Below are 72,089 nucleotides of genomic sequence, written 5' to 3' on the forward strand. Positions count from 1 at the left end.
ATGCACTGATTGCACTGCGTATGTGTGTACATGTGCTGGCTGGAGAGCTTGTGCTGCAGGTGTGTGTGCATGTACATGAAGGTGCAGTATATTTCCATGGAGCCACGTCATCTACGTGCCGAAAATCTGGGATGATAATGTTGTGAAATAGTACCTTATGTATGTGTATGCATTGTGGCAAGCTGTCAGTTATGCTGAGGTTAGAGAGAGCTGAGAGACTGCATTCAGGAAATCTCTTCCCCTGATAAGGTTCAAAATGCAATCCATCTGCCAGTTCCCTATCTCATCAACGCCAGCAGCAGAATCCTCAAATAGTTTCTTCTGAGTGAGAGAGAGAGAGAGAAAGAGCAAGGGAGAGTGAGTGAGTGAGAGAGAGAGAGAGAGAGAGAGAGAGAGGGCAAGGGAGAGTGAGAGAGAGAGAGAGAGAGAAGGGTAGCGAGAAAATGAATAAGTCAGTGAGTGAGGGGGGGGGAGAGAGAGAGAAATGTATGTGTCCTGCTGGGTCCTCTTATTCCTCACAAAAATACAGGAAAATTTGAATTTTTAAAAAAGTGGGAGTGCCTTTATTCTGGTGCAAAAACCAGACCCCGCCCCCTTCTCCCTCTGCCTGTCCCTGCAGCGTAGATTGAAGAATGTTATATAACTGACACCGTTCTTTTGAATCCATTTGCTGCTGCTGAAAACCCGCCCCCTTGCACTCATGCGCGTTTTTTATTGGCTGAATTAGTCTCCTCAAGATTTTGAATGGCACATTTTTTCATGCCTTTTAAAAATTCCGTTGTTGTCTTCTAGGTGTGTCTGCACTGGACATGAAACTGAATTACATTTTTTAAAAATTTATATTCTAAAGAGTATTTTACTTTAGCTTGTTCTGAGAGGGAGCGGGTTTTCTTTCTAAACCATGAGCAGTCTTTAATCGCATTCATTTTGTTGTGCACCTCATATAGAAACACAAGTCACATTTCTAGCTATCTAGAAAGCATACATTATTAACACCCAAAAGGATAGCACAGTATCTCTGAACAGTTTTATCTGTAGGCTCTGCTTTTTCATGTGTGTGCATGTGTATGTGAACGTGTGTGCATCCGTGTGTGCATGTGTCTGTCTGTGTGTGAGTATATGTGTGTGTGCGTATGTATGTGTGTATGTGTGTGTGTGTGTGTGCATGCATTTGTGTGTATGCACATGTGTGTGTGTGGGTGTGTATATACGTGTGTGTGTGTGTGTATACGCGTGTCTGTGTGTGTGTGCGTGTGTGTATTTGTGTTTATGTACTCAGTCTCTGAGTGCCAGCCAGTTCTCAGACAGGCACCGGTAACTGCTGGGCTCACACCCAAACCTCCAGTTCCCCCTTTCCCACACTTCAGGGGCGGGCGAAGGAGAGGGACCCGGGGAAGCGGAACGGCGCGGTGATCCCGCGGCTCCTCATCCTCCGCGCTCGCCGCGGCGCTCCGGCTAGCTTGCCCGTCGTAGCGCCGGTAGCCGGGGCTGCACGTTTCGTTCGCCCGCGTTCGCCGCCAGCCGGCGCGCCGAGCAGATATTTCTTAGTCAAATCGCTCAAGTTCGAGGGCGCGTGCAAAAAAAACACGACACAGCCAGAACAGGTTATTCCGCTGCAGGCGTCTCGTTTCTGTTCACTGCCCTTTTTTAAAAACAAAAAAAAAACCTGTTGTGCATTAAGAGATCACAACCCTAAAAGCCATTCCAGTGACACCAGCCCATTTTATTCTTACTATGCAGTGACTCTGTTCATTTCAGTCTGCAGACAAAAGGACAGACAGACAGACAGACATCACAATATTAAGTCATATTTTTATTTTTATGGGCAATTACAAAACATTAAAAATGCGTACCACACGACAGCACGTAAGAATGCCCGGTTGAAATTAGAAGAGCAGCTTTTCCCCCCAAATCCCCAAGCCCTTCATCCCTAACCGGAGAGGATCTCCGGATCTTAATCTGGCGAAATTATTCTTTCTCCAGAAATATGACTTCCTTAATGTAAGAATGCAACCGTGTGTGCAGATGGGAGGGGAGTTAGACTGAACTGGGGCCCTTTTATGGTCATCTTTAAATGAAGATGTGACTCCTGTGAAACAGGGAGCATTTTTCTCCTCCGTGTCTAGTCTTGTCATGTTTCGGGGGAGAGGGGGGGGGCGGGGGGTGTCTGTTTTTCTCTCCCCCACCCCCCCCCCCCACGGCAGGCAGACCCGGTGTAACAGCCGCATGCGTATCTTCCCTTCTTCCCTCAGCAGCAGGGAGAGCCGCATGGGAGGCCACGCCCACCCACCACCGAGCAGACATCGGCAGCCAATCGGGGGCCTTCTGCCTTATAAGGGCATCCACGGCTCCCGCGCTGCTCAGGCAAGGAGGGGAGGGGAATGAAAGAAAGACGAGAGAAATGGAGAAGCAGTTTCTGTTCTGGAGGTGGGCAGGAATATACAGGCACAGATACGAGGTGCTGTTTTTGCATGTATCAAAATGGAGGGAGAGGGGGAGGGGGGTTTACATAACAGGGCTGCGTGTCTGTATGTGCCCCTGGTTCAGAAAGAGGAATCACAGGAATCAAGGTGCCCTAACAACGGTGCACACAGCCTGACAGGAAACACGAGACACAAGTTCCGCATTATCGCCATTATTATTTGTGCCGCGCAGTCATTTGACGGCCCTCTGTAGACCCGCCGGCTTCCCAGCATCAGCGTAAAGTGTCATTTCTTGAGCCGGCAGCGCCGTCTGCCACCCCCCACCACACCCTGGCGCTGCATTTGATTGTGTCAGCGGCAAACCAGAAAATGCAACAACAACAAAAAATTTTTTTTTTTAAAAACAAGAAGTCTTGCAGGCCCACCCAATCTTTCGGTAAACCCCAGTCCCATAAGCCCTCCGCTGAACGCCGTTCTTAATTTGACGTCACGCGCATCAGAAGTGGAAACTGTGACAACGCTGGATGAGATCTCCATATATGCAAACTGCAATATACAATATATATATATATATAAATTCACAGGAACAAATTGGTAATGGAGTCCCAAAGCGTCGTGTTTTATGTGTCGAATTTGGCGAAGGAGAGCCGCGATCTTCCTCTAACGTCAGCCGCGTCTTGCGTCGCGAACAACGGCGTTTCCAGCAAACAGCCGGGGCTAAAATAAGCCGTCTCGACCCGTTTCTGGTTGCTTTTCGCTTTTACCTTGAAATGGACAGGAAGTCACAGCGCTCGCTTCCTTTTTTGCGGGCGGTGCGACGCCTCGTCGGTTTTTTAACTGCAGGCCTCCCTTTTACCGGCAGACGGGTTGGGTCGCGCGCGTGCGAGCGAGCGAGAAATGGAATGTTCCACTCGAGGCAGCGGTTGACAAGCGGTTAGCGGTTTGTAACCCGTCTGAAGCGCTCCCCCTAAAAAAATGGCGGCTCTGCGAAGTTTGCGTCGCTTCCGTTTTTCAACCGAAGTCTTTTTTTCCCGAGTCTGCGCAGTTCGAATGCCGGCCGTACTTTTTGGGGTGTCCAGAAGAGGGGCAAAGTGCTTGAAAACCATTCAAAAAAAAAAAAAAGCCAGCAAGACAGAAGCAGAAAAGCCTGTTTTCAGCCACACTCCCCACCCACAGAGCTACTGGTTAATGTTAATCCGAAGATATGCTGGCTCCGCCCACAACAGGTTTCAACCACCCCCCCAGTTTGCGCTCGCTCGGGTACGCTTCCAGGAAGCGCTTGCCAAGCCTGGTCCCTCCTGTCCCCGAGGTAGCGGAGCCTGACCCCAGGGCGGGGTCAGTCACGTGACCCTCGAACGAACGGCGTTACATCACAGGTCTTATTTTTAGCGGCCGTATATAAATGGGCCAGGCGCTCTCGCTGCCGTTCCAGTGCTCGGAACAGGGCCGTGACATTCACTTCCTGTTTGAGGTACTGCAGGCCGCCGGCAGGGCACCTCTTCCCCCTCAGACACTCCCACAAACGTGTAAACTCTACCCTTCGAAGCGCCAGGCACAGCAGTTAAGTGTCTGAGACGACCTGATTGGTTATCTCTTTCAGATGTCAGGCATCCAACCGCCCGCATTCTTGGGTGTTGAAACGAGGAAAGAAAACAGAACTGCCAGGCATGGTGCGCATTCAGAAGAGTTCAGCGGAAAGCTACCAAAGAAGTTATTTGGTTTTTTTTGCGGAAGGCAGCTAAAACCAACTCGGTTTCCCTTTCAGGAGTCAGTCCAGCCCCCCCCTAACCCCACACCCCCACCCCCCACCCCCCACCCCTTCCTTCCCCTCCCCCCAGGAGTTTTGCAATAAAAAGCAAACAAAAAAGGAAAGTGACAGAACTTGACGGTGTTTGAAGGTCTTGCGTGAATGAAAGTGATATTTTAGGAGGGTTTCGAGTGCGGCCCATAGGCAAGCCGGAAATCCACGTTATTTTTAAAGGTCACAGTTATTCATCGCGATCTTAGCATTGTATGTTCATTTGTGAAGCGGGGGGGGTTGGCGATCTGGGTACTTTCCATGGAAACGGTGTGAGTCCGAAACTAGAGTGTTGATATGGGTATGAGTGTTGATATTGCGGTCAATGTCAGATTGGCCACCCCCCCCCCCCCCCAGAAGAAAGGGTTCCATAGAAGAACTCTAACTAGCGCAAGGAGTCTTTGTCGGACAAAATGGTTTCCGTTGGGGAGCCGTCGCACTTTTAACACTTACAGGTTTCATAAAGAACCAGAAAAAGGGTTTTCCGTGGAGACGAGCCAAAGAACACTTTTTCTGTGAGCGCACTTCCAGACTCAGAGTTACACCCGACTCAGAGTCGGATAAGAGCGTCTGCCAAATGCCTGTAATGTAATGTAATGTAATGCAACATAAACCCGGTCTTTTGGGCTCTCTGGTTTGGGTCTTTAGAGTGCACTATAGCTGTCCTGCCTCCACCTGCGGAGAGTAGAAGCGTATAGCATACACACACGCTAGAACTCGACCCACATTTCCGGAGCATAAACTCTACCGCAGCTCAGGGCCGGCCTGTGGCATAAACGGTCTATGGGGTTGTTCAGGGCCACAACCACTAGGAGGTGGGGGGGGGGGGGGACCAAGACGAGGGGGGGGAGCCCCACTCGATTCAATGTGCATCTAAGGAGAATAACGTTATTTCCGTATTTACGTCATTCATTCACCCCCTATCGCGGAACTAGCGGTGTAAGTTGAAAATGGAACGGCAGACTTGTTTAGGGCCACCGAAACCTCAGGGCCTTAAGGGCCCTGCCACAGCTGACAGCGCACTGCGCCCGATCCACCTCTGGGAATGGTTCCGTCGCAGGATCGTCTACGTTTGAAGGCGATCGTGGGACGGGAGCGGCTCCAACCAATCGCATTCGGCCCTGGTTCAGGGTTAGGCCCGATTGGCTTATAGGTCTCTTTGGGTCCAGAGATTGTCGCACATAAGCGATCACATTGCACCCATTTATACAGCTGGATACGTACTTAAGTACCTTGCTCAAGGGTATGATGGCAGTGTCCTACCCGGGAATCGAACCTGTGACCTCCAGGTTACAAGCCGCCCACTGAATGAATGTGTCAATGTGAGATTCTGACGCGTTGACAGCAATGCAGCCATTTACAGTGCGAATAGGCTCTAAACCAAAAACGCCCTGACAGAGAAGTCTGCGGGGATGGCTGAGCGATTCCTCAGAACAGACATTTTGTGGTCAAGGTCGCTATACAAAGAAAGGGGGAAGCGGTTCTCCAGCGTGCTTCCTGAAACCGTTGCCGAGGGCCCTGCAGTTCCTCTCTCCGCGAGCCGAGTGTCACAGCCAGCTGCGGGGAGGGGGAGGGGGAGGGGCCAGCCGCGTCACGTGACAGAGGGGATGCGACTGGACGGCGGTGATGAGAGAGCTTCCTCCTGGCCATGTTGCGGCTCCAGGAATGTTTTTTTTTTTTTTAAATATAATCAACGCGGGTTCTGCACGGGTTGAATAACTGAGGCGAGCTGGGCAGCGCGTTAAGGTTTTATAGATGTGAAATACCCGAGCCCCCGTCTCGCAAGCCGATTCGTGCTCAGTTTGTGGTGTTCGGTGGGGTAGAAACGCGTGTGGATCAATGTCTGCACTGAAGTAAATTCTTGTATTACCGCTAGGGGGCAATCTTCCACCACTTTCTTAGGTGCAAGTTCCTTTGCACGCCTATCTATCTATTGTCCATGTACTCATTCAAGGCAGAGCTATTGTCAGGCCTGCCTATATCCAAGTGCAGCTGCAGTGTTTGTTCTACGTGAAACAAATCAACTGTTTCAGCATCATTAGACAATCAAACCCATTCAATATAAATAAACACATGATAGTGATGCCCACACTCAGTTGTATACCGGAACTATGACTGATACTTGAATGAATGAATGAATGAAGGAATGAATGAATCATTGCATTTATATACCTAGCACTTTTCCAGACACTCAAAGCGCTACAGTGATGAGGAGGAAACTCACCTCACCCACCATCAATGTCTAGCACCCACCCAGGTGATGCACGGCAGCCATTTTGTGCCAGGACGCCCACCACACATCAGCAGAGGTGGAGACGTGCGACCTTCCTTATACGCTTTTTAAAAAATTTTTTACTCGCAACACTTAAAAGAAGAATAAATACTAAATTAGTGCTACATTTGGTTTTAAGGAAAATAGTCAACTCATACTCAAGATGCCTAAAATGTGGATGCATGACATCTGAGTGTGAAAAGTTAAAGGAAAGTACATTCGCATAGATTCCAGTGCATCTGTGAGCAGGTGCCCCTGGGATTACCCCACAGCTGCTCCTGCTCGCCACTTGTCATATGCTGGTGGCATGAATATTGATGAGCTCCTTTAAATATTTATCCATACAGAATTAAGCCAGAGGTTACCAGGCAACACTCTGCAGTGGGCTTGAAAGGGTCCTGAGTGGTCACAATGGACACTTACGGGCTGTATGGCCTCCCCAGGGGGCGGAGTCTTCCTCGGGGGGGGGTGGAGGGAGGGGGAGGGTATCTCCATAAGGGACTGTTTAATGGGAACCGTCTTTTCAGGCTATGTAGAGTTTTTTCTTTTTTTGCCCAAAGCTAGCAAAGTCGCTAACCTGGTGTGTTGTTAAAAATGAAGGCTTTGGGCATATGCTGCACAATGTGACAAAACAAGTACTGTTGTGCAAATACAGTACTTGTTGGTGCCAGTTTTTTTCTTTCGATGGAAAGCCTTTTCTCCATATGCTGCGCACTCATTTCCCTCCTTAGCCGTCCCTTTGACCAAGGAAATGCAGAGTGTTCGCTGTCATGGCAACGGCTGGGGGGGGGGCGTGGTCCCTCCCTAGCGTGGCGGAGGCTCCGGTTTCAGCGAACTGAGCCGGGATTCGCTTTCCCCAAACGGGGGGGGGGCTCATCCCGTCGAAAACCGCTAGCTTCGTGCCGGAATCCGCGGGGTCGGGATTAAAAGCGCGTAGCCTGTCGCTAGCCAGACGCCGTCGGCCAAATGCGGGCCGACGTGACTGAAATTGAGCGCGAAGGCAAATTCCGTTCCTAGGCAACAAGGCAGTCACCGATTCTCGCCCCGAGGACTGAATTCAGCTCAGACACGAAAATTGCTCGTGATGTCACTGCAGCGGCCGGCCTGCAGAGAGGTATTCTGCGACTGGCGGATCGTGAAAAACAGCTTATGCAACTGAACAATTTGAATCCTTCACAGTATATCGCAAGCCCTTTGCAGTCCACCTCTTGAAACTGATGAAAATGAAACAAACCTTCCAAGTCTTCCAAGATTGACATTGCAAGATTCAGGTTTATTCTGCTTGTAGCACCAGTCTACTGTTTCTCACACATATTTGTGGATGTGTGAGTGTATGCATCCCATGTATTCTCATACAGTCGTCCTTACTGAAAAGAATATCGCAGTTTAGTAGTTGTGGGCCAGGTGCCCCGCGTCTGTGCCCCCGAGGTCCCTCCCCCCTCCCCCCTCCCCACTGGAGATGTGTTGGAAGTGTCACGTGGGTGACACCCGCTGGGGGCGGGTCCCAAAGCGGGAACGCGATCCACCCGGGGAGGGGTAGGGAGGGGGGTCACCCGTGGAGCACGTCCCTCGTTAGGCAGGGGCAGAGAGCTTTTTTCGGAGATGCGCCCCTGCATTATTTAGGCCTCTCCCCCCCCTGTAATGGACGCCTGGACGGTGAAGACCGAAGCGCCGGTGGGGTTTCCTCCTTTCCTCTCGCCCGCCTCCCCAGCGCGCAATGAGCCATCTGGGCCTGTTACTAACGCTCCATAAAGCTGTCGTCAAATGGATTCATAACGGTGCTCTAAAGATCAATAGATTATTATAAGCGTACACGTTAACGATTCCGCATAAACCGGGAGTGCTCAGAGAAGACATGTTCAGCTTACGTTATGGAAGTGTGCAAACCTTACCTAACTCGCGGGCGAGCTTTCGTATTGAAACAAGTTCAGCTTGCCGCAGGACTCCTTTTTGGGGCGAGCTCTAAACCGGAACAGGAAGTAACCTCCGAGTCTTCCTGCTTCTCGGACAGGGGGCAAGCACGGCAGGAGGAAGTTGAAGAGGCCTCGCTTCCTGTTTTCTCTGGATACGACACACCGCGTCCCTCAAGCAGCCGGCAAGGATGAAGGCACAATAGAGATTGCATTTCTGCATTTCTTCTTCGCAAACGGTGCCATTCAACCTTTTGCCTGTGGGAGGCAGCGGTGAGCGTGTTATCCTTCGATTCTCTTTGCGATTCGAAACGTTTAGTCAACAGTTATTTCGCTGGAATGTTGACAGTTGTTGACAGCAGAGGGAGGAGGGCAAATTGCTCCGTGACTGAGTTAGTATCGGATTTTCCTCCAGTCAAATGGGTTTACCGTTTCAACAGAGGCTGTTACCTTCTATCTCTCTGACCTTTTCCCTCCACGCACGGCATCGGGCTCCCATCCGCCTGAGCTTCAGACAGCCTCCACAGACAGGGCCAGGGGTGCGTTGGGGGAGCCAATCAGAAAGCCCAAATTTGCCACAATTCTTTTTTTGTATTCAAATCATATTGTATTTCATCCCCGATTTTTCCCACCGCGGACTCAACCGAACTCAACGATTTCCCCTCTGTGACCCTTCTCCTGCAGACTTCAGAAGAAGAGGGCGCACGCTCGACTCCTCCCATTCACCCGACGCCTATTCCCGCCTCTTTTTCCACACCGCAGACGCACTGCCAATCACGTACCGCCGTTGTCGTCAGGGGATAACGAAGTCGGCATTATCCTGGTTCGCGAGGTCGCGGGCGCATGGAGTGGCCGCTGGAAAGCGACCAGACCGACGGAACTAGCCGGCTTACGCCCTTACCCTTCCCCGGCGAGGCTGGGCTAGCTTGCCTTGCGAATGTAGACCTCCAGCCAGACAGAAATGGCGCTACAGTAGCAGGGCCTACGTGCTTTCAGAAGGAACATCTTCACAGCGTGAGCCAGCCAGAGGCCTCCTCACAATCCTCTCATTAATTATACAATCATATACAAGTGGTTTATCAACCTAATGTGGTGATATACGTTACATGCATGCCACAGGATAGCTGGAATTATAGTAAATAGCCATTAAATCAAATAATACAATGGTGGTAATGATCTCTGAACAGTCCTTCATCAGACATACATAGACATTCATAACTGCTTATGAGGATAATCACTAAGAGGTATATGGTGTGTGTCACCATGACATGCAAAGTGAGTGACCATACAGTATGTGATGACATAAGCATTTAAGAATATTTAGTGAAGAAGATTCTATGTATTGATTATGAGTTAATGAGAATGAGTTAAATCGTTCTTACGAAGGATCATGCAATACAAAGTGTTATATGAGCAATCGCATAGCAATCATTCTTAGCAATGACCTTCTGCACAGTACTCTTGGCTGAGATTAGTGCTGTCACCATTGCCTCTATGCAGCTGTGATTCGGTGGAATAGTACCAGGAAATCTGAAGCTGACTAACAGGGAGAGCAAGCTTTTTCTAATTCACCGGAGAATGTTTAGGAAACAGGGGTCATTTTTTATGATGGATGCAATGCCCCGTTTTTGCCAGTACCTGTTTATCGCAAAGCAGATGCTTCAGGGTCTGCGACGCTTCAGTGTTTGGACTTATTCCATCCTCGATATACTAATTATACCGTCAAAGTACACATCCTGTCATATTGTGACTGCTTAAATGAACGGTCTCGGGTTCCGCTTTAAATTCCTTCGCGTAAACGCCGTCTCCGTGCGAGAGAGGCCATACACATGGAACCGGTTTCTTTATGTAAGCAACGACAATGCCGACGTCCGCTTGGTCCCCTCAGATTTCACAACCGCGTCCCTAACCGATTCCGCAAATACCTGCATGTGCCACTTAAAAGACATGCGATACCAACCTGTGTGTTTTAAACAGCTAAACAGAGCCCTTCCTGTTGTGTGCACCACAAGAGACGTTTGATATTTATATTTTGTATAACACAACGGTTTCTATAGAGCCCTTGAGTTGCTCCTTGGGTTTGGGTACTTCCGCTTGTCATAAGTCAACAACGCAGAACACCACAAACACATACCCTGGGAAAACTCCAGAGTTCAGTTTGATCAAATGGTTTGTGAAAATATTTAAACTATTGCCTTGGAATATTTGAATAGGACAAATGAATCAGTTCAGGTATTCACTTGTCTTCAACCTTCAAGTTAATGTTAGACTCTTTTTACTGGAGATATAAATATTTATTCCATTTAGTAAGCTGCCATTTACATTGGACAGTACTGTCCTCCTTGATAGAGTCCTACTCCTATTGGTGTTCTGACCCTGAAAGCAGGCCTCACTAAAAACAACCCAGGAACAAAACGCTTCTTATTGAAATGCCTATCCTGGGAGGCTCCCCAGTGCATTTGAGAATGTGCTGAATTGGTTGCGACCCACAGTATCTGCATGACAAATTCAGTAAAGCAAGGTTCACTGTGGTCTGGAAAAGGGCCTGTGTGCCAACCCACGATGTGCGTGCTCTGCGAAACGGTAGAGGTGAAAGGTCGCAGAAGAGATGCGAAATCTATCTGAGAACCGCTGATATCTGCCACAGAACTTCCTGTGGGGTTACCGGGGGGATCTGGGGCCACGTATACAAATTGACTTAATTACCCTGTTGTTGCTGAGTTTGTTATACCTTTTGCTGCATAGATATGAACTTGGCAAGGTGCCACCCCCCTGTGATATCTGGTTTCTGTCTATAACTGTAGCTCTGCCACTGAAATGGAAAAGTACTACGTAACCACTGCTGACACTGCCTTTCTGTTATCTGCCCTTCCTTTGTGCTGGAATAAATTGCACCATCTTGGATTTCAGTGCATCTCTCTCCAGCCAGGTGATCTGCCCTGGTTACACACTGCAGGCACTTCCCATTGTGCGAGAATGCATGGGGACGTACGCGGCAGCACAATCTGTTGCATTATTATTGACCGCTCGCAACCCTGCGGTCTATTGAAAAACCATTAACTTGTTTCCCCGCCCATCTCTGTCCTCATAGACCAATATATCACCTGACATAATTTCCTTTGCAATAATTATGTGCCCAATTCATCTGAACGTAAAAACAAATATAAAACAGTCGTGGTCATATATATTTAGCATTATGTCATTTAAACAAATATACTCTGAGGGTGATACAAAAGATACAGAATTTCATAGTTATCAAGTATAAGTCAAAAGACCTTTTATTCAGTACTGAGAGAGGTCAGATGTTTATGTTAGCGCCGTTGCTATCGGATACTTTTTCCTGCAGCAGGGCCAGCGGACTTGACGCTTCACAGCGAGCTCGGCCCGCGGGTGACCTCGGACGCCGAAGGCTGCAGAGAGCGGGCCTTCCTGGGCTCACCGCGGGTGGACCCCAGCCAGCGCCCCAGTCTCCCATATGTTCCGTAATCTCCGGCAGGGCGTCCCACTGGGGTCTCCCCGGCGAAGGCGGCCGCGGTCGGCTGGGCACAGCTCGAGCTCGCCCCAGGCACCTGGCAGCCGCGGCGGCCATCTTAGCAGCGTCGGGTCCGTCGGTCTGAAGCGCCGAGCACGTTCAGTCCAAAGCGCCGAACAGGCAGAATCTTGCTTTTGCTTGTTTTTGGTTACCAAAATGCTAATGGATGTTCATGTTTGCATATGAACCCAGGATAAAAATACAGTGTCTCTTTTTATCAGAATGTGGATAAAATTGCGGTACTTTCACGCTACTTTCGAGTCGTTTGTTTTCGCCGTATTTGCGTTCGTCAGACAGGCCGTAGAGCTGAGTCCCGCTGCTTCACCTCTCCCTCCAGTCCCATTAACCCCCTGCAACACACCAGCCCTCCCCATAAACTACAACCTCTTACCCAGGACTTCAGCTAGGTCAAGCAAGCCTCACGCAGTCCACCAGGAACTTAAGCCCTCACTGAAAACAGCCCAGCTCCAGGGCTTAGAGCACAGGGGTAAGGTACAGCACTGATTCTAATGAAAAAATATCCTATAACTTGATAGCCTACACAGAGCTTAGGTAAAATTAACATTTTATTTATATGGGGAAGCTGTCAGCTATGGCAATTTCCCAGGTCTTCTATACATAAACAATAGAAGGAAAAGATGTCCACCATGGTTCTGGTGTGTTAAAAATAGCTTCACTGTACTTTGCAATTGTTTATAATTCTCCAGAGCATCTACCTTTATAATAATGCTCATCATCATCAGTGGACCAATGGTCTGGCTAAACAAGGCAAACAAGGACAGAGAAATGGCTGACTCACACAGGCCTGCTCTTGCGTGTTCAACCCGCCCCTCCCCCCTGCTTGTGATGTCACCCACTGAGCGGCGCTGCCGCGTCTCTGTGTGATGATGTCACAGAGGGAGGGGCTCCACATCAGACCACTGGTGAAGAAACAGAGGGGCGCTGACTGCTCTTCTTTGTTGTCCTGCTTGCTGACCGCAGCGCCTGCAGCACCTACGCGTCAGGAGCGCGTACCACTGTCTGACACCGTCTGAATGAGTCATTTCAAAAAATGGAGGTGGCACTTCAGCCTGTCCCTCCTACATATTGAGATCACTCTTCAAACATCCCCTGACACGTAGCTACCAGTATGTCCTCCCACAAAAATATCAGCAGCTTTATAAATCAGTCACAGACTGAGTTTTTAGGAGTGAGTAAACGTGTGGTCAAGTCACTAACTCTTATTGTGTGCACTTGGTGTCATCCCTCAGGCTGGCTGTAGGGGGCGCTGTGTACACCTGGCTTGGCTGCACAGGGCTGAGCTCCCCCTCCCCCAGAGCGTGGCCTCGGCTGCAGAGAGAAAGCCCCCGCGCCGGTGCCAGCTGATAGCGTCCGCGCCTGCCAGCAGCTCCGCAGCATGGCCCCCTCGGCTGGCAGCAGGCCCGCGGGGGGGCTGGGGGGGGGACCAGCGGGACGGGAGGGCATGGTGGTGGGGGGGTAGAGCGTAACCTGGACTCTGACCAGGGCCTGGGGCATTGCAAATAACTGAGGAGTGGGAGTGTGGCCGACCAGTGACACCTTAAATCTGTGTGTGTGTGTGTGTTTAAGGTGATGACACACACACACACACACACACACACACACACACAGAGGTAAACCCCTGGGCCACCCCAGCAGAATGACACTGCTGCTACTGGGTCAGAGGACACAGGGGAACTGACTGAGCCGCTCAGAGGACACAGGGGAACTGACTGAGCTGCTCAGAGGACACAGAGGACCTGACTGAGCCTCTCAGAGGACACAGGGGAACTGACTGAGCTGCTCAGAGGACACAGGGGACCTGACTGAGCCTCTCAGAGGACACAGGGGAACTGACTGAGCTGCTCAGAGGACACAGGGGAACTGACTGAGCTGCTCAGAGGACACAGAGGACCTGACTGAGCTGCTCAGAGGACACAGAGGACCTGACTGAGCCTCTCAGAGGACACAGAGGACCTTACTGAGCCTCTCAGAGGACACAGGGGAACTGACTGAGCTGCTCAGAGGACACAGGGGAACTGACTGAGCTGCTCAGAGGACACAGGGGAACTGACTGAGCTGCTCAGAGGACACAGGGGAACTGACTGAGCTGCTCAGAGGACACAGGGGAACTGACTGAGCTGCTCAGAGGACACAGAGGACCTGACTGAGCCGCTCAGAGGACACAGAGAACCTGACTGAGCTGCTCAGAGGACACATGCACATGGGTCTCCATTCAGCAGCAGCGGACCGAATCGCAGAGGCAAACTGAGGTGAAATCTCAGCTTTTATGGAGCTCACTGAAGTCCTTCAGAACTGCTCCACCCACCCTAGCTCAATACAGTGCTTTATACAGCGTATGAATGAAGCAAAGCCTTAATAATTTATTTATTTAAGATAAAAAAACACAAAACTATCATGGGCTTTCAAAAAAAAAAAAGTGTGGTTACTTTTCCTTTTCATATGTAAAGAACGCGATTGTTTGCTTACTGTGTAGAGTCAACTGGACAGTGGGGCAATCCTGATGCAATACAAGGATATGACACAATACATTTCATCACTGCTATTTACTAAAATATGAATATAATCTGATGTTAAAGGCTGATATTTAGGGCGAAAAAGCCTATTTTTTGGAGCCGCCTGATTCGGTGCCTCTGTCGCTATGGTAACTGCAGTACAGGCCTGGTCAGCGCTTCAGAGTGCGCGGCAGCTGGCGGAGGGGTCGGGCGGTGTCACGTGCTGATTGACAAGGTCGGGACAAGGTCGCGGGCCCCTCCAGCGGCTACGCTGGTGCTCGGGAGGACCCGTAGCGGTGCAGCTACCGGCCTACTCTCCCGGCTGCACCCCAAAGTGTGAAATATGCGGCGGACAGGGAGCTGAAGATGTGAAATCAGACTGACTGGAAATAATTTGGTCGCAAATTATATCATTATGAAGCCCTAGATTGAATATCTGGTCATAATTGTATTTATCCATCTCCATCTCCATCTATTCAATTCTCCACCTATGCAGTTATATAAGTCCACATCTATACATGATAAAATCTCAAGTGCACTGGTTGTAAAAACTAGGTCTTAGGGCTACATGCCTAAAATGATCCTGTGTATTTGACTGTGTTTAATATAAGAAGCAATAATGAACCTCATGATTAATAGCATCCGATTAGCTGGACTTGGCAGGCTCCAATTAAGTCGCAGAGTCATTAATAACTACTGCTGCAGGTGCCGTCTACCCACTCAAGTGATTACAGTTCCATAACACACCTTCGAACACCAACATATCTACGCTAATGCCAGCGCTCACCAAGAAGTCTTAATGGATGAGCACTTGGCCCAAAGCTTCCAAATGATTCTCCTATTAGTAGTCTATTTGCTTTATAGACATCCTTACCCAAGTTGACTTAATTTTCATCTCTCTCTATCATGGGTTAGTAGCAGAAGGCTTGTCTTGTCTCCCAAATGATTAAAATTGTGACAGGTTCAGGCCGAGATTCAATAAACATCTGTCCATAACTTTGATTTACAAGTGTTATCTTCTCCATTCCAAAAACATTTTTTAGCCCATTAATTTCAGTCTGCCGGATCCCGAAACCCAGCAAACCGAATTTGTGAAGGCGAAACACAATTAATGGCGAGTCGAATGTTGACTGAATCCAGGCCACGGTTTACTGTACTATCTCTGGCTTAATCCAACCACCCGTGAAAACTGGGGGTCGTGGGTTCCGGGCCCATCGATGCTAAGCAGTGACCTATAGCGGCCGGCCCGCGGTCTTGGTTGAGTCTGGAGAAGCTCCCCTAACTCAATCTGAGGCCACCGGTGCCCCTGGAGCTAGATGACCACGGCAGTCGCAGGCAGCCATGTGCTTTTAGACAGGTCCGTGTGTAGCCGGCAGATGCATCGCAACAAAGAACATATTGCAGTTTTATTGATCCCCCCCTAGGCTGTTGCCCGCATTGCAGATAATATCTTGGGTAGTCCTTCCACTTTCTTCTCCCATTACATGCACTTTCATCAAGTTATATTATCGAAAGTCGAGATAAAAAGAAACAGACGCAGTGCCTCGTGCACAGGCCCCCACAACACCGTCTCAAACTAGCCAAGCCAAGGCTACGCGGCGCAGTCCGAGCTTGCAGCGAGCGGGAACCGGCGATGTGTTTTACGGTTCTGGGTCGGCATAGGCTAACTCGCATTAAGTGTTCTATTGATTTTGCGCTTGCTCTCGCTGGTCTGGGAATGTTGCTGACGTCGCTCCTGGATGCACTTATGCTCTCTATCGTTGTTCTCTTTCGTTGTGAATTATTCTAAATGAATGTAACGCGATGTTCTGGACCTGGTAGAGTTACTGACCCGGCCTAGCTGAGCACGGACGCACTTCACTGTAGCCACCAAGAGACATGTGACCAGTTACGAGCCGTCAGTGGTTTTGAACAGTGCATTGCCTCTCAAGAGGCCAGGAATAAGAGGAGTTCTGTAGCCACACCACAGTGTATCATGAACTGCTACTGAACAACAAGGCCCACTGTGTCCCTGGGAAGCAGGGAACTCCAGCAGTTGGCTCTAAAAGAGGAAGGAAGAGTTACAAAAAGCCGCCTGTCCTCTCTCAACGATATAGTTTTAACAGCTTCAGCAGCCACTGGGTGCGTCTGAAAGTCTATTTGTACGTGGAAAGAAAAGAACGCATTAATCGCAGACAAAAATATCACAGGGTAATTCCCAGCAGCTATAGGGCAGTGGGCAGGGATGAGACTGGGGAGCTAGGTTTAGATTGTCGGGTTATATTTGCTTCAGCTGCAAAGGGATTTCCAGCAGGGTCAACTCTATTCAGCTCATTCGTAGTGAATAAAATAATAAACAGACTGCGATTTGCCTAGACTGTTTTTTTTTTTGTTTTTAATCAGTGATGATTTTTAATAAAACTTCCGAGGGAAACAACAGGGATTCCTACAGTGAATTGTCAGCAAGTTCGAGATAGATGACTCGTTAATTATATTACAGGCATTTAGCAGACGCTCTTATCCAGAGCGACTTACACAACTTTTACACAGCGTTTACATCGCATCCATTTATACAGCTGGATATAACTGACTCTGCCTGGGTGCTGCCGGTTGTTACATTCTTACGGACGGAAGATTATTGTCAGAACAAAAGGAGGACAGAGGCACTGCTCCCGTTCCAGGACACTGAGTTCAGCATCTTGAAAAGTCTCAAGGACCATATCTGGGCCAAACATTGAGTCACTGGCTCTGGACAGAGTTTGGTTCTGGGACATTTCCTCGCAAAGTGGAGAAGGAGATGGTGAAGTCGAGGTTTGCCGGAGGTGTGAGTGTGTGTGTGTGTGTGTGTGTGTTCCTGTTCTCCACACCACAGTGCATCTTCCCTGTGGAACTCTGCAGACACTGTAACCTTCAAAACTCTGTCTCCCAACTGCTCTAGTCTGCTCCTTTTCCATTAAACTGCCCAGAAGCACTTTAGCTATTCTTGGAGACCCAACAGAAGAGCTGAAATACTTTACTGATTAGGCTAAAAGACCTTGATGAAATGTCTACAAAAATGTGACATTTCCTATAGTTCCCAAGCATCCCTTGAGATCTCCCTTTCGTAAATGTATTTATCCATCTTAGCAGACCGGTATTTTAATCTCTGGTTTTTCCAGTATGAAAGCATCCTCTTCCTCCTCTGAGGATAGACAAGCCCTGTGCAGGGGAAGTGTCACAGTAGCAAGAAAGCACATTAAAAACGACCCGCCCCTAGCCATGTGACCCACTGAGACCCTTTGTCCCAGCTCTTCTGTTCTCGGAGAGCTCTGTAATTCGAACCGTGTCGGTACCGCTAACGCGTGAATCCCCATTCCGCACTTAGGTCTCCTCCTGGGGTTCAGAGGTCAACCCGTGACAGCTGCAGCAATCAATGAGGCTGCTGAATTAAGGAGGAACATAGGGGCTTTATTATGACATCTGAAGACACAATGGAGAATCTTCCTGCAAAGCCTGATGGGACACAAACATCTCAGAAGGAGGCCCCTTCCACCAATATCCTATTATTAGACATTGTCTTTCTTTTTTTTTCTTTCTTTTCAATATTTCATAGATTGTGTCAGTCCTTGTTACACACCACTTAACTGTGGGTCCAGCCCGACACAGTCAAATCCCAAACGCTACATATTTAATGCAAAACAAAGAAAGAGCACAATACGACTTCAATAAAAACCTCTTTACAGTGATTTTAAATAAAAAAAGAAGTCGAGATTATTTTCTTTTGTCATTTCACAAATGCCCAGTGAGTTTCACTGTTTGATCAGTAACAGGAGATTCATTTTTAGAATCTATTGTTGTTAGTCCTTATCCTTCTTAAAGCCATATCTTTATCTTGGGCGATTTTGAGGACAACATTAAGTTCAAAATACTGAACCGAATAAAATTCTCAGACCATTAATGGTTGTTGTGACCTTCAAAGCCCAACAAGACAAGATAATAAAATAACATTCTGAGTTATTATAAATAGCTTTTAGCATGACCAGCTTTGTGCACTAATAAAATGCTACCCAAATTGATTCAGCAGGCTAATCCAATATTCCTCATCCTCCTTGGTTTGTCTACAGCTTCCTAGCTGGTCTGCACATTAGCATACTTGTCCACGTTTCCTTTTCCCCTCTCAATTTCTAGAATCAATATTTTATTTTTTTCTCTTAAAAGCACACGGTGGTGGACTCTGATCGTTAAATGCGCTGCAGGCCTGAAGACCGAGGCGTTCTGGAAGCATTCTTGCAGTCTATTTTTTCCCATCCCCTGTCCTTTGTTGACTCAGACATATTTGACTTGAGCACTGCCAGCTTCCCCTTTGAATTGCACCAGTGCACTGTGGTTACCAGCATGCATGCAAGAGAATAAATCTGAAGAGACACATCAAGTAAAAGAATATATTTGCATATACCTCTCTGGCTTTCAGTCAGACCCTCGCTCACTCACTCTCACTCTCACTGTCTCACACACACGTGCGTGCGTGCGCACGCGCGCGCATACACATACATATATGTTTAGGGGGCTAAAATTAGGCTCACAAGGCTTTCCTTTGTTTTATTACAAGAAGATGTGTTCCGCATGATCTTTTACTTCCCGCTACCACTGCAGCTTTAAGCACTCGTGCTAGTGGGGTGAAAGGTGGTTACGATTCTAGGGGCCCCCGCTCGAGGAGGAGGAGGAGGAGGATGGGGGGGCACAGCTAACAAAAGCGTTTTTTAATAAATATTCTTTCAGGGGGCCGAGAATTCCTAACCACAGCCCTGCCCACTGGCAACCACACACACAAACGCGTTTCAGCAGTTTTTAAACCGGAAATAACGCCGTACTGATTAAATCTGATATTAGAAACAAGGAAACGCGGTGGGATTGAATTGGATATGTGCAGGCATTATAAACCGGAGTGTTTGCACAAATACATTATTACAATTTGCCTGTATTGTGTTCCTTTTCAACCATTCAATTTGACGCCCATGAGACATCCTGAAAACCTCACTCGTAGTCCAATCAGACAATGCCTAGGGGAGAGCGGAAATAGGCCTAGTAGCATTCATTCACTCAGTCATTCATTCATTCACAAACACGGAGTCGCCGTACGTTGTGAACGGCAATGGGCTGGAAGAGGAATATTCCCGTGGAGTGTCGACCACTGGGACTGAGCTGTAATTAACCTTGCTGACATTTTCTCAGCCTGTTTTTGTAAACAGGGCAAAATGGATTACAGTCTCTCGGGCGCTGGTGTATTGCATTAGCTTATCTCCGTCTCCGAGGAGAAATGAAGGCGCGGCTGCTCAGTGGGGAGGCGGGACGGGTGAGCACGAAGCTGTCGGAAGCTTGCTTTCATTCACTTGGATCCGCTAGTAGCAGGAGTTCCGTCTAATATGCTAGCTAACGTTATAGCACACTCTATCATCGCAAAATGGAGTTGGCAAGCTTGTCCAATGTCACATCTTCCGGTATCAAGTCGCCGTGTTAGCCTGAATTAAATGCACAGGAAGAGCAGCAACTGTGTGCGTCTCCTTGTGGCACATTCCAGGGATTTTGTTGAAAGATAGTTACAAAATCCATGGCGGCTCTCGATGCGGCTCTCTTGATGAAATGTTTTTGGAATGTTGGAACCAATGCGTTTTAAAATATAGGCCATATATGTCACATTTATTTCTCCTTTAGTTTTTACTTCAGCGACGATAAACACGTTAAACAAAGCCTGCTCTCTCTCTCTCTGCTATAAATCAGCAGTCAGAATATCACAATGTAAACTAGTGCCCCGTAATAACGAAACGGCACAAAGGCCTCCTTCATGGAAGCACCAGTGCGCCATTGCATGATTGGTGTTCACGAGCTATTTGCGTTTTGAGGAGGAAAATTATGCGCTTGCGCACTGTGAGGATTGGGTTTCAATATAAACTTTCAGAAACATACTGTACAACTATAATGCTTTAGTGCCGGTCATTTGGCACAGCCTAAACCGCAGGGCCGCGAAGGGAACAGACTGCTACAGTTCCTGCAGATATATTCACACTGTGGAGCAAAAACAAAGATGTACAAGTCAAATAGGTTAGATTCGTCCTCTCCATCTCTGCTGTGTGTTTGTGTGCCACATAGCAACTGGGGAGTGTGTGGGCTTCAAATGAGTTTTCCTCTATAATAAATAAACAACATTTTCCCACTTTGTTGTCGAAAAAGCAAAAAACACACAGACAGCTTTCATACGCAAACTTTATTTGACGTTGGATTTTAAGTTATACAAATGGCACATAAGAAAAAATTTACGAACATTATCAAAATGATAAAAAAAAAAAAAAAGATTTGCCTTTCCGAAATCAACAAATGGAATGAATGCTTTGGATGACCACTACTCTGACCACTATCATTCCTTTTGCCTCACGAATATTCCATAAACATCCCCAGCCTGTAACCGTACTCCGTCCTTTGCCATCTGAACTGAAAATTGTTACTTTATTGTAATGGAACTGGTAAAAGCAGGCACCGGTCCAAAAGATAACTTTCCTGGATGACTTGTATGAAGTCCAAGGCCAAAGGCAACATATGGCACAGTAGTAATCTGCACCGTTACTTCGTTTGGTGACACTGGAGAGCAAGACACTTTCAAGGTAGCACTGGGCATTTTCTATTTTTCTTGCTACACAATCTGCACTTGGTGCTTATTGCTGTAGATGTCCCATGTGATACTGCAGTACCAATCATTAATGTGTGCGCGTTGTGTGCAAAGATAAAATGTCCTGTGATTCGTTCAGAGATTGTACTGATAAAGACGCGTGCTTTTGAACGTGACGAAAGCATCCATCTCCCTCTAAGGAACTTTCCTGCATTTTACTAAAAGCCGTTTGCCTAGAACCGGCACAGAGTGGTGTTTATATGATTTGCGGAATATGACTGAAATGCATTACGCCGCCATTTCAAGAGCATTAAACTCAAGTTATTCTGCCCGGCGATACGACCCTAGTTTATTGTGCTGCGCGTCGAAATACTTTTCATCATAACAAATATACACAAGATCATTCCTACGTTTCCCCTGTTTGTCTGTTGCACTGTCTCACTCGTTCTTTAGCTGACAGCTCATCAAGCTAACATTACGCTCGCTGAAAACAGTCGCGGAACTTCATGGTGGTCGACTCGTTAATATAAAACATCTCTCCGCTATGAAATTAGCGCCCTGCGGCCGGTTACACAGCCTCAAAACTAGGGGCGTGCTCAATCGCTACCCTGCTCACGGACACAACATGCAACGCAGTTCGGTTACTTTTTCCAGTTAGAGGATTTGCATTCCTGACAAATGCATTTCTTTGACACTCGTGACCCTGCATATCAGCTGCAATAACCCCCAAGTAATCATGTGTGTGAAAGACAGACTTTTTAAAAAATGCACTGGTTTAAACATGTTGAACCTGCAACAATAACTTATAACCTGCAGTCAATACAAATGTCAGATACAGAACCACACAGTACAGGCAATATCCATGGAATCACATGTCAGCCGCAAAGAGCATTTTCCATTTAAAGTAAATTACACTGTTTCATATCTTCACATTGCTTGGTGTTTGCTTTTCTGTCAGGCTGTGAATCAGGTCTTTAGCAGTTGCTTAGCAACACAACTGAGATGGGTTACATTTTTTGCATGTTCTTCCTAAGCCAAAAACAGAATTCATTTCCAGTTTCCAATTTTCTCCATCTGAGCAATTGAAATACATTTTTATACCACAGACAGAGACTCCAGTCAAGATACACAAGTTGGCATAACATCACAAACATCCCATAGATGAATAGCTAAGGACACAAAGACAGTGTTGTATGGCATGGCAATACTGGTGTTTGGGGCATTTCCTTAAGTACCAGACCAATTATACGGTGAGAAATGAAAGTCATGTGATAAATGTAAAACACAGCAAACATACCATTGAATACTGCCATTGACTGGTCTGTACAATTCAAACACTTAGCATTAGCATCAAATACACTGTGCAGATTTTTTTCAGGGAGAGCATAACGCTTGGGGTAATGGGTTCTATGGGTGTGTAGATGTCACATGTCTGTGAAAGTGTGCTTGTCGAAGAGGGGCTGGCAAAAAGCGGACAGACACGGGAGCTAGTCTCACTCCGAAATTCAGCGACCCTGTGAGAATGCTCGTCTTCGCCTTTGCCAGAAATGAGCATGGTGTAAGAGAAATGATATAGCAACAAAAAAAATGCAGTGGTGTAAAATCCAGGTTCAGAAATGAAATGTCCTCCCCAGTATTTATTTCCAATCAACTGGATTTGCTAATAAGCATAATTCTTCAGCCAGGAGGTAGAAGTAATTAGTCAAATGAGCTGATGGGAGTTGATGGGTGAAGAACCACAAGGCATGACTTTCATTTTCTGACCCTTGGATATTCCACCTCTGATAATATGGAGGGATCAGATGCCCTGGAGCAGCTTGTGGTGTATGACCGACCTTTTACGAGGGGGCTGGCCAGAGACGCTGACCCCCCAGCTTTAAAACCCTCCCTTCAAAGCCCCCCCATGGACGGCGTGCGTCCCTTTCAACCGTCCGAACCCCACGCATGCATGCAAAACCACAGATTTTTTGTTAAAAAAAGGAAAACTGTTGGCGGGACTCAGTCCAGTGGAGGGGTCAGCATATGGCCACGACCAGTAGGTTGAGGGGGCACACACACCTTTAAGCCCTGGGCTAATCTGCCAACGCAACCCAGGTGCGTGTGCCCGGTCAACCAGCGGGCACGGCCCCGGACTCCCCCCGACCCCTTCCGCCCGAGACCCAGCCCCGCCAACAAAAAAAAAAAAAAACCCCAAACCTGACCTGAAAAGGTGAAATAAAGCGGGAAGCCACGGCGGTTAGCTAAAGTGCGTCTAGTACTCCCACATGGTGGAGCTGTCGATGGCGTCGGCGGTGGCCCGCAGCACGCCGGCGTGGTCCCCGCGGAGGTACTTGCCCTCGGAGGACTTGATGGCCACCTTGTTGTAGTCGCAGAACTCCAGCAGGAACTCCACGGGCGCGTCGCTGCTGCTGACCACCGAGGACTCGTTCCCCACCATCCAGTACTTCCCGGTGGAATCTGACAGGGGAAGGACGGGGGTCAGGGGTCGCGTGGAGTTTAGCGGTAGAGCTGAACGGTCATTAGGCGCTAGCAGATGTTAGCTGAGCTGTGCACACAGTGGTGGAGGTGTGACTGCCTTCAAACATGGTTCTTTTGAAAAAGCTGAATTGCATGTACTTATATCTAGCTGGTCAATGAGATAATCTGTGCTGCTGCTACTCAAATCATGATCTTCCAGACGATATGGCCAATCAGTAGCGCTAAATGTTCAGTTAATTAGCCGGGAGAAAAGTAAACCAAGGCTGGAATTGGATTCATGGGTTTGGATACAAGGGACTGCTATGCATATTGAGGTATGGTGTGAAAATTAGTGGGGCAGTGGAAAACTAATAACAAAGTGATCATATCTACTGATGACATCACTTTCACACAAGCCATCACCACTGTCTATATTAACGATGATGAGGCACGGGACTTTACCTTCTATAAAGTACCATGATCCTGAACCAGCTATTTATCATCAGTTATATAGACAGAGGTTCTCATGATAAACTGGAGGTGACTATTGACAGCAGCAGGTTCACGAAAGGGTGTGCAATGGAAACACGTACAGATGATTGGGCATCGTGACGCCAGGCCCCCCCGCCGCGAGCCCTTAACCCCGCCCCAGGGACCCACCTCTGAGGCTGTAGGCCCCGTTGTGGAACTCCAGCTGGAAGAGGTCGTAGGAGGAGCGGTTGCAGTCCAGGGTCCCGGTCACCCTTCGGCACCCGATGAAGCCGTGCTCGCCGCGCAGCACGATGATGGGCCTGTTGATCAGCTTCATCAGGAACTCCTCGGTGTCGCCTGGAATTGCGCACGGAGGGAGCGGTCACATTAAGGCAGAGGTCCTCCATCTTATCCAGAAAGGGCCGGTGTGGGTGCAGGCTTTTGTTTCAGCCAAGCAGCGACACACCTCATTCTACTAATCAAGGTCCTTAGCAAAGACAAAGACTCTACTCTAGTGGTTGATTATAGTAGAATCAGGTGTGTAACTGCTCAGCTGGAACAAAAGCCTGCCCCCACACCGGCCCTATCTGGATAAGATTGAGGACCCCTGCGTTAAGGCCTAAAGCGTCGGGTTCGTTCCGTGTGCTCTCCAAAAGAGCGAAAACCAAACCCCGTCTTTGCGGTCACTAATCTGGTACACTGCAAAACGCTCAGTGTTGATTTAACTCTTAAGAGAGTTCATATAAGTTCAAGAGGGAACAAATACACTCCTTCAGAGTACAATTTACTTAAAGTTGATTTAGCGTGATACATTTTAACTGTATGCTCGTGCTGCGTGATGATTTAGGTAGTAGATATTTTCATCACATTAAAAAACATACCGTTTTGGTCTGATAAAACTGGACAAAGACACAGCACACAAAATACAAAATTCATAAAATACTTCAAAAATACTCCATAAGCCTTGGTTGCACCAAAGGAACAGAGAAAACGTCCAGGAACTGTTCCCAAAGGCAACTATGCTACAAAAAGTCAGACGCAATCGCAGCACTTCATCTCAAGCGAAAGAGAAACAAACAGGCGCTCGCTCGTCGTAGTGACAGAGACCGGGAGATGCCCAGCCATTTTGTCACCGATTTGAAATCTCCCGCAGGCGGCAAAGCAGCCGACGCGTGCTCCGACACTCACCTGCCGCGTCGATCGTGGCGGCGAGCTGGCCGTTCTTTTTGGCCGCCACGTACTTCCCGTTGGTGGCCCTCAGAGTGATCTTCTTCTCGCGCCACTCAATGTCAAAGTAGCAGTTGGCAGTTCTGTCCCCGCAAAGGAAGGAAGGAGTTATTTCTACCAAGACAGCCAGTTAAATGAACTGGACTCAACTGAGTACAGAATAAATAACCTTTTTTTGGCTAAATAACTGGAGACAAAACAAATACTTTCACGCTTCAGATTTTGAAACATTGGATACTAATTAACAGACAGAACAAGTCAGCAGGGTAGTAATTTGTGTCTTTGGTTTGAAAAACAACACGTTATCAATTATAGCCAAACACAAACAACCCAATCCTCAAATCAAGCCTTTCCGGATTGCCAGAGTTTTCATGAAATGAAGATTTAGGCTGTGTGTCATACTCAATGCACAAGGCACAATAATGCCCAATGGTATCTTTTTTAGGTCATTCAGCAAAGGGGGAGAGATGAAGGGTGCGTATACTCCATCAGACCTGACCTGAGCTCACAATACCACTGATCCATGCCTGGTCAACCTGCACAACCACCAGGTCTTTGGCATCCAGGCAACAGAACCATTCCTGGTCCCCAAAAGAACCAGAACCATTCCTGGTCCCCAATAGAACCAGAACCATTCCTGGTCTCCAATAGAACCAGAACCATTCCTGGTCCCCAATAGAACCAAAACCATTCCTGGTCCCCAATAGAACCAGAACCATTCCTGGTCCCCAACCCACAGAACCATTCCTGGTCCCCAAAAGAACCAGAACCATTCCTGGACCCCAACAGAAACAGAACCATTCCTGGTCCCTAACCCACAGAACCATTCCTGGTCCCCAATAGAAACAGAACCATTCCTGGTCCCTAACCCACAGAACCATTCCTGGTCCCCAATAGAAACAGAACCATTCCTGGTCCCTAACCCACAGAACCATCCCTGGTCCCCAATAGAAACAGAACCATTCCTGGTCCCTAACCCACAGAACCATTCCTGGTCCCCAATAGAAACAGAACCATTCCTGGTCCCCAACCCACTTAATGAGCAAATACTTTTTTTTCTGTGATCAAACATTTAAAATGTAGACATATGTTGATTTTTTCACACATATCTCAAACCAAATCCATGCACACTGTAACTAGTGCAGAGCAGTTAACTAGGAGGCTGTTCAGTTTCACTGATGTGAATGCATAAAATGTACAGGGAGTTGTTTTGTCATGTGTGAGCTGAGTCTTGCAATCAACCTCAACCCCTCCTGTGACCCACCAGTGTATCCAAACCAAGTTAGGGAATTACTGTGCCACTGAGTGCTTTCAAGCTGGCCATGTGATGAAATTTATGCACATAAAGTTTTTTCCCAGTAATATTTAGCTTAGTTTAATGATTTAATCAAGAATGATTAGTCATTTTAATTTTAGATCATACCTTCAGGCTTACATTTGTAAAATACAGTTCTAAGCAGGAACAATTGTATGGTTATGAATACACAGAATCTGCTCATATTCTTTCTTAATCTTCAGAGCTCAGCATTCATAAAATGTAATTAAAAGTTTTTAATTCAGCTTCTGTAGTACAACTAAATTGATTTATATAGCAGACTGCTCGATTGCCCTAATTGCTTAAAAGGCCTTTTGTACCTTGAAATGAATGAGTGCCTTCCCTCTCAGCTTGATTGGCATGAGCTCATATTACATCAACAGCATGGGCCAATCAGAAGCCTCCATTTTCTGAGCTCGTGGGATTGGGGGGGGGGGAGGATGGGGGGGATTGGGGGTTGAGGGCTGGTGCATCTGCAGTGCTGTATCCGTGCCAGGGGACACATTGTTTAGATGGAATTTATGGCAATCATGCTAAGCTGATCTCAGCATGTCAGATGGCTGCTGATGCTCTCTAATGACACGGGGAATTTAACCTCGTTCTCTGGCCCGAAGGCGGGCGGCGGGCTGGTGAAGCCGCAGCAGCCCCCATTCTCACAGACCCCGGAGCCTGAGTACGGGTGGTTTTTTTGGGGTGGGGGGTGTGATGCGTTTCGGGGGGGGTTGGGGGTCACACTCACTTGGTGGAGGCAGTGCACTGCAGTCCTCCGTTGGCAGTGAGGGTCCAGTATTTCCCAGTGCAGGTCCTAAACGAGCACTTCTTGGTGTCCTTGCTGATCTCCACCTGGAATGTTTCCTGGTCGCTCTCCTCATCCTGATTGGCAGACAGGTCCATGCCTTGATAAGCCAGGGGAGGAGTGACATGACAGTCAGTCTAGCATCAACATGGAAACAAACAGACAGCCAAGGCAGTCCTAACCATCTGAACCAGCATCTGACCAAGCGAAAATCAGCATTAAAGAGCAACAGAGAAGCAAGCTCAGAGATTTCAGGAGATTATCTGCAAATCTCTCTCCCTCTCTCTGTCTCTCTCTCTCTCTCTCTGTTTCTCTTGCCTGACTGGTTGTGTGCAGTGTGCTTTTTCTGCCGCCGTGGTAGCATTGCGGCGGCCGCCGCCCACTTCCTGCTCAGCCGACATCCTTCGCGGTCTCCGCGGCTTTGTGGGCGAGCAAGATGGAGCCGCTGACCCGTGGCAGTGACCTCACGGCCCCTCCCCTTTTCATTCACGGTCCGCACACCGCCACGCCACACAGCGTTAATCTCCTCGGGAATTACGGGCCCTTCACACATACCAAAGATCCTGAATCAGATTACACTAACAGGATGGACCAGTCCTGACCTAGCTGCAGACCACGTCCAGTTCCACAGGCAAAATCTTCTCATTAAAGAACGAGAATATATTTAAGAGCCGTGTTACAGCAAAGGGGGTTTGCAGGGATGACTAACAGAGAATTGGGTCTCTACAAATGCCGGTTAAAATTCTTTCTTGCATTGTACGACTTTTGAGGGATGTCAACCTATCACCACATTGGTCAGTCGGCTGGTAAAATGAGAGCTTCTGCGCCGCCATTCGACAAAATGAGGCCGTCGAATGGTATTGCCCAATGCTCCACATCCCCCGTGCTGCACAGACACCGTCTGCGAGTTCTCCGTGTCATTGTTCCCCTCGCACAATGGACCGAATGAATAAAATGAATGTGCTTCCAACCTATTGATCCAAGTCATAATAAAATTGGTTAAATTATTAACATAACATCATCTAGGCACATTACATTTCCCCCATAGCTATTCTATTGAATGTGAGCAGTAAATTACAATGAAAGAGGAGTCCTTCCACTGGGAAAAACCAAGGAACTTGAGAGGGTAGTTTGTTCTGGCACAGTGAGGATTGTGACCATGGTTCTTGTTTGCACCATGGAAACGAGCTGCGATTGATCTTACGCTCTTTGGTAAGAGCCCTATGATTTCCTCCTCCGCGTGTTTCTCACTCGCTCATTGGAGACAGGGGTTACGCTGTACAAAATGTCTGATCTCTTGAGTTTCCACAGAACTGCGCGGGATTGAAAGAGGGAGGATGAAGAGACCGGGCGAAGATGGGAAACACGTGGGCCAGACCGGGCGCTTAGAGCGCGGGATCCGTGGGGGAGGACGACGGAGGAGTTCAAATGTGCTTTAAATCAGTCCCAGAGCAAAAGCAGAATTTCAGTGGTTACAACTCTTGCCTGGCGGCATCTTCATTCGACGTGTTTATGGCCCTGCATCACAGTCCGTGATCCCACAACAAGCGCTGGGAAGTTCTTTGGGAAAAAAGCTTTTGGGCCTCAGTCAAGGGAGCTGTGTAAATAATGCACGCACAAATACAAAATGGCATCTGGCAGCATAAATCCTTCAGGGTCCTTCACAGGGCTAACTGCCAGTGCCTGTGTTCGAGGACGATCCTGAGCCGAATGGGGCCTCAGACCTTGTGCTGTCTCATCCTTGCATGACAAAATGAACCCTTTAAGGTGTAAAATCACAAATATGTGATTTGAATATTCTTATGTGGTCATTCAAACGCCGGTGTAACAATCACTACAGGTAATTCTAGAACATCGACTTGGAATTTTGAGAAAACATTCCAAAAAAGCTACTCTCCAGCAAATCCCTGCCCCTCCTCCACCCCCCTTTCAGTGGGCCTCCTGCTTCCACCACCGTCTTTCACAGACGTTCTCATCTACGGCCTGCCGGCCTTCACAGCTCCTCCTGCATGTAAATGTGCACAGCGGGTAATGAGCTAGCTCAGTGCTAACCTTAGCCGCGCTGTCTGAAAGTGGGTCACATACACCCAGGAGCCACTTAATAAGCAAAATACACTTCCCATGACCCTGCCTCATATGAAAATGCAGGCACTAGGTTTTTCTTCATATTTTTCTCGCGCCTCACCCTCAGCAGCCTTCGTGAACCAACCAGAGCGCTCCAACCTCCATTCTGGCAGCCGTTGGCCTAAATGCCAAAACGAGATGCATTTCAAAGAGATGCCTCTGAAGTGAGGCGGAGGGAAGGCGCAGACTTGGGCAGGGGGTTTGGAGTGAGAGCAAGGTCTGGGGGGTGAGGGAGGGGGGGTCTTAGAGAGCGAGCGTGGCAGGAGGTCAGTTTTTCACTGACAAGCTCACATTCTCACCCCTCACCTCCATGTGCCTCATGCATGGGGGGGTCACACACACCGTCTTTATGGGAAAACTACAGAGACAGGGAAGGGCGATGCCTCAGTACTATGTTGCTTTCTCTCTCACACAGACACACACACACGCACATACATGTCTACATCATTATCAAGCTCGCACAGGTGATTTAACCATAATCTTTGCAATCTATTATACTCTGTATACGTCTGTACATCAGTCTGGAAAAGAATGTGTGTTGAGAGAGTGATGTTAATGTGCCTTTCTGGAAAACTGAATTCTGAAAGGTGATTGGTACCAATGCATGTGTGTGTAGTAAGCCGGGTCTGAATATTTTAGTGTTTTTTTCAGCTTTTGGAAAAACCAGCCCCAGCCCCCGCCTCCCTCCAAACTACAAAAGCCTGAACAGGCAGGCAGGGCCACTCATGGTGGATGCTATACGGTCCTATAGTAGACGTACCTCACATAATGACTGAAATGGTCCAGGACTGTTCAAACACATTAGCCTAGCGTACGCAGGGGGTATTTTTGTCCACAGCCTATGCTCAGGGACTAATGGGGCCCCCATTGTTCAGTGTGCCAGGCTGCAGAGTGAAGCAGATCAGCAGGAGAGCACAGAGAGTCCTGGAGAGACCACACGGCCTTTGTTCTCCTGCAGCCACACCACCGCACACACACACACATGCACGCGCACACACCCACACACACATAAACATGCACACATACGCACACACGCACACACATACGCACACACACAAGCACACATACGTGCACACACACACTCTCTCTCTCACACACCCACACATACACACTCTCTCTCTCTCTCTCTTACAATCATCACACAAACCACACACAACAATTCTCTCTTACACACACACAGAAACATTCTCTCTCACGCACATGCACAATGTTACTTGCTGAAGCCTTTGGCTTCACTTAGACACACACATGAACACATGAGGTTTGAATATCACAAACATAAGATCTCTTGCAGTCTAAACTACTGCATCCTTTGGCAAACCAGGAGACACATCCTGCACGCTGTACTCTGATTGGAACAAATACCAAATAAGCTTTACACGTAAAACTTGACGTGACAAAATATGACATGTTTCAAGTGTGCACTTGAATATTCAATGAATCTTTTCCATTTTCACAAGCACTTCAGAAATCCAGTAGGACACGGTCACTCTTTGTTTTAGATACGTGTCCCTGACGACCACGTTTTCATCTTAAAACAGGGACTTCCGTAGCACGCAGAAGGAAGCAGTAGCATCCAGCGCAGATGCTCCCCTCAACCGCCCCACCTCACAAATCGCTCATTGAGACCGGAGCGGGGATCAAAGCGCCATCGCCGCAGCCTTTCAACGGCCCCACACAAAGATCCTATTGAGCGTCAGAGCAGGAAAAACCAAGGCCCCGGTCCCTCACCGCAGCTCGCGCTACAGAATCCGCGTGCGCTCGCCAAGCACCTGGCACCCAATCAACAGTCCGGCACGGGCCTCCGAGCCCTGCATGCCAAGGCTGCGTCAAGCGGCATTGAGTTTGTGCATCGCTGTGCTGTGAGTGGGGCACACGGGGGCTTGTTAACTGAACAACAGTCTGGGAGGACTTTCTGAGCGAAATATAAATAAAATAAAATAAACCGTTTCGGTGCAAGGAGGGATAAACTGCAGCATGCGAAGTACCAGTCTGCAGTTCAAAAAGCTTTTCATTATCTGTCAGGGAAGATTAGCAGTCAAATCGCTGAGTAACCAATTTATACTTCTTCATCACACAATGCAAGTTGCTAATTTCAACACGTAGAGTCGATGTCATCAAATCACACATCGGTCTCAGCACATATCTTTTTTCCTGATGTCAAATCACACATCAATGTCAGCAGACTTTTTTACATTTCTGACACCAGTGCTATTTTATAGTTTAATCTCTAGTTATAGTTTAATCTCCCAGTCAGATTTTCCTGATTCCCATTTACATTGCTAAGAGTACTAATTGCATAATTCAGCGTTCTTGCTATTATAGAGTATTAGCATTACGATGATATCCCTGAAATGCATGTGTAATCTGATACTTTGTATGTGAAATGCGGCATTTCCCAGAGATGTAAATGGATTGTTCTGAGGCGCGACCATGCTGTGTGACTCCTATTGGATGTGACTCATAATCTCATTAAGATGGACACCCCTTCCCAAGCAGGCTTATCTAATGTTATTGTGTAAGATGAAGGCCTCGCCATGTGCTACAAAAGAATCCCAATAATGCAATATGGTTTTGTGCATTTAGACAGTTAAGTTTACAATTTTTAAGATGTGGAAAATGGATCATAGATTTCCCCAAGATGTAGCCTAGTATTAATGTAATATATATACCTCATAGATACCAAGTATGCAACTGAAGCAAGGGCATTGTTACATCCTCGTGGTCTGTGGAACTTAACGATGCATTTTCATTTTGGTACCCAGAGAAGGAGTCGTAATACTACACATGAGTCCCCAGTTTCGTTTGTAATTAATTTACGGTTCATAACCTGTGACGATTGTAGTTTAACGGTTCATTCCTGCATGCATTGACTGGTTTTATTTAACGTTTCAGTGCTGATCTCGTGCTAGCTGACCAATGTTCGTTTTACCTGACAGCAACATATATATTCGCCACCATGAGTTTAACCGCTTTAGGACCGCCTTTTGCGAAAAGAATATTACGCATTTTATCGAGTGTCTCGTGCGGCATCTGAACTTAAAATGCAGCACCGTGTGAATCGATACATGTGATTGAACATACCTTGCCTAATGGACACGTTCCTGTCGTTGCCAGCGGTCAGCACCACCTGAGGATGGCTCTGCTCCATGACAAACAGCTCGTCTTTCCCGACCTTGGAGCTCTTGCCAGATTTCATCGTTCCGCTTGGACCAGAAGGCGCTAGGTATTTCCCAACACAGTCCCTAAACGCCACCTTTCCAGACCTGAACTCCAGGGTGTACCCAGTGGTCTTGTCAGGCTTCTGAACTAGCGCCCCGTCGTTTTTCAGGAACCTATAGTCTGAGGTCTGCAGGTGATACCTCTGGTCCTGAAACACCAGAGTGACCAGGGAGTCGACCCCCCAAGGGACGTCCCTGTCGATGGCAATCTCGTCATGCTTGGCGCTTAGGTGAGCGTATCTTTTCCTCGTGAGGCTGAAGATGTTGACCTGGGGATGCATTGCAATGTGGACGCTCCATTTCTCGGCGATGGAGATGGTCTGGGCGAAGCAGGTGATCCGGTCTTCTGTGCCGCCCAGATAGCGCTTGTGAGGCTCAGACTGCAGGGACCACCGCCCATCGTCGTGAGCCGTGATTATAAACCGGCAGTCCACGCCGGGGGTCTCGCTGTCACCTGTGATATTGCCATCTTTGTCGGCCGCGATATACCTGCCCAGGTGACTCTTCAAGAAGACCATGTTGGAGTCGTCCCCGTTCTGCTCCAAGGTCCAAATTTGTTTTTTCTTCATGGTGGTAGCGGACGCATTGATTTTGAACCCAAAGGTTTCAGCGGTAAGGTACTTATTCCCGCAGTTGATGAGCCCAAACTGGATCTTGAGCATGTCGCTGGTTCCGTTTGCCGTCATGGTTGCTTCAGGTTTAGTAAGGTCGGTGTTGGGAAAAGGATGGTCTTGCAGCAGAATAGATGTGATGCTACTACACGGTTTCTTTGTTTGGAGCGGGAGCGCGCCCTATACTGCAGCCTCAGACAGCCCGAATCCAAAGTCACAGCTGCCGCTTTTATACAGATGAGTGATGTCAGTTGCCGGCCCCGCCTCCGGTTCAAAGTGGGGAGAAGAAATCTGCTGAAACCACACGGAATTCAGCGGATATCATGTTATAAAAACATAGCACATTTTTTTTTGCGCAATCATTGCTGCGTGTGGCAAAAATAAATGAAATACTGAATTAGTGAAGAACTCTGGGAAATACAGGCTAAAGCTAAAAAATAACGGTACAGTAGCCAATCACAGAATGTGATGGACAGCACATTCTTTCCAAAAGGAATGGAAAGAGTGCTAAATATTTATTGTTTTTAAAAGGAAACGTCACACTTTAAATGGACGCAGATATGGCACATAATCCGTGCGTAATTCAATGAACTATTAATATTCAAGCGTTATTATCATTTTAACCCATTTTTGCTCGGCAGTGCATGGCGTGACAAGAAATTGGAAGAGTGAACTGTAGACGGACGTGTCGCTTGGACTAAATTCTCCCTCCGACAAAACGGAGCGACAGAACACAAATTGTCTGTTCATACAATGATCTATTCATAACTGTGAAAAGGCGCTTTGAGAGACCAGAGAGATGGAGCCAAATAAACAATGGTTCTATCTACATAATATTGGCATAATTTTTTTCGGCAGCATTAAAAAAATAATAATAATCTTGACTCCTCAAGAGCTTAAAGAGGTAAATTTCAACATTCGAATTGGCGCCACATCATTATTATTTTTTAGTATCAAATGTGTCCTTTAAATAGACAACTGAAAAATATTTTTAAAGAACTACAGATAACATGGTCACAAACTACTTTGTACAACATGAAGCAACAGTATTTGATATATTGCGATGCAAAATGTCAGCCTGTCAGCTTGATGAATAGGATGTTAAAAATGTCTAAACTTTATGAAGGGATTGAAAGAGTGGTCATTGTGGGGTCAGGTCATTGTAATCGCTGGCCATTAACAAATGGGTGAGACTCTCCTTTGTGTTTGTGTGTATGTGTGTGTGTTGGGGGGGGGGGGGGCGGAGTGTTGGGGGTTTCAAACATTAATCAAATGGTAGATCAGTAGATTTTGATTAGATAGAACGGCCTGTACAAGAGAGCCCTCAGAATGATTCAACAGTCGATCCCATCAAAGTAATCAGTACTGTTTAGGTCGCACAGATGCGAAATCCCATCCGCGCGGTGAAGCGAATTCAGTAGACCTATTAATGCGGCCGAGAGACAAACAGTCAGGCACCGGCTGAAACCCGAGTCCGTGCAAACACAGATGAAAGCTTTAGCGGACTGAGTGAAGTCTGGTGACGGTGTGTTGCTCAGGACCTCGTCGGACGTTTCTGAAGTAGTAAATCGTAAATCTCCCGGCAGAAGATTGTCAGCCTAAAAGTCTGTGTGGTCCTCGCCGTTTATCACCCATTGTGCGTTTTCACACCCCACCAGCCAGCGTCTGTACCACGCTCAGCCTGACCGCACGTGATCTGGCATCCATTTTGAATCGCTAATTTACGCCACTGTCATGTTTCTTTATTTACTGTCACAATTGTTCTTGAATTTAAGCAGTCATAAAACACATTTTATTGTGCAACCAGACTGGCTCTGGCTTAACTTTTCTATTCAAAGTAAGCTTTCCAGTAGGCGAATGTGTTGTGTTGGTATTGAGGTAAATTTAAAGATCTGAAGATCTAGAAAATTCCTTTTGGCTTTGGAGGTTTTTAAAATGAATATATTTTCCACACTCTCTCTATATTTAATAGATATTATCAGACATAATTTGTGATAAGCATTATGACAAGACTCCTACTACCACCAACAACTATAATAAAATAACCATAATAAAATTACTGCATACTATTATTATTATTGTTGTTGTTGTTGTTGTTGTAATTGTTGTTGTTAATAACATTTGCTTTGGCAATGAAACACCTCATACTTTGCCTTAGACTCTGAGCCTTAATCTGATTCAATAAATACATATAGTCTACAATACGTTTTTTAAAATCAAAGCAATCAAGGCAAATCAGCTAATGGTCTATGTAGCCTACAAAGTGCTTGTGCAATGAATGTGCTACTGAGTGTGTGTGTTTTCTCATGCATAAGCATGTCCACAGTTGTGATAGGGGTTTTCTCCAGTGGCTGGTCTCAGTTAATTATAATTCAACCCCCTTGTTCTGCATGGCACTATCTCCTATTCCAGATGGTTAGCCCCATTGTTGCTGACGAAAGAAACCCATGTGTTTGTGGGAAAGAAAGCGCTTCCAATACTAGAGCATTCTTCTTTTTTAAATATGATTTAAAATTATAAGCATACAGTAGCGCAACCGCATATTAAAATGAAAAGAGGATTTTTGATAAACGGATGGGACGAGGCCAACGTGATCTAGACAGTCTCAGATCTACGGAGATTTTTGCGGCTTGTTGTCACGAACATCATTCTACCATTTTCTCCCCTGCAGTAGGAGAACATGGATTATGCAACCAACGTGATTACATTTTGTAGTTGAAAAATTGCTGGTTAATCCCGGCTCTGATTTTTTGTGTGTGTGTCTCCAACGCCGTACTCAGACGGCCGGGATTTTAAAAGGGAGAGCTGCCGCCTTTGTCCTGGAGGCAAAGCTGTACGGGTTGCCATGGCAACGGCGCTCCAATCAGCCGCGAGAGAAAAGGAGAGACCGCCGCTGCGGCAGAAAGCGAGCTTCATCCTCCCACGTCGCCAGACGCCTCTGCTGCCGGCATGTGACTCGACACGGCGCTAATCTCCCTACTTCCTCGTGTCGGTTAGCGCTACAGTAGTTTTACACAAAAACTGGTTTCACGTATTTACATGTTCATTGTACACTGAGCCCTGCAATTACTATCATGCTTCGCATCGTATTCATATTCTTCCTTTGTAAACCTGGTACTTAAACATTCGGGGTAATCTTGCTATAACTGTTTGCCCAATCGAAGCCTATGTGCTGCATTAGCCCCCCTGGTATATGAATGAAACCATGCTATGCAGTTTGTTCATCCTGCATATAAACACAAAGGATGAAATCTTGGGGTTTCTTTGCAGTTGAGGGTGCTGTAAAGGAGAGGAGCAGTCAGATAGCTGTTCCAAAATGCAAAGGCGCGTCTTAATCAGCTCTGAAATGGAAACACGCGAGGTGTTGCTCCACCCAAGCAGAGGGCTGTGAATCGAGAAACGAGGCTCCGGGTATGTGTGGGTTATTTACTGCGGATCACGCCCGCCGTCCTTTCTTGTTTTGTTCAGGCCGCTGTGGCGCTCCGGCGACAGGGGGCGGCGGTGGGAGGGGGGGGTGGCGGGGGCGTGACGCTGATCCCTGCAGACGCGCCGTCAGACCGCGGCACGTCCGGAGCTCCCGCTGCGCTCGTGCTCCAAAGACAGCTAGCGTTCGCACGTCTTATAGCACAAGTGTCTGTCCTCTCCATTTCCCCCAATCTCTCGATCCAACCGCGCCCATCTATCGCCTCCTCTCCTTCTCCTCTCTCCCTCGCTCGTCTTTCGTTTCCTTCACTCTCATCTCTCTCCTCCCCTTTGCTGTCTCCCCTCTCTCTTTCTCCTCTCCTCCCCCCTCCTTTCCTCTTTCTTCCTCCCTCCCTCTTCCTCCTCCTCCCCCCCCCCCCCCGCCTCCTCAGAGGCGGTGGAAGGCTCTGTTTGGCTGCGGCGAGACGTGCAGAGTCAGGCCGCGTGGATACTGACTGCAGCGCTGCGTCAGAGCCCGTGCAGGCCGCCGGCCCAATCACGCGGCCCGCGCGCGGGGCTGGGCCAATCGGATTCGCCGCGAGGCGGGCGAGGGAGCCAATGGGAGCAGGCGCAGCGAGGACCCCGCCTCCCGGCAAAGGTGTTTCCTCCCACCGTGGCACACGCATAGAAACACGTGTCACCTGACAGGAACTGTCTGCCACGCCTCTGGATCATTTCCTTTGTCTGTCGGTACAGTAACATACCGCTTCTGTAACACACCAGAACATGCAGTATATCCCACAGGCACTGGTCCTGAACAGTATCTCTGGGTTACAAAAAGCCATAGGCATCTCCAGAAATTGCCAATGAAATCTGCTAACCCCTTATCTGGGCAGGACTCCTCCATTAACACATTCCCCCCCTTTTCTTCACCAGAGTGACTTACACATAGCATTTACATTGCATCCATTTATACAACTGGCTATATACTAAAGCAATGGAGGTTAAGTATCTTGCTCAACGACAGTGCACAACCCGGGAATCGAACCTGCGAGCCTTTACGTTGCAAGGCCTGCTCCTTACCCATAATACTACACTGCCACCCCAGTCAGACAGTGCCCAAGCACGATTGCATGCCAGTTTCCACGGCGCAACATCCTCTGTCCATTCAGGAGGCCCGTACAGGAGCGGGAGAGCTGTCTAAAATGCACGCAGCCGACCAAGAGCTTCCATCCACTCTGAAATCGTCCAGCAGGCCCATTATACAAGCAGCCATTATTGCTCCTGGAGCCAGACAAGAGCACGCATAGAAACACACATAAAAGCACATGCCAGGTGGTGCTTGCAGACAGCAGGCAGGTACTGAATCAGCCGGAGGGAGTTGAGCTAACTGAAACGCTCCCTCCCACGGCGACACCAGCCTTCAGCTCGCGAGACTCCCAGCCTCTCACCCGGAGTTGGCGCTGACAAGATACGGATTTGATCGCCGCTGCGCTTAATTCACTCGTGAAAACATTTGAATGCTGATATAAAACAGGCACAGAATTTAATGGATTACGCAGGGCTAACATTACAAAACATGAGTCATGGGAACCGTGTCAACTTCGCACGGGGTGCAGAGAGGGCGTGGCTGTGACTAACGCAGAGCCTTTGACAACCCGAGTCACATAAATTACAGATCGCAGACGGACGTCGCCACCGGCGTCGCCTGGACACGCCCTCGGACGTTCAGAGCGGCCAATCGCATCGCTCGAAGCCGAGGGCCCCTGGAGCGACGCTCGCTTCTTCATCCTCGGGTTCGAACGAGAAGCCGCGGCGGAGCCACGGGCCTCCTCAACGGAGCCGGGCCCGTCTGACGCATATCCTGCTTCCTGTCCCGGCTGGGAACCTGTCGGGCGATATTTTTTCCCCCGTCACATGACTCACCGATGCATCGGCCGAGCCCGCCATGGATGGTGGCGGGTGAGAGGGAGAGTCTTCTGACTCAGCGGTAGCAGTTTCCTTTCAATCAATCAGCAGCCAAGTAAGACCTTGAGAACAAGGTGTGTTGTTAAGCCAATCACTGACTTCAACGAATGACTGGCATTGAGCTACATGGCACATAGTCAGAGTAGACCACTTGTCTGGCAGTCGAGGTTGCGTCAACCCGCCCGGGTGAAGTCCTTGAGCAAGACACTAACCTACTGCTCTGGCAATGAAGTCATGAAGGCTTTGGTAAACGTATAACATATTACATTCACTGAAACCAGCAGACAATACAACCGCCCAAGTCTGGATTCTGACATCCATGAATGAGGGGTTTAACAAAAATATGGTTTTGGTGTTGATAGTTTTTTGTGTCTTGGTAAATGTTGGTACAAGCATTTTGTAGAAGTCTAGATTTAGAAACACTTAAGGATAGGGCCATTGTTAACAAGTTACATAGCGAAGAAATGTGTTTTTAACACCTAAAAATGGCTGTGTGTCCTTTTAGATGTGTTGTGAAGAGACAGCAATATTCAGCAGTGTTCGTCATTCTCAAGTTTCAACCTGCGCTGCATTAAACTGTGTTAAACTCTGCCTCGATATCAGGGCCAGAATCCCCATGGAACTCATGTTCCAGAACCCTAGAGAGTCCACCTCTAAAGGTTAAATTCTGGCAAAACCATTTGCAGATATGAAAAATTGTATAACGTACTGTCCGTGTGTTGTGTTTTCATACTCCCAAAAAATACAATATTTCTGAATGACTCACTATGATACAAATGGCTCATCGCAACATTGCAGCTGTAGAAGATTGAAGGCGATATTCTGGCAGGCTCCTTGACAAACGACTGGCGTTAAAATGAAAACGGATAGAACTGGGTTAGCGTAAGGAAGTCTTTTCACTCCCGATGATGAACGGGCCTGAACTCAGTATCAGCATATTTTGCTTGAAACCTTAAATCGTGCAATAACAGCGCGAGTATTTTTCATTTCCAAAACGAACAAATCCAAGCCCGCGCTGTTTTTACTGTCTCTATTTTTGCAGACTTAAGGACTAGCACATCCGCATGGCAGCTGGATTGAACGTAGCCTATGCTACATGAATCAACTTCGAATCACGGACCAAGGTAAATATTTCTCCTTTTCCTTTCGGCCGTCACTAAGCCTGTGCCGTTTTGTAAATTATGTCGTTCGAAAGTTAAGCGGGAGAAAGACTACAGCTGGAGTGGATCTGGGGCGTCCTGTTTCAGTTCCCCTCGTCCGGCTAATCTTGTGTTTAGCCGACGAACACTTCAAATGGGCAGTTTAAACCCGACGGGATTAATGAAAGCTCCATCTTAGCTTGGACGGCTCACGGAATATCCACACTTCCATAGCACAGAGCAGCCAGTGCATCGCAGGGTTACCGTCTCTGGCTGAAAGCCATATTTGTAGTCTTTGGCTGGTAACTCACAGACTACGCATGCAAACTACAAACGACAGACCGCAACAACATGGCCGCTGAACCTATAGAGACCTGGTTGGAAAGTATGGGAGAGACAGTAGAGCAGAAAGGATGAGTCATGACAGTAAGGCAAGTCAAACTCTGGCTCTCTGCTCCATCTTTCTCACCACTGGCGATCTGTTCTTTGTTGTATTGCAGTGAACTACATGACATCTCTAAACCGTTGCAAGGTTATCCGTCTTCTCTTGCGATGTTCGCGGCAGGCTTATCCAGCCAGAGGACAGAAAATTCCGTGTCGCTGTGATGTCATAACGAGGCGCGTCTCGCCCCGCGAAGCCGGGGCGTCCGGGGAAAGAAGGAGTGAAGCCGACGCCCCGCTTTTATTTTGGAGCAGAACGGCCTCTTCATCCCAACAAAAGCCGGGCCTGAAATCACTGTCGAGCCTGACCAGTGGAAGTGCCTCCCCCGCTCGCCTGTGGAGGAGGTCAAAGGTCATCCGTTTGCTTTGCTAGAGCCACGTCTGTCAAAGGTACCCCTCCGCGCCCCCCCCCCCCCACCGTACCCATTGTCACACCAACAGGACAAACAGCCCGCCCCTCCCTTGACGAGACTCTGAGAACTGAGAGGAAGTGGGCCGTCCAAAACAGGAACTGGCAAAAGTGTAGAATTACACCCGCCCTCTTCACAGCCATACGATCTTAATCTCTGCACAAACCAACGGTGGGCGGGGAAGGCCCGTATTGGTTTGCGGGTTGCATACCAAAATCCTGCTCTTAATTATTTAATCGACCTAATCCTTTATGCGATACGACATTTCATATATTTGCGTAAAGGATTACGGATGAGGACTGCTCTTCTGACCCCGTACGAACCGTTTTGCTGCGGTGTAATTATATGGGTGTACCCGTGTCGGCGCACACAGCCGATCAGGTAACCGAACAAAGGTAACCGGTAGCAACAGAAACATGCATACAAACATGCGTACATACAGGACATGCACCGGCTCACTCACACCGTTCCGGGTGATTCCGGCGCTGGCGGTAGCGGGTTCTGAGTTAGCGGACGCAGCGAATAGCGGCGCTCGGAGGGAGACGCTCCACTCCGCGGTGGGCGGGGCCGAGCCGCCGCTCGCGCGCGGGAGCGCTCTCCGCGCGGTCGCCAGCGGTACGTTACCGCGCGGCGCGGCCAGGCGGATATAGGTCAGGCCGGATGACGGGAGGCGGCGAAGCGAGACGGAGGGGAGCGGACGGGGGAAGGAGGGAGAGGAGGGGGGAGCGGATTAAGAGCGCTCGACTGACCGAGCAAACCGGCATTAGCGTCAGTCAGGCCCTGCCAGACACACACAGCCTCACTCAGCACTTCCTCCCCCCCACCCCCACTCCCACCCAACCCCCCACACGCACACACACGCTCCCCTGCAGTTAAATATCAGTTTCCAGTCACACAAAACAAGTTTTTTTTTCCCCCCCTCCTTTGCGCGCTGTCCTCATAACTCAACTCCCAAAACGAGCTCAGGGAATATTATTCCAGCTTGTGTAAGACGAAGAATTCTGTGTGGAAAAAGCCTTTCTTTCATCACAAAGGCCTGCTATGTGGAGCTGAGGTGTGGAGGAGGAACGATAAGCTGAAGATCAGAAGGGGGGGGTCATCGTATTTATTTACCTGTCGGTCGCAGGCACATTAGCTCATACTTTGTAATGAGGTAGCTGTAGCTTATTCTTCTGCCTAGTTGGCTTTGCAGATGTTAGACCAGAATAGTGTTCATTGTTTTGTACAAAATAAGTAATTGTACCTTACTGAACCCGTGTTCAGCAGTTGTCTACGACCATGAAATGCACTTTTTTGTGCGTCGCTTTGGATAAAAGCGTCTGCCAAATGAATGTAATGTAATGTAATGTAATGCAACGCAGAGGGATCCAGGCTGGCTTTTTTGAAGTCCGGCAGGGGGGCGGAAGCGATTAAGTTGAACGGAGCCAGCGATAGCCGACCGACGGTCACGTGGGGGGCGGGATTCCGGAGACCGACGGGCCGCACCTCCGCGCGTTCCTCCCCGCGTTCCTCCCCGCGGGGGACTGAGGGCGGCCCGGGAACGCCTCACCCCGAGGCCGCAGCGTCGCCGCCCGTAAATCGCCGGGTCGGACCAGCGAGCGCCGAAGAGCTCGCCCGCGACTCCTGAGGCTAAGTGAATTATAATCGTAAGAACGGGAGGGGAAATCGATACGGGGCTCGGAGGCCCCAGTGTGATGTGCTGACAGGGGGCCAAGCTCAGGGGGAACAGCAACTGTGGGGTGAGCAAACCCTGCACTCACTCTGTATGTCCTTGCAGACACAAACTAAACTCCCAATGGGAAAGTGCGTTGGTAGGCCCATTTCCCAGTCATTTATAAATCTGCTTTGCATTGAAACCCGATGCATCGCTTTCTCTCCCTCTCTCTTCATCTCTCTGCTCCCTTTCTCTCCCTCTCTCTCCCTCTCTCTGCTCCCCCTCTCAGAGCTTTGCATCTGGAGCCTGAAGTGGCTTTGGCACTCCTGACATTTGGCAATGGGCAATGGGTGAGATAGACCAAATTAGCCATCCATCACCAGTGCCCCCCCCCCCCCCCGCCCCCGCCCCAAGACTATTCCTCCAGCAGCCCCACGCCTAACCCCCCACCCCCACCCCCATGAGCTTGAAGGCTTAAAATACAGGGATCCCCCAGATTAAATTAAGCATGATCCCACACTGAGCATGGTGGCTAATTAGGAACACACCAGGAGACGCAGCGAGGTTAATTATGAAACCGACGAATTCGAGTAATTATATCTCTCCAGCGTCTCTCGTGGGACAATGCTAAAGGCTCAGCTTCACTTCAGAGGCACACACGTGCCATTAGCTTCTCTCTTTATTTTACTGCTCTTCAGTTACTGCTCATGAATCATGACTTCAGTTTTAAGGTGAACCTAATCTAGGCTAAAAATAGCAAGGCTTGGATGAACAACAGCTTTAAAATATAAATGATCCCTGTCTATTTGTGTCTTTTTTTTACATTTTGCTTTAGGGTATCAGTTTTGTGTGTGTGTGTGTTCCAAATGCCTGTTTTCAAAGCAATGCATGCTTTGTGAGTCATGTACCATCATTTTATGATAGCCGAGATCCAACATAATTTCTTACACAGTTAGTGCTTCAGACAAAATAACATATTCACTCAACCAAAAGTAAACATCCAGACAACTTAGGTGAAGGCTTCACTCATCAGTCTACCATTAGCATCAAACTAGTTTGGGTAATAATTTTTAAAAAGTAGGTAAAAGCCTTCTGACCTACTGCCCCAATTTCTGGTGCTCAAAATATTATTTTTCAGTCAGCAATCAGTTTCACCTCAGAACATTTCATTAAATTAACCCACTGAAGTTTGCCTGAAAGAATAGTCACACAAGCAAGTATGTGTTCATGAAATCTGTGAATACAGCTTTTATTCAGTAGTTTTTGTATAATAACAGGATAGTCTTTGGAATTTTAATTGTGCATACATACACAAACATACATTTAAAAAAAACACATAAAGTTACTCCTGAGAGACAGATGCAATCTAACAACATTATGTGGCCATTACTTGCGTAAAGTTCTTTCATTTTTTTTGGTCAAACTGGTTTTGAAGCAAAGTTGATTTAAGCTTTCTTTTTTGGCCTATAATGACATTATTTTATTTTTTGCACAGACTGTGTTGAACTTTTACTATTATTTTACTTTGAAGCAGAAATTAGAGATATGTGCACATTTGTGTTTGTTACATGCAATGTTGCTATCCATTTTAGTGACTCTCACCCTTGTGATGTTGAGTACAGAAATTTTATGTAGTATTTACAGAATATCACAAGATTGGCAATCACTGCAATGCATTGGCTTTCGCCTTTGGAAATGTAGGGGATAGTTTTGTTGGCTTCCACAAATAAATGACGCTACTTCATAATTGTATAACCAATAATACTACTACTGGTCGTGGGGGTTGTTGTTGTTATGGGTGTTTGTTTTAAGTGTCCTTGCTGGTAGTGTTTTTATTTGATTTGTTACCCTTGTTGTTGTTGTAATGGTGTAGCGCTCGAGTCACTGAACAGCCAGGCCAGAGAAGCGGCCCTTTCAGCGGGCAAACGCGGGAAGCGGTCCGCAGTTGGGACCCATGTGTCTTGAGGTGGTGAAGGGGGGTGAAGAGGTCCTCCGGGAGCTCCCTGCTCCAGATACGTCACATTTCGACCGGCGCCGAGCGCTCTCTCTCTCGAGGGGCGTAAAATCGACTTTCCCAACCGAACCGTGAAAAGCCACGAAGGCGGCGGAGCACGGAGTCACAGAAACCTGCGCTCAGCGCAGAGCTTTGCAGAGAGGAGACTGGGTTCTGCGTTGGGCTCTGCGCTGGGTTCTGAGGCGAACGGGCCCAGACGTCCTCATTAGAGGCTTTACCACCATGGTCCACTGGACCGGGAACTGGAGACCAGGAACCACAGCCGGGAAGACCGGGCCCCAGAGGCCACGCTAAATCCCTGAGATTAGCACATTTCCCATTCAGGAAGACGAAGAACACGGAGGCTTCACTGCAATAGGGGGGGCGACATAGCACACGGGGTAAGACCGCTTGTCTGGCAGTCGGAGGGTTGCCGGTTCAAACCCCGCCCTGGGCATGTCGAAGTGTCCTTGAGCAAGACACCTAACCCCTAATCCCCAACTGCTCTGGCGAATGAGAGGCATCAATTGTAAAGCGCTTTGGATAAAAGCGCTATATAAATGCAGTCCATTTACCAATAGAAACTTCTTGCTATTTCACCAGCTAGCTAACTAACTCACTACCGGCAGAAAGAAAATGTGCCTCAACTCTGTAATTCTGTTCAAAATGTTGAACATGGGGACTGCTGAGAGGCATGTGCAGCTGAAGCATTTGCTTTCAGTACAGTGACAGGGCCCGTGGTTCAGACTGAAACTGGGACGCTGACAGTTGGTGGTCGGTAGGCCTGTGGGGCTGTGGGAGGGGTGTTTCACGTTGGCAGGGGGTTTCATCAGCTGTGATCAGTGTGCCTCCCTCCAGGAGAGTAACTGGAAGTGTCGCCAAAATGGGCTCGTTCAAATAGAGGATACGAAGCAAGGGTGCCTGTGGCTACTTAACAAAGTAACTGCAAATACACTGCACAGCAACTGTATAGCAACACACATTGGCTACGCTGTTCACAAGAGCACCATTCAGCAGTTTGGTTTTTTCAGAGTGTAAATTGTAAAATTGTTGTACCCTTGAGAAAGGTAGTTAACCTGCATTGCCTCAGTATATATCCTGCTGTATAAATGGATGCAATGTAAATGCTATGTAAAAAGTAGTGTATGTAACTCTGGATATGAGCATTTGCTAAATGCCTGTAATGTAATGTAAAATTAAAATGACACAGGGAACACAAACTATTTTTGGCTGATGTCCTGGCTGACAATTTTAGAGGATGTGTGTGCTAGCATGAGACCTGGGCCCGACCGAGAAAGAACATTGTCTCTCCTGCGATAATTTTCAGAATTTGTGGTGGTTTCCACAGAAATATAATACAGCGTAACAAAACGTTGAGTTACACCTGTCAAATTTACACAGTGTGCAGTAATGTTGCTTTATATTAAGCTTTGGTAAGTGTTAAAAGCAGCATTTTTACAAGCCACTTGTTTAAGCCTACATGTTTTCAGCAAAACATATGAGATCAACCATGTTGTATAATCACAAATTGTCATTGGGCAATGTCTGCATTGCTGTATAGCACAAAGGATTGCAAGAATTTCCCTGAAACAGACACAAAAGAGGAAATGGAACAGAATGAACTAGATTACAACAGTAAGGTCACAACATTTCCAAATCCTTGAAAATAATCTCCAAGAAAATAAAGGAGGAAGACAGGTTGATATGCCTGACAGGATATTGCATACTTGTGCTCCAGAATCAGGGCCGACGCAAAATTAGCTGCAGATGCTGAAACAATTTCTGCTATCAGTTTTTTAGCCGCATAACTGTTTCTGTTTCCATTTTTTTTCTCCTTAAAATCTTGGCGGAACTCTTCCGATAATCTGCTGCATCGCAAACCAAAACGGCAAAAAATCCCCTCTGCAAAATATTAATTCCTTATGTCCAATGAAACATCTGTTATTTATGTCTTTATGATTTAAAAAGTGGGGGATGTTAAGTGGAAAGTCCAACAAAAGCGCTCGTGTTCTGTTCAGTGATGTGCATCAAACCCTGATCTCCCCAGTGCCTCTAGTGGAGAGCAGCTCTGCAGGATGCTGCATGATTGGCTATTGCAATGCCCTGGGCTCTCATGACGAGGCTCATATTTTAATGTTTTTGTGCAGATGTAAACAAGATGACGACACGTAACAATGTAGCCCGTTTGCAACCGAACGCATAAGAGGTAAACGGGCGAGCCACAAGAGTCCGCTGTTTTTCATTGGAGCACTTCATGTTTATTATGTTGCTTTTACTATTTCCAAAACCACTTTCAGTTCAAGCATAACTTCTTAGACTCCCCTGCAGTTTTTCTTTGCCAGTGGACCGCCACTGATTATTTTATCTGGATTTAATCGCCAAGCTGATGACCCCATCAAGAAAAACTTCCACAGCTTACATTCTTACATGCTGTCAGTTTATACGGATGGATATTTACTGAATAAACTCAGCACTTTTTCTCAGAGTTATGCCTGGAACCTGTCCAGTTTCACGATAAACCTCCACACAGCCATCCAGGTTCCGCCCACATAATGGAATGTCAGTGAGCTTTTCTTCAGAAACAGATGTAAGTGCAACAAATCACCTGTTTGAAATTAGCTGTAAAAATGTACTTCAATACTTCTCATATTGCAAATTTGAAAGGCTCAGACGTTTGCATTACATTTATTTGGCAGAGGCTTTTATCCAAAGCAACGCACAAAATGTGCATTTCATGGTCATGGACAACTACAAAACACAGGTTCAATAAGATACAATACTTATTTTGTACAGCTATTTCTAGCCAAGAACACAGTTTAGTTCACACAGTGAACACTATTCTGACCTAACCTCTGCAAAGGCAGAACAACAAGCTCCAGTATTAGGACAAGTTTAGTTTTCCATAAAACGTTATGCCATCGATTAACTCTTAATTGTGCATATTGTTTTGAAAACCAGGTTGACTGACATTTCCTTCATTTACATCTCAATTAATTTCAACTGAATTTATATAGCCATTTTCTTTTCACAAAGCCACTGCTGGAAATGAGGAAACTAGGAAAATTGGGAGAACCCAAAAAAACCAGCAAGTGGGGTAAAAAGAAACTCCCCAGCAAGAAGAAAAATGTCCGGGAAGAAATCTCAGGAGGAACCGGGATATAGGTGGAAGGTCCATCCTGGCTGACCAGCCCAGTGCCAGTGGTTAAAGTTAGGCTAAATGGTAATAAGGAAGAAATGTGGAATCTATCTGAGCAAGTGATCTGTGTGGTTGGTCTGACGTATTAGCTGGAAAAAGGAAAAACAAATAAGCGTATATTAATATGGAGGTGTGGCGAATAAGGCGGTGCACCTAGGCCTCCAGATGACATCACGACGTGGGCTTGAACCAGGAGAGGGCCTGTGAGCTCAAGCCAAAGCCTCAGAAGCTACTTTAACGCCACCCACAGCGCCTCAACAATTTTTCTGAAGCTCTGTCAGATCATTAATAATAATAATAATATCAAGGAGGAAACATTAATATGGGTCACAATGAGACCTGCAAGAAGTAAAAGGGCTGCAGGGTACACCAAAAGCTTCCATTTCATAATGCAGTACAAGCCAATGCGGGATTGTCTTTACAAATACTTCAAACAGTCTGCCAGTAGCCACTGAACCCCACTTCTCAGACTACACCCGGTGAGCAGAAACTCGAATCTGGACAGAATCTAGACGTGTAGAGGGGTGGAAATCTAGGGTAAATCCAGGTGAAACCGGAGTGAAATTGGAGCCAACCTCAGCTAACCTGGTCTGTTTATGTCAAAACATCTCTCAACCTAGATTTCCACCCGCCCAGACATCTAGTTTCTGTCTAGATTCGGGCTTGTGCTCGCTGGGCAGTGTTACAGGGAAACATTACTACGACAGCCAAACATTTCCTCAGCATTTGCGCAGGACAGATGCATGAGATCTGGGATTATATCATCAGCCATTAATGTGTCATTTATAAGAACCTTCTTTGTGATTTTTTTTTAAGGTAGCCTTGGATTGGATAACTCTCACTGAAACAGATATTCCTACATGGATTCTGAACCTGTCTACACTCATGCATTTGCTTATTAACACGTTTCCATCTGTTTCACTGCCAGACAGGCTAATCTCTCTTTAGGGCACAACATAAAGACACAGGAATCTATTTCTGAAAATAAAATGCAGTGTGCTGTTGACTGCATGATTTACATCCATATTAGATTAATAGGTTACAGGTCTCATTAAATGCACAATGTAAATGCTTACTTTATTTGCTTTAATATTTTTGTTAAATGAATATGTATTTTTAACTTCCCTCGCTGATAGCGAACACATTTTACCTTTTCTGAAACAAAATGGGTCCAATTTGCGTACGCTGGGAATAACACGAATAGCCTAGTTTCGTTCGTTCGTCGCGGTCGCCGTCCGCCGTCCGCGGCGTCCCGTGACCGCATTCTTCAGCCCCATCCCGCGAGCCTCAGCTCCACGCGAGGGGGCAGTTGCAGGTCACGCATTCCTCCATATCCTCTCCCCCGCGCCCGCGTGTTTGCGGACGGTGTCGCCTATCACTGAGAAACGAATAATTCCTTAAATTCCTCCGTCTTATCCTTCCGAAAGATTACTCGCCTCATATTTCATTTCAGATTTTTTTTTTTTTCTTTTTTAACAAACTCGGGCCGTCCTGTTTCGGGCTTTCTGAAATATGACAAATACAGTGATGTCCATAACGTTTGGGACAAAGACTTATTTTTTCTTGATTTGGCTCTGTGCTCCATAATTTTAGATTTGTAAGCGAACAACTCACATGTGGTTCAAGTGCACATTGTCAGCTTTTACTAAAGGGTATTTTTCTACACTTTTGTTTCACCATGTAGAAATGACATGTCATACATATTAATGTTATGTAAATTAAAGTAGTCATGTTTAATACTTTGTCGCATATCCTTTGCATGCAATGGCTGCTTGAAGTCTGTGACCCATAGACATCACCAGGTGCTGAGTATTCACTGAGTATTTATACTTCTCGGCAGTACTGAATCAAGCCCTTGGTTTCATATGTTTAATGACCAATTCCAGGAAAGTGTGGACTGGTGAGTCCTCACTTTGTGGTTAAGGGCCAATTTCCACTGAGAACAATAAATGTAAGTGCACCTAAAAAATTCATTTAATGAGTACTTATCTACAACAAAGAACATTCTGTGGGGAGAGATGCTCTCCCAATGTTTGAAACAGGCAAAACTGTCCTCTTCAAGAATAATGGGATTTTATTTCTGTGGGATTATGCTTGAAGATGTTATTCAAACATTTCCTAGAGAAATGTGTTCTCTGTAATGTCCAGCTGACTCCTCTACCCATGGTTGTACAAATCAATCAATGCACACACACTATCCTGCAGACAGTGTTTGGTTAGGGTGTGTTATGTTTTTAGAGATGTGTTCTTAAAATCAACATATATCATTATAGCTCATTTTACTTATCAGTTCACAGGAACTTAAAAAAAAAATTATAGTAATTGGTTTATATTGTTATTGCCTATTGACTATGGACGAAAGTTATGGAAACCAAACATAATGGATAAAAGACAAAGTCCTATTCGTTTGCTTCCTCTTCAAGGATGCATACTGTATTGCCCCTACGGATTAGCGCGTGTAGCATGGAGATTCCCAGTTGAACGTTTCGTCACAGGAAATATAATTTATCGCGCCATTAGAGAAATCCCAGCGGTTAAGGACGAAAAGTCAGATGGCGGCCTGCGAGCGCTGAGGTCGCGTTATTAATGTGAGACAAGCAGAATCACGCAGGACGTTCGCGAGAGGAAAGGAACAGGATATCGATTTTGAAAGCCGATCTTTATTTCTCTGCTGACAGCGGAAAATTGAATCGGGGAAGCGGATTAAAAATAAAGACTGTCGTCTGCATCGCTTTGGTGTTGTCCTGATGTTCGAACTCCGTGCTCTGCTGGGGTCAGACAGAGAGCGGGAGCTTGTGCAGGGATCTTGTGAATGTATGTGCGCGAGACTTAGAACCTCATTCTGGGAGAAATGAACCGGTATCGGGCTGCTCTAACCGCACAGGGCACCGAGGCAGCGGGGCTGATGTTTTCTACGCCGCTCTCAAGTGACGGACCAATCACAGACAAACGGCAAACCACCAATCCAGTAATGTGGCAGAAAGACACCAGTGAACCGTAGGAGGATGCAATAGCCACCCCTGGCTCTGTTCTGCACCACCTGCACGCGACAAAACACCCTGCCAGGTTCCAGAACATTCCTTTATGAAACAGTGAGCATGAAATGTACAGTGACCGAGGATTTTGAGGGTGTGTGTGTGTGTGCGTGTGTGTGGGTGCGTGTGTGTGTGTGTGTGTGTGTGCGTGTGTGTGCGTGCGTGTGCGCATGTGCAAGTGTGTGTGTGTGTGTGAGCATATGTTACCCTGTGTGTGGCTGCGTGCGCATGCATATGAATATGTGAGAATATGCGTGTGTGTGTGTGTGTTTGAGTGCACGTGTGCATATGATCTTGCTATCCCGCAATCCTGTGTGCATGTGTGTGTGTGTGTGCAGACACACATGCTATCCTGCAACTCCCACAACAGTTAATTTTCCTCTCTCATGATGTACACTGAAAATGAGACCAGTCGTAAACAAGCACTTTGCATGCGGCTGTGTGTGGCACTGCGGTTAGACTGAAACAATCCCTGGGGAGAGAGGAGGAAGAGGAGGACTGCGTGGGTGAAGGCACAATTGTGGACATGACTCCGCAGCACAATGACTCACCGCGGACCGGGAGGCACAGCAAGGGATGATGGGAATACCAAAGAGTAAGAAGGGCGGTGCGCACCCACAACAGCATTGTTTACACAGGGCTCGTGTGTACGACTACAGTAGTCTGAAGAGAATTTCAGTATTTTATCAACTGCCAGGCTAAACAATAGGTGCTGTCACACCTGTGTCCGCTGACAGGAAATATAATTCTCTGCATTAAAACCTACAGACAAGATTAAACAGGTAAATAGCATGTTACTCTCTGCCTCTCCCTCACAGTCTCAAGGCATTGTTCGTCCTTCATGGCATTTCAAGGAGCTTTATAGCTCCACCTACTGATTTCAAGATGAAACTGCACCATAAAACCTGACTTTTTTATCCACGACTGTTATCCATTTAGCATGATAACATGATGACTCAGGTTTCAAAAATTACAAACTTAATGCACCAAATATTAGTTTATTATGTGTATGATATATGAGGAAAGGTTTAAATTTTTGTTTTTTTAAATGAAAATAAACCATTATTGGGTATTATTTCTCACTGTAGTTTGCAGCATCTGAGTTAAAGACAGAAGGTCTGATGTGCCAAGAGTGAAAGGCGTGTTTGGTTTCACGCTGCTGTGACTGGTGCCACCCCCCCCTTTCCCTAATGTTCACTTCACTGTCTGCATCAGTCAGTTTCCGCCTACTCAGTGTTATTCTGCATGTTCACAAAGCAACCGGAGCACGGCCGGCTCTACCCGCATCTTCCAATAAGACACGCCGGAACACATTTCAGCCAATCAATGACATTCTTTCTTTTCTTCCTCAGATTACAATATTGTGAATGCATTTTTTTCATGCCCTCTTTTCTCATCCTTTCTCATTCGTCTTCTTCCCCCCCCCCCCCCCAAAATTCCTCTGTATCTCAGTATGCTTCTCAGCTGATATTTTGAGAGCAGCGTCAGGATGATATTTCAAGAGTCAACATCGGTGGCGTCTGGAGGCCTGAGCAATCTACGAATTTGAGCGCCAGCCTATGAATGAAACATGAACCTGTGTTCACAGAACGTCTGAGGGCGAGACGCGTTTCGCTTTCACCTGTCGATGGGTACGGCCGATCTTTGCACGCACGGAAACAAACAGCGTAGTCTTGAGGTGCAGTGAATTCTTTTTCGTGCATATTCTGGCTGGATTCAAGAGCTGAACAGGTGCTCGACGCTTAAATGAATCTGTGTGTGTGTGTTCAGTCGTGCGAATGCGTGAACGCGATCGTTTTGTCAGCTAGCACGTACGTTCACGCGTTCGTGCACACCCGCGTTCGGAGTAGGCGTGATTGACAGACAGAGTAGGCGGAGTCACGTGACTTTTCCGTGGACATCTGCGTGCCCGCTCAGCTCGCCCCTGTCATGTGGTCAGTTTGGAATTTTAGAGGCCGATGACACGAATTCATCCGACAGTCGCAGCCGGTACAGGCAGAGACGGCTGTTTACCCGCAGTCTGCAGACACAGGCGCGTATTTGCTGGGAGAAAATAAAGGCCCATATTTGCGGAATTTAATCGCGCGCGCTTGATATTTGTGCATCTTACAAATGCGGCACTTTAAAAACCAAGAATCTATTTATTTTTCCCCAAAGCAGTTGCTTGGGGGAATAAACACTGTAATGTGGGGTCCCAATACAATTTGCCAACACTAATAATATAAGCAGATTACACATGCCGGAAACCCTGAATGATGTTTTTGTGGGAAAATAATGGGGAAAATTCTGAACGAATGAGAAAGCCCCTTTCAGCAGTTCAATTGAAAACGAAGTGTAATTAATCACTGTTATACATACACATACCCAGAGGCTTCATTCAGCAAGAAGAAAAACACGGATATTGAACGGAATAAGTAAGTGATAATTGACACCTCGTCAGATAATTACTCCATACAATGGGACTCTGAGCTGTGTGTGTATCCGTATCTGTGGGTGGGGGGGGGGGGGGGTAGGGGGGGGCGTCCCATCTGTTGAGAATAATGGGGTCATTAACATCTGGCACAGGTGGCCGTACTAATCCTATGAGGCTTTGTAGTGGAGGTGGGGGGGGGGGGGCATTGGAGGGGGGTCTCTCCAAGGCCTCCGGGCCAATCTCCAAACACATACATACTGAGTCATCTAAATCTAAATCCACTGGGCCGACTTATTACTCTCAATAATAATGAGCAAAATAATTAAAGGCGGAAAGAGAGCATTAGCCATATCTTAGCATATTAATAAGGGGGTTTTTTGCATCGATTTATATGTCCCATTGGTGCTTGCCACAATCCAGGGTAATTACAGCGCCCGCATCCTTAAGCATCGTTCCCACAGTGGGGCACACTCAGGGAGAACGGTTCGGGTTCGGGTTCGGGTTCGGGTTCAGGTTCAGGTTCAGGTTCGGGTTCGGGTTCCGGTTCCGGTTAAGGCCCTCGCTCGAGGGCACGCCAGCCGAGCCCGGCCTGGCGTTCGAGGTTCCGAGCGCGGTTCCCGAGCCGCTGCGTCACATGGTCAGCTCACGCGTTCCGCCATTTCACCGCTGTTCACGTGGGCTGATGTTTCAGTGCCCACGGCCCCCCCCGCTCTGAAGAGACACGGTGGGGGGGGGGGGGGGAACAGAGCAGCCGGCAGGAAGCCGTTTGAGGCCTACGAACGGTGAGAGCCGCTTTAAGTTAAACAGCAGTGATTACGGCCGGCTCGCGAGCTCCATACCGCCCCCTGTCCTCATAAATGTGACACTGCAGCCGTGCGTTACCATCGCCGCCAGAACTACACCGTGCCCGCCTGAGGCCGGGCAGCCCATCCCTGTTCCTGGAGATCCACCGTCCTGTAGGTTCTCATTCCAACCCTAACAAAGCGCGTACAACAACAGCCAGAGATCTCGTTGTGCGGCTAATTAACAAAATCAGGCGTACCAAATTAGGGTTGGAGTGAAAAGCTGCAGGACGGTAGGTTTCCAGGAACAGGGCTGGGCAGCCCCGGTCCAAGGAGTGGGTGCACAGGACAGACACTAGAGCTCTCTCTCTCTCTCTCCCTCTCTCTCTCTCTCTCTCTTGCGAAACCTTGCGAGGAAAACAATGAAAGGACTCAGATTACATAAGAGCTGAGTATCAGCGCAAGACGCAGCGAAGCGGGTCAGCACTGCTGCTAACAGATTTATTAGCGTTCGGTGGCATTGGCCCATAAATGTGTTTCCTTCCCCTACTGTGCACCCCCCCCTCCAACCACCCCGCTCCCCCCTACTCACGCACAGCAGCAGTAGATCAGAGAAGGGATCGGACCACCGGCGTGGGCCCCCCTGAAGGGGCGCACGGCGAATACACCGCGGGTCTCTCTGCCCGTTACTCCGGAAAACAAAAATAATACTCCACCCCCGTTTCAGAGCTTCTCACCCGAGGAGGGGAGGAGGGGGGAGGTGAGGGGGGGGGGGCGTGAAGCGGCGACTGTTTCGTTCCTCCTGTGTTTGCTCAGCGAGCACCTGAACCCCCCCCCCCCCGCCCGAACGGCTGGCTCTGAAGGAGGGGGAACCCGCGCGGCCGCGCCCCGCCGCCGTCCGGCCCGCGGCTCAGTTACGCAACGGCCGCGCCAGAGCAGGGCAGGGTCACAGCCCGCGCGCGTGCGCGTCTGTGTGTCTGTGTCTGTGTCTGTGTCTGTGTGTGTGTGTGTGTGTGTGAGTGTGAGTATGAGTGAGACAGAGCGTGTGAGTGCACGTGTGTGTGTCAGTGCATATGTGAGAGAGGAAGTGTGTGTGTGTGTGAGAGAGAGGGTGTGTGTGTGTGTGTGTGAGAAAGAGAGAGTGTGTGAGTGCACATGTGTGTGTGTGAGTGAGAGAGAGAGCGTGTGTGTGCAAGTGTGTAAGTTAGACAGAGAGCGTGAGTGCACGTGTTTGTGTGTGCATGTGCAAAAAATTTGCGTATGTTAGAAAAAAAAAAAAAAACTTCTGTAAGTCCCCCTGGATAAGAGTGTCTGCTAAATGTCTGTAGTGTAATGTAATGTGCGTGAGAGAGAGAGCGTGTGAGTGCAGTGTGTGTGTGAGAGAGTGTGTGAGAGTGTGTTTGTGTTTGTGTGTGTGTGTGTGCGCATGTGTGTGTGAGAGAGAGTGTGTGTGTGTGTGTGTGTGAGAACTTCTGTAAGTCCCTCTGGATAAGAGTGTCTGCTAAATGTCTGTAGTGTAATGTAATGTGCGTGAGAGAGAGAGCGTGTGAGTGCATGTGTGTGTGAGAGAGTGTGTGAGAGTGTGTTTGTGTGAGTGAGTGTGTGAGCGTGTGTTTGTGTGAGTGTGTGAGAGTGTGTGTGCGCATGTGTGTGTGAGAGAGAGTGTGTGTGCAGGTGTGTGTGTGCGTATGTGTGCGTGAGCATGTATGTTTCTGAATGTATGAGTTTGTGATCGTGCATGAGCATTTGAAAGCGCTTGAGAACACGCGTGCATGAGCGTGTCTGAATCTTTCTGTGCATCTATGCATGTAGGACGGAGTGTGGCACAGTGGGTAAGGAACTGCGCTTGTAACCGAAAGGTCTCAGGTTCGATTCCCGGGTAAGGACACTGCCGTTGTACCCTTGAGCAAGGTACTTAACATGCATTGCTTCAGTATATATCCTGCTGTATAAATGGATACAATGTAAAAATGCTATGTAAAAAGTTGTGTAAGGATAAGAGCGTCTGCTAAATGCCTGTAATGTAATGTAATGTAATGTTTACATGTGCTCATACTAGTACACAAAAGTGTGTGTGTCTGATGTGTGCATGTGCATGCGTGCATGTGTGTGTGTGTATGTGCGTGTGTGCGTGCGTCTGTATGTGTGTGTGTGTGTGTGTGTGTGTGCGTGTGTATGTGTGTGTGTATGTGTGCCTGCATGTGATGTGTGTGAGTGTGAGTGTGTGTGTGCGTGTGAGCGCGCGTGTGCACGCATGCATGCGTGCGTGAAGAAACAGGAACACTTTCAAGCAGAACTCATGCTCTGACACATTGGCATTCCTGGGATTGCAGACACCTCAACCTTACCTTTTTAGGCAAGGCCCTTGCGCTGGGACCGGCCCAGCGGGGCCCGGCAGGTGAGGTGAGGGGCGGGGCTTACCTTTACCTGTAAACACCGCAGGGCGGGGCGCGTACAATGACTGGCTTATCTGTACGCGGCACCCCTGGCCTCTGACCGGGGAGGTGACGAAACCAGCTCTGGGTACGGCCGCCTTGGGACGTCCCGGCACTTAGCTGCGGCGTTACCTGGGCCAGAGAGACCTCCTGAAGGCCCTCCTCCAATCACGCGCCTGGATTGCCTTATTAGGGCATTGGTGCAAGGTGTTACAGACTTGCAGTATTTCTTTCTCTTCTCCTTCTTTTGGTGATGAAGACATGTCTCTGCTGCTCATTCGCTGCCTCAGCCATTGATTTTCATTGGCTGTCTGGCAGGAGCCAGCACCACAGAGACCTTGGGTCCCCTGAAATCTGACACGCGTTAAAACTTATAGGACACACAGAACACAACGCCGGAACACATGCAAAAATACTGAAACCAATGCACGAACGCGCATTTGCACGTTAAAATTGCTGTGTTGAATCTTTATTCCGGGAATTAAGTCGGTTTACTGCATCAGTTACCTGATTCTCATTCATTAATCGCATTTGCAGCAGCTATTTAATGTGAGTTTACTTGAACGCACACGCGCAGCGGTATCTGCGATGTGCTCGGTGTTTATATTTGTTGCTCACATTGAATGAGCAGCACGGCGAGCGCTAACTGCAAACTGAAAAAGCAGCAGAATGGAGAAGGCCGGCTGGGGTGTGGCAGGCGTGTGACTCCGGGCTCTTACAGGAAATGGGCTCCCGTCCGAGCGGTGAAACGAAAGTTAGGCTTTCCTCCCCATGGGGGAAACGTCCTGAGCATCAGTCACCTTCTGTCTCTGCGTCTGTAAGACTGCCAGAGTCTGTCGCTGCACCGCAGCCCCTGTCAGACACAGTCACACGGTCCAGCTCCGCAGTGTCACGTCCGTCACACACACACACACACACACACACCATACAGTCTGTCTCTGCATTTTCATGTCCATCACACACACACACCATAGTCCATCTCTGCATAGTCATGTCCGACACACACACACACACCATAGTCCGTCTCTGCACCATCGCTTCTGTCAGACACAGTCACACGGGCCCATGTCTGTCCCGTCTCCCGCGACAACCCGGCCACGTCCGCCAGACACGGCCGGTCTCCGCAGCGGGACCGTAGCCGACCGCAAGATCGGCCCGGTACCTTCCGCAGGCTCCGGTCGCACCGCAAACCCGCAGGATTTCGGGAAGAGAGAGAGGAAAGCAGGGAGACGAGCGCGTCCGCGAGGGGTGGGGGGGTGGGGGTTACAGAGAGGAGGCTAAACCCCGTGCCGCGCTACGCCGCGCGGTATAGCGGCGAGTCCACGGCGGAGGAGGAGAGCCGGGCCGCGGGAAACCCCGCCAAACCCGCCGGTTCGCCCTTCAAGGCCTCTCGCCGACCTTGGGAAGAATCCGGCAGCTCGGTGTCTGAGAATAAGGGTGCGGTGGGGGTGGGTGTAAATGCTGATAGAGCGGGCAGCCGTGCAAGGAAGCCCCCCCCCCCCCCTCCCGTCCCCGTCAGGATGGGGGAGGGGGGGGACGGGAGCCGCAGGAGGACGAGGAGCTTCGGCGGGAGAAGCCTGGAATACCGAGCGGCTCTCGCTCGTTCGTCGCCGGGCGCACGCGGCCGAGGCGCTAAGCTAGCGCCGCAGCGGTCTGCTTCCGCGTCCGTCACCTCGCCGGGAGGGAGGCGGGGGGGGGAGGATACAGGGGCGGGGGGGTGAGCGTGACGCATACCGCGGTGTCCAAACAAACCGGGGCTATCACAGCGACGTTCTCGTTCTCCTCCTCCTCCGTGCGGGAACCGATATCGGCTCTTGCTTCTCGACTCCTCGAACGCGACGCAGAAAGAAACGCTGTGTCATTTTTTATTTTTTAAAAAAAGGACGGGGAACCGTTTGCGGTCCGCGTCGGGTCGCATCAGGGTTCGACCCCGAGGAGGCTCGCGCTTATCGACCTGATTCGGGAGACCGGCGAAATGTAACAGGAGATGATTCGCTAAAGCAGGAAATAAACGCGAATGATGCAATAGGAATGTTATAACTGCTCAGAGGGACGGCCCCTCTGCGGGCTTGGAACATATATATCACGGTGTGAACTGACTCCCCTTCTGCAGAATGAAGAACTCGCTGATTATTTACAGCTCTTGACTCAAACCTTTTTATATCGCTTTGGAGTCTTACACCCCAAAGTAATTACATAATACTTTGTCAAGTTACACATGCAGCTGTTTCATTGAAGTCACTACACATACCGATTTGCTAAATACTCTCTTTTACCCTGAATAAAGGTTGACTGTGAATCAAGCAAATGTGAAATTTTACCAGAAAAAAACATTGCAAATTCACTGCAAATGTTTTGTAACTTATCAGTTGTGGCTTTCTGATACATCTCTGCTGACCAGCCACCGCGACAGGGTTTTAAAAGAGGAACAATCCTTTTCTGCAAACGAAGAATGGACTGTGCATTAGTAAACTGCCATATGCAGTATTCCACAGTGAATATTGGGATTATTCATGATGCATACTGGGAATTGTAGTCAGCAGACCATTAGTCTGTTTTTAGCTCTTCCTGAAGGGGGAAAATCAAGTCTCTCATCATTAGTTAATGCACTGAAGCTCAGTCTATCTACACATATTTCATGACACAGTCTGCTACAGAGTAGGGGAAGCAATTTGAAATGTGCAAAAGGACTCTTTTAATATTTTAAAATAATATTTTAAGACACAACATAGCAAATTATATTTTACTTAGACAATTCGGCCTACATGACTAATACAAATGGGGTTTTAAACAAGCGTAACAGAAAGGAGAAAAAGCAATTTGCAGCTGGTGTACAAATATCCTTCTTGACAGAGGTGAGAAAAAGGAAGCTTTAAAGGGGAACTTGCCATGCAAGCAGAAACAGAGAGAGACACGCTCACACAGCGAAATCTCCTGCACTTCAAAATCAGGGCACAGAAATGACCCACTTTTACTGCTCAGGTTCAAATCATTCTTCATGACTGCTACAAATAAAAATAAAAGTCACAAATTTAATTTCCAGTTGCCATACTTAATCATTTAATTTGACTTTTTTTGTGTATCGTAGCATTCTTCTTCATTGCATACACTTATGACTGCAATACTTCAAACTCACAAATATATATATTTTTTAAGTAACAAGTCCTCAAGTACTACTTGCCTGTCCAGGAAGTTATGAACTACCGACAGGAATGAAAGGACATCTTATCCAAGTCTTGGCTTAAAGGCAAAATTTCAACAAGACAAGTACAGTTAAGGAAGTGAATATTGATCAGTGTAATAAAGGACAGCTGTTAAGCTGAGCTCACTCTGTAATTTTCCAAGCTTCCGGAAGCTTCTCTCTGTTCTCTGTGAGCACACACTAATGGAGCAGGACAATTAACATTCCTGCAGAATGCAAACAGGCACGGACAAGAGCCTCAGTTTCCCATCTGTGAACAGGAAGGACACTGACCAGCACGGTCCACTCCGGGCTGGGACAGGCACTGTTTTCTGAAGGCGAGGCCTGGGTCTGGTTCTAGGCCCACGACACGACCTTAATACACTTCCAGTACAGAACGGCTCTGTCAAAAAGCACAGTAAACTCCAAGAACCGAACAGGCACTGAATGTGACTACTTTGCAGCCATTTTGCCTCAACAGCACCTCCGGTGGCAACGTGCAGTTACTGTGGGAGCCGGTCGGTCAGGCAGTGAGCAGGATAGTGACTTTGTTGACGGGTTGTGGGCATTAGCAGGTCATTCTCCCGCATTTGCAGCCGCTGCCATCAGACAGCACAGGGAAGGCACACTGCACGCACTGCAGGCAGTGAGGTAATGTGTATAGCAACAGCGTCGAACAGGGAGTCACGCTTCACTCCGCGGACGGCGGATTCTGCATAGCAACGGCGGGTCGCGAGTCTCGTTTCAGGAAGCCAGCGCACACCCAGAAAAAACAAGAGCGGCCTGAGCGTGCGTTCTCGTCTCCAGGGCCTCGCGGCCGTCCGTAGAGGCAGGAACGCAAAGGGTTAACAGCGACAGTAAACAGGGAGGAGTGTCAGCGCGGCGTGCTGGAGTTAGAGGAAGCCATGAGCTGACTGAGCAGGGAAGAGACAGCAGACTTTGATGACTAAGTTTGGCAATCTCTACCTGCTACTCATTGCCATATAAGGAGGGCCCGCGAGAGGAGAGACGAGGCGGGCCCCGCCCGAAAAAGGGCCTCGCTTTAATAAACCGTTTGCTGCCTCAACAGTGCAAGGAGGGGAAAGGGAACGCCCGAGAGATAATGCCGGTGTGTGTGTGTGTGTGTGTGTGTGTGTGTGTGTGGTGTGAGTGTGGTGAGTGTGTGTGTGTGTGTGTGTATAGTGGTAGTGTGTAGGTGGGTGTGGTGTTGAGGTGTGTAGTGTGTGCGTGTGTGTGTGTGTGTGTGTAGTGTGTGTGTTGTATGTGTGTGTGATGTGTGTGGAGTGTGAGTGTGTGGTGTGGCTGAGTGGTTGTGTGTGTTGTGTGTAGGTGTGTAGTGTGTGGTGTGTGTGTGTGTGTGTGTGTGTGTGGTGTGTGTGTGTGTGTGTGTGTGTGTGGTGTGTGTGAGTGTGTGTGTAGTGTGTGTAGTGTGTGTGTAGTGTGTATGTATGTGTGTAGTGTTGGTGTGTGGGGAGTGTATGTGTGTGTGTAGTGTGTGTGTGTGTGTGTGTGTGTGTGTGTGTGTGTGTGTGGTGTGGGTGAGTGTGTGTGTGTGTGTGTGTGGAGTGGGGGTGTATGTGTGTGTATGTGTGGTGTGTGTGTGTGTGTGTGTGTGTGGTGTGGGTCTGTGTGTGTATATGTGAGGTGGGGATTCTGGCAGGGTGCTGAAAGGGACTTGAGAGGAATCTGGGAATGGGGAGTATGTGCATGTGTGTGAGAGAGAGAGAGAGAGAGAGAGAACAGGAACGCGAGTGAGAGAGAGAGAGAGGAAGCTGCCGGCATGGGCAGTGACACAGGGCTCTGCAGCACAGACACAGACACAAAGCCGTCCGTCCGCGGCCGACACAAAGCATCTGTCACCAGCGGCTCCTGGGCCCCCGGCCCGCTGGCTCAGGCTGAGGCCCTGGCTTCGGCTCCGCTCCGTTCCTCTCCCTAATTCAATAAACACAGCGTGTCCGCGCAGCGCAACAAACGCTTCGTACGCCGAGGCGATCGACACGCCCGCGGAACGATACGCGGGTGACTCACGCTCATCCGGCCGACTAAACGGCAGGCAGTTGTGTCCAATAACCGGGTGTGTGTGCGTGCGTGTGCTTATGTACATAAGTGTGTGTGTGTGTGTGTGTGTGTGACAGGCCTCGAGGTGCCACGGAAAGGAGGGTAGCCGTTATCTAAAAGTACACGATGATGTCGAAAATAAACGCAGAGGGAGCAGCCAAACCACATTATTTGATTAGCGCATTTCTGCAATAAACCAAAAAGAACAGACGCACCAGAAATACTTTCCCCCCCCTCCCCCAGTGCAAGACCAGAGGTTTACTATGGGGGTTCCAGCCCCCCCCCCCCCCAGTGCACCCGCAACAGGGAGAAGCAGGAAACAATCGATTATACGGACAGTAGCAGAGATGATGCCATTTTAAACAGGAAGCAGAGGGAACACAGAAGCTCAGCGCTCCGTGAGCAAAAAAGGAAGAAGAAGAAGAAGAAGAAGAAAACAGAAGTGACTGTCGCCACTGCTCCTCGCCGAGCTATTTCATTCATTCGGCCGCCGCAGTTTCAATCTGATTTCCTTGAGAAAGCCCCATGTGACACGGGCCCTCGCATTCTTCGCATTGCTGTCATGTGACACACTTAAAGACTTCCTTTTATGGTGGTGGCTGTTACAACTCGGAGAGGGCGAGGCCTCCCGCAAGCACGAGCAGGCAAGTGCCCCCGAGCCGAAAGGGCCACAGGAAGCGGACTCACCGAGCAGCGAAACAGCAAAGGGGAAAAGCTAGCATGCTAACGCCTGAACAGCGAGCGAGTCAGTGAGCAGGATACTGAGAGAGAAGTCGGTTCCCTGCCTCCCGTGCTCCCGGGTTACACATCCACGCGCGTGAGGTCACCGTGTCCCGAGCGAACGGGCGCCCGTCCGGAGAATCGCGCGGGGCGTGTCACGCCGGCGTCCTGTAGAGAAAACGCTACAGGCATTCAGCATTTTTTACATGCTTACATACATAGCATTTACGTTGCATCCAATTATACAGCTGCATCGATACTATAAGCAATGCAGGATGAGCACCTTGCTCAAGGGTACAGCTACCGGGGAATCGAACCTGTGACCTTTAGGTTGCAACATTACATTACATTACATTACAGGCATTTAGCAGACGCCCTTATTCAGAGCGACTTACATTGTATCCAATTATACAGCTGGATACATACTGGAGCAATGCAGGTTAAGGGCACAACGTCAGTGTCCTACTGGGGAATTGAACCTACGACCTTTAGGATACAAAACCAACTTCCTACCCATTACACTACACTGCCACCACTACGGAGATAATGGATGACCACGCATATGAACTCAGAGGCCGGCAGAGTTTCCGAACTGGCTCAGGTCACCACAGCGCCGAAGACGAATACTCGACGGACGGGGGCCAACGCGGCGCATTTCTGGGCAGGCACGGGCTTGCTCCTCCGGGCCGCGCCTCGGATCAGCAGCTGTCGGGGCCCCGCGCCGCCCCGGGAGGGGGGGGGGGACCGGGACCCGCGAATTAGCGCCGAGGAAGCGATAATTGAAAAGCAGTGAAAGAATGCCACTGAGCGAATCGATTCCCCTGGCACAGGCCCCCCCCGCCCCCACCCCACCCCCCCCCACTCACCTGGGTCTGTCACACCGGCTACACCTGCCAGAAATGACACACCGTATGACACGCATTGTATTTATATACAAAAAAAGTTGAATTGATAAATGCATCACGATATCTTAAAGTGGCTATATTGTAATGCGCTACGTTCCATTTTTAGAATGGCTGTATGACACAAAGAGCAAGTGAAATTACGCTTCTGGAATTTGGAGATATATCAGGTTTAAAGGTGACGACTTGGGGTTTGGAGAGTCGGGCCTGGAGCACAACTACTGGGCGAGTTTCAGCTCGGTCCTCGATAGCGGACGTGGTTAGCATTAGCGCTGCTTGAGCTGACCCTGGACCAGCACAGGCCCCATAGCGGAATCTCTTTGCCGTATCCACGTTCCTCTGTCAATCTTAGGAGACCAGCCGGGCTATTTTACCTGCAGCAGGATATGAGCTTTTCACTTCTGGGAGTCAGAAGGCAGCGATACCAGACAGTACCGAGTCACAGGCCCAAAATAAAAACGCAATGCGTTCACCCCATCTCAAAGATGTGGGGAGAATCTGAGCAGGGTGGGGCCCCAACCCCAACCCCAACCCCCCCCCCCCAGAGATTATCTAGAACAAGTTGCAACTCTGCTGGCATGTGCAGACAAGCAACTGAGATTACTGCGAGGAGAGGGGGTTGCTGGGTCACGCCCAGCTAAACAAATTTCTCCGCCGATCTCAGGGTTCGGATTAATAGAAGATTACTGAAAAGGGATTTTGTCACGGGAGCTGACCGCAGTGCAAAAATCTCACTACGATGACATAATTAAATATGCGATGCGCAAACGTTACATTGCATGTAAATCTGTGCAGTTGTGACACATTACATTACATTACATTACAGGCATGCGACGCTTATCAGGCGAGACACAAGTGTATAACCATAACCAGGAACAAGTATGACGAAAACCCTTAGAGAGAAGTACCGAAGTGCAGGGAACAACCGCATAGTTCAACTTGGACCCTGTAGGTTAAACTGATTAACACTAACACAACGAGAACGGCAACAACGCAGTCTATGGAAAAAATACAAGCAGTAGTTAAGACAGTTAATGCACCTAAGTCACCTACGAAACAGCTGCCTAAGTTACAACCCTAAGACACGTAGGTGAGCTTGTAGCAGGGCGACAGCGTGGGCCACATTATTCGGTGCAGCTAGACGTGCGAAGGGGCTCTGCCATGCCTCCGCGCGCCGCCGCGCGCCACCGCGATCCCCACGGCGACGGGGCGCATTCCTGCCGCGGCTCGGGGCTCTCTCTCTGCCGGGGCTCAGATGTCAGCGTGCAACTTCCTGTGCGACTTCCTGTGCGACCACCACCGGAGCGTTCGCCCCGAGGCGGGCAGTTCCTCTCAGTCTCGCCGAAAAAAAAAGCCCTTATTTGGAGACTTAGAAAAACCTGCGTGTGTGTGCGTGTGCGTGCGCGTGTGTGAGACAGAAAGAGAGAGAGTGAGAGACAGAGGCAAGCCCTTTCCTTGCAACACCCAGCAATGGTAACGCGCAACAAATAGTCTTCATGAAACAATAAGGTTCAATGATCTTAACCTGGGTTCATAATTCATTTTTGCTTAAATAAACAATGCAAAACGTTGGTTTTTGGGAAGGAAAAGATGCGAGGGGCAAAATCAGGTTTTCGGAAACTGGCACGCAACCGGGGTTGGGAAAGGACTCCAGGTAGAATCCTGACCCCAGGGGGGGAGGGGGGCGGTGAGGAGGGAGGGGGGGGGCGCTTACGGCGTGTTTACAACCGGCCTGCGTTTCGTAAGGACCCGGGCGGGTCCAGGGGAAAGCCGAACATAGTTCTGTGTGACACAGGCTTCCCCGGGCCCGGCTGAGCCAGGCTGCGGGACGGAAAGCCAGAGACACACCTCTGAACCCCCAAACACCTCCAGCCCCAACACCCAGCCCCCAGCCCCCCACCCCCCCACCGGCGTCGCCGCGGTCACGCTGGTCATCGGGCCGCATTCCGGGCCTCGGTCTTCCTGCGGAACAGGACGCCCGGGCGGGAGCTTCTTCCTCGCGGGCTCCAGGCAACGCGGCCCCGATCCGGACTCCGGCCCCATCACCGTCCCGACTCGGACCGAGAGCGCCGGGCCGTCTGACCGACCCCCTCTCTCCCCGAGCCCGAAAACGACGGCGGGGGCGACGGCTTCCGGTCGGACCGGCGGTCGCGGCCGATTTCGGAGGCTAATCGACGGCGCCGCTACGCGATTGCGTTCAAACGAAAACGCCGCCTTCCCGGGGAGAGGTCAGGGGTCACGCCCGCGGAATCAGAATCAGGGGAAAGGGCGCAGCTGGCGTGGGATAAAGGAGGCGAGGACTCCCACACACACACACACACGCACACACACCACACACACACACGCACACACCACACACACACACACACACACACACACACACACACACACACGCACACAGATTAACAAGCTTTAAAAGTCACCCGGGGTGCTACTACGAGAAAATAAAACACAGGGGAAATCGCTCGGTCGGACGACATTTTCTCTGAAAGTCCGATCGAAAACAAGTCCGCAAGGCTCATTTTCAAATACTTCCTGCCGTTGCGGAAGAATATTTCGAACGGATTTCAAACTCCCGGTCCCCGAAAGCACGTTTTAAAAGAACTTTTAACTTTTGCTTTACCGGAACAGTGCCTTCCCCCCCGTCCTGTTACTCAACTTCCTCTGACACAACCTCACAGGCCGCGGCTTGGCACACTGAATCCTCACGCTGGTTTCGAAGTCGAGAGAGCGTATGAGCCAAGCGCAGGCTTTTTTTTTTTTTTTCTTTTGGGTGACTCACACAAGCAGCAATCCTCCACTCACTGTACATCCCCTCCCCCCCCCCCCCCCCACTCACTCACTCCCACCCCCCACCTCCTTCCCATTCCTACCCCTCAGGAGCAGACAGATGGGGGGGGGTTTCGTGGATTAGCGCGCTAGCTGGAGCTTCGCGGCGCTAAAGCACACGCCGCTGACAGCCGCGTCATGGAAGGCCATCAGTGACAGAGGAGCCAGTCCTGTTCCATTTCAGACTCAGACTCTCTGAGTGTTGCTGCAAAGAATCCGAAAAAGCGGGCCTGTTCTGTGGACCCTTGAGTACAGCTGTGCTCCAGGACCCCTTCTCGAACCCTTAATTCCGTAACTCAGGAAACCCCCTCAACAGAACAGTGATCTGAGAGAACCAACAACGCAAGCAATGTTCCTGATTTGAGGACCCATACTGAGACAATGAACCATAACATTTACAAGTCACCAATAGTCCTGAAACCTGTATTTTATTTGCATACTTTTACATTTATTCATTTAGCAGACTGTTCCATCGAAGAGCGATTTAAAAGAGTGACTTTATGACAAAGAACACTAAGTGTGAATAAAAGGGTTGTTTACAGACACCACTGCAACAGCAATCTGATCATATTTCACAGGAATTAAACAGACAGCTGTAAATAGCACACAGTTGTAATAAAGTACATATATTTTGGCCTGTGGGACAGAACGGCTGAACTAAGTGTGAACAAGTCCCTGCCCTGGAAGGATTTCAAACATGGTTCAGTTACAGGGGGCCAAGGCTGAACTCACCCGCGGGCCTTCATAAGTTACTGATCTCTACTGATCTCCCGGTAAGAGACCTACGTCTACGGCCTCAGTGCCGTGATTGGTCAGCTGGTAATAAAGTCACAGACAGTGCCAAGAGGGGTGGGGCGACGCGTCCGAAACCTGAGGCGTCGCCCGGGGCGACACATGCCGCGAAGGCTTCGGAGGGGGGGCGATGACAGCGGCCGCTCAGCAGCCAGTAAATCTCGGCGACTTCACGCGCCACCCGCGCGCTCTCGTCACCCATTGGACGGCGCCGCCAAGAGGAAGCGGGTTCTCGCTTCGGAGGCGAAGCTGCGCTGGCAGAACTTCGGGGGAGAGGAAGTGGTCATGATCATGGCATCAGGCTTCACTTCCTGTTTTCGCAGAGCCTTTTTCATTCAATGCAAGCGTTTGTTTTTTTTTTGTTGCTTTGTTCTATCTGTAACATCGCGAAGTCCCAGTTTCACAGCTATGGAGTACAGCTAGCAGGCACCATTTGGACTGTGTAGGTCACATGACCATTTAAAGGGCGAGCCCTTGTTCATTCTCCACAGCACCCCTCCAAAGTTGTATGTCACAGCAAAGTCTCACTTCAACAATATGGCTCTTGACACTTAATATGACACCTTCAACATTAAATAACCATCTCAGCATTTTTCTATTGGATTCCAACAGCTGCATCTGTAGTGTATATACACTTTTACACCACATAAGGCAGAGAACCAAAAGATCATTCACGTAGCACTTTTTTATGGGAAGCATTTTTGAAAAGGAACCAGCAAGCTTAAGTTAATATGACTCAAAATATCAGATGTACCTATTTCTTGAGAGCTCGGATGAGGCTAGCAGCTAGCCCGTGGTCAACACAGCAAAGGACAGGGTAAGATATAGCAGGCTAATTGTGTTTCATTGAACAGCAGAAGGTAGGGATCACATCCCCATTGCCGTACAACCACCACCACCACCTCAAAGACATTGAATAATGAGGCAGAGTCTAACCTTATTACCGTAAAAGCTTCTTTGGGAGGCTTAACCTCTGCCAAATGACAGAGCCCCTCACTTTAAACCTGTCCCTTATGCGTTCTTTACGCGTATAAACTGGGGCACGCGCGTTTCATAACATACGGTGAGGTAGGCCTCCCTAAATGGTCGCCATTTGTGATTGAAAGATCAGTCCAGACTGCAGTCTCAATGAGAAAGGCCACATATTGATGACCCAGCAAGCTAAAATATGTGTAATACAAACATGACTACTGTGCTTCGTAATTAATAACGAAAGTTAATGTGCTAATGCGTCAAACTCAGGCTGTCTTGCTGGTTCGTTGCTGTTAGCTCGATAGCTAAGTGCAGACCCCTGCAGAAAGCCTCCTCCGCGTGGTCACTCTTCGCCACTTCCACAACTGCGAGCTACTATTTCATTTTCGCCCTTTTAGCTGAGAACCCGTTTTTCAGCTCGCACGCTGAGTAATTTGTTTTTCCACCATAAGAAGAACCCCGGCGCTCTGCAGAGAAACAGATTTCCCCTGCAAAGTTTCGATATTTCAAACGGGCTAAACAGGCTCCATTATACTTGTAGAATTTTCTAGAACTCCCAAGGGAATTGACCAAAAAAGATTATTGGAAAGTGGAGCGGGGAATTGCGGGGGAAGTCCAGGGCAAGTCCGTTAACTTTCTCAGGGGGGATGACGTCATTCAGCGACATGGCCGAGAAGTCCTTCGCACATATTTCATCTCCAAATGTATTTACCACCGAGGGGAGGGGGCAGGGGGGGCGGGGTGGAAGGGTTAGGAGGTTGAATAAGGGGGAGCACACACAGAGATGGGGAGGTGGGGAGGTGGGGGGGGGTTATGGACCTATTTAGGCAGTAAATTGTTGGATAATCCAATCTGCTGGCTAAGAAGCCAGCTGGTGGCTCTCGCATAGCTTCCTGCGGCTCTGGCCCTGTGTCACGGGCCTTATGCGGAGAGCGCAGGGCGCGCTCTCTCCCGGGACTAACACAGAGGAAAAGTGAAAAGGGAACCCTTTAGAGCCGCAATGGCGCACGCTGGTGAATGCACGGCTCTCCCTTGACACCGGAACGCTTTCAGAAACTGGTTTGGGGGGGTGGGGGTGGGGGTGGGGGGGGGTGTAGCCGGGTTGTCACTCTCTCCGAGACCCAGACAAAGGAGGCACAGCGGTCGGGCTGGCCCGCAACGTTCGGCTTGCCTTACGGACGGCCGTCGGGCGGAACGGGGGGGGGTTCGCGCTCGTAACAGTTCCCGAAGCGAAGACTCGTTCAGGAAGCTGCTCCAGAGAAGCTGACCTCTATCCCCTTCCCATCCCCCCACGCTGATCTGGCCCAGCCTCCACTCTGCTGGAGTCTTTCAACAGAGCGGTCTGCACATATCTGGCTATCCACAGAGGCCAGAGAGGAAAGGCTCTAACTCCGCAAACCTCTCTACTTTAACCCCAACCAGTAATTAGCCATCAGATGGCCATTTAGATCTCCTAAGAAAAGCAGGAAGAGCTTTGTTTAGTTTGTTTAGTTTTTTATTTTTTGCCAAAGATGAATTGAAACACGCGGCTTAGCAGCGAAGTGGTAACCCCCTCGCAATCCGGTGTGATGTCATGGCTGACACCGCAGCGGATCCCTCAGGGACAGGAGCAGTGGGGCGAACCCCTCGGGCCTGTTGAGCGCGTTGAGCTCATTCATCCTCGCTTCGACTCCGGTGTTTGCGAAAGGCCGATCTAAACCAAACGGCTTTTCATTCAAAATCAATAGTTAACTTGGAAGGCTAACGGGGGAAAAAAAAGGAGGAGGATCATTCCGACGGGGCGGTATATCACCGCCGGTGTCCGCTGACGGACGTTTCGTTTGTCGTCGAGTCGATATAATTAAATTACTTTCCGCTCAGATGTGTTTTTTTTATGTGTAGGAGGAGACGTGTTGAGGTAAAAAAAAAATTGAACCAGAGAGTAAACTCCAGAAATTACAACCCACACATTCTACTTGTCCAAAGAATAGGTTTGGTGCATATCCTGAACAGGGGGGTGGGGATGTGGGTGGGGGTGGGGTGGGGGGGGCTTGTAGGGGGGAGCTGCATCACAGACTTTTAAAAGCCCCACACAAAGGACAGCCCGCTCCCCCAGGGACCCCTGACCATTGATGACCCATCTGCTGCGGCTGGACCCGAAACCAGCCTGCCTATCTGCGGGGAGAGATGCTAACAAAAAAAAAAGAAAAAAAACAATACTGATCTATATTAACACCTTTCATTACATCACCGATGACAGAATGACAGGTCTCCATAGCAATGCTTTTGTGACACTGATGCCGCATGTTAAAAAGCCTGGTATTTGTGGAGTTTGGTTGGGGTGGGGGAGGGGAGGGGATGAGAGGGGTGGGGCAGTGAGGGGGTCCGGGCTGCAGGCTGTCTTTTTGAAAGAACCAGGAAGAAACGGGGGAGGGGCGCGCCGGGGTCGCCTCCACCAAAAGAATGCGTAGCTTTATTCGAATAGTTTTTTTTTTTTTTTTCATCCGATCGCGAGCGCTTTTGTGAAGTACGGGGAATGTTTTGTATCCCTCAATGGCAAACACATTCACCCAGCGAGACATGCGTAGCTTTCAGAGCCCGTTAATTTATAGGGTGGGTGGTTACCGATGCTCAGGGGCACGACAGCAGCTGCCCACGGGAACGCAAACTGCCAGAAAGCCGGTTGCAAGGCCGATTTCAATTTTAAATACACGGTCCCCCACCCCCCTCCCCCCTTTCACCTAACACGCCGTGTTCAGTTCACGCCAGAGCTCCCATCTGAGACTGTGAGACCACGGTGCTCAGGATCAGCACCTTAACACCGTGTGAACATTTTAACACGCACAGTCTTTCGGTTTTTAGTTAAAGAAAGATCCCACTCGCATTCCCGTTAGTTTCGGAACCCCGACTCATTCGCTCAGTTTACACTTAGTGCTCATTTGCAGCAGCGGTTTGAAAATGTTGGTGATTGGGTACTATTGGTATGATGTCATAATCAAGTCTCCTTGTACCTCCGTCCATCCTTCCACACCCTACTTCCTGTTCACCTTGTACTCAACGCGCTAAGCGCCACTGACATGTACAGTCAGGGGAAAGAGCAATCAAAGGTTGCCTGAGTGTATTATTTACACGCGTATAATGATGCAATTCAAAGCCGCTAGCCCTAAGCGTGCCCCAGTATAACCGAGTACACTTCCAACAGGCCATATTTTAGCAATACGGCCTGCCGGTCAAAGGAGACTTATCGTATTCAACCTTAAATCTCTTCCATTGAACCTTGGGTGATGTGGGTGAAACACAGGAACCGCATGGCAAGTCATGGGATTTCCATTATGTGACACTTTCTTTCTTATCTTCCCTAAATGCTCTGTGCTGTTCTTCAGGCTGATGTGGCGTGAATGAGCGCAGTAACCACCGACACAAACAGTGGCACATTGTCCCGAGCCCGGCAGATGCAGACCATGTGTCCTAACAACCATTAAAACAAGGGAGACAACAGACCGCATCACAGGAGCGGCCATCCCAGGCCCAGACCTGCGCTCCTGAACACAACGGCAACACGTCTCTTTTGTCAGCCGGGTTCAGAATCACAGCCAAAAGGGGATTCGCAGACGAATTGGGAGGGTTCCCATTCCTCCACAAGCTGACTGAATGCCAGCCGCTATCTACAAAGGTCATAACGGGGCCCATAATGTATATTTGCTCTAAAAGTTGTTGAAGTTGGATGAGAGCCCAAGAAAAATATGGAGGAATCTGCATTGAAAATCTAATTTCACTTGCAGTCTTTTTTTTTTTTTTTGGTAAATAAAACAACGTTTGCTGTTTAGAACGCCTTGAGTGCGAAACACTAACATAACAAGTACTCCATATGTCTACACGGCGCACAAAACAAAACTGGATAAAAATTCCCGGTACTTTCCTTTTGCAACAGCGTGCAACGAGGCAAGTACACCTTAGGCACAGAGGGAGAGTTCAACCTCATAGTAAAATAAGCATTGAAAGGAGACAGCTACATTCAAATGGACAAGCCACACAGGCAGCCTTCTCTGTTTATAAACTGTGAGCACTAGACTGGGGCAATGACACAATGCGAGAGAAAGCAATTTGTTTATTACAAGGACCAGTCCGTCAGTCTGGTTTTAACAGGCCGTCTTACAAAATATTGTATTATAAGGAGAGAGGGACCGGACATAATCTCTTTGGATACCCCCATATTTGACACAATACTACGGTCAATTTCATTTTTTGTTCCTCTCTCTCATACTGAACCAAAAAGCAATTAAAAATGATTTATATGGTGACTAACATAGTGACCGAACCCTTATTATAATCACTGTAAGGAGCATTAAATGCGATTGCATGACTTTGAAAATGCTTAACAGAAAGTGTTGATTCAACTATAGCATATTTCCAACAGGGATTAAATGTACTCTGTAGAGTTAAACAGTACTATCAGAGTTGATATTACACTGTGCATTTTGTGTTAGCTCCCACAAGAA

At 48.5% G+C, this 72,089-nt stretch overlaps 1 protein-coding gene across 1 annotated transcript; it reads right to left on the reverse strand.

Annotated features, from left to right (window-relative positions):
• Positions 1-20,653: 20,653 nt before the first annotated feature.
• On the reverse strand, positions 20,654-33,503 carry LOC135243236 (fascin-like). The gene is made up of 5 exons (XM_064314918.1): positions 32,542-33,503; positions 27,277-27,433; positions 25,184-25,305; positions 24,185-24,352; positions 20,654-23,524 (listed from the first exon to the last, which is right to left on the reverse strand). The coding sequence occupies exons 1-5, from the start codon at positions 33,362-33,364 to the stop codon at positions 23,319-23,321; spliced, it is 1,476 nt and encodes a 491-aa protein (XP_064170988.1). The 5' UTR covers positions 33,365-33,503; the 3' UTR covers positions 20,654-23,318.
• Positions 33,504-72,089: the final 38,586 nt, after the last annotated feature.

Source organism: Anguilla rostrata, chromosome 17 (assembly GCF_018555375.3).
Source record: "Anguilla rostrata isolate EN2019 chromosome 17, ASM1855537v3, whole genome shotgun sequence".
In the NCBI taxonomy this organism is placed as follows: Eukaryota; Metazoa; Chordata; class Actinopteri; order Anguilliformes; family Anguillidae; genus Anguilla; species Anguilla rostrata.

What these genes read in the sequence shown, in the direction of transcription:
- LOC135243236 (XM_064314918.1), bottom strand. Translation starts at nt 33,364, where the DNA reads ATGACGGCAAACGGAACCAGCGACATGCTCAAGATCCAGTTTGGGCTC. An exon ending in CGCCACGATCGACGCGGCAG is followed by an intron (nt 24,353 to 25,183) that starts GTGAGTGTCGGA and finishes GCGCAATTCCAG; the next exon opens with GCGACACCGAGGAGTTCCTG. An exon ending in CGGGGCCTACAGCCTCAGAG is followed by an intron (nt 23,525 to 24,184) that starts GTGGGTCCCTGG and finishes TTCCCCTGTCAG; the next exon opens with ATTCCACCGGGAAGTACTGG.